Here is a 72089-nt window from a genome sequence, read left to right as displayed (position 1 = left end):
GTAAAAATTTCTCTGGAGTGGCAAAACAGGGATCTTGGAGGGAGTTTAGCTTGGGCTTTGCTGCTCCTCTGCTGTCTTTCCAGAAGTCTCTAATTTCTTATATAATGACATTCACCACATAAAGGCACTTCATTAACAAAAATGATTGACAATCAGACATTGTGTTGGACTACTTAAGGAAAATAACAGTCATTTAATGAATATCAGTGCATTATATGTTAAATCATTCCATCAAAATTATATATATATATAATATTGCTTTTCTTGCAATGGGAATATATAACATATATTCACTTAGATTGTTGAAATCTTGTTTATTAACCCTAGAAAACATAAACTATTTGAGGTCCTACAAATCTATATTTTGAATTTTATATAACTTGGATTAGATTTCTCAAATTAAAACAATATCCTGACTATTAAGCTATAGTGTTAAGTACATCCCCAGTGTTTCATTTAGTGATTTGCCCTTGGTTAATAAAAAATATAATGTTAAAATATTTGAAGATTTCTGGCAAAGATAGCACAAATGCTGTCTTTTCCAATCATGGCTTATTGTGAGAGACACTTGCTTTTGTAAGTTATATCATCATATTATTTTGGAGCTAATAGTATGGAAAACATGATAAAAATCTCACTAAATATCTAGCACAGGATATAGGCAACTTCTTTGATAGCTAATTGCTGAGTAGCTTCTCAAGACTGTGACATTCCAAGAAATTTTAGTAAATCTGCTGTCATTGAATTTTACCTGTAAGATTAGTAGTTAATTTGACTTCATATATCAGAAGTGATGTGCTGTGATGCTTCGTAAGGTATTTTTCAATTTTATCCATTCTTTAATTTGTAGAATTGTTTACCCACATGATTTTGCTTTAAACAATTATATATTTATATATATATTAAATGTTTTATCATATTGTACTTAATTTCACTTTTGGATATCAAACAAGTATGTGTCTAATCTGCCAAAATAACTTAAGACCCAGTGTTGATGATGTAAATAAAAATAATCGATTCCTGCATTGAAAGTAAGATTCTTTATTAAGCCATTTGACAAGAAATACCTGCTGTGCAGAAGAAACAAATCATAGTTCATCATTTAATCTTTCATCTGTCACATTCTTTGATAGAATCTTAACTATACTGAGTCATTTTAGTCATGGTAGACAGTTATGGGGTTTCTTACTAGTCTAACCTGGAAATGAATGATCTAGATAAAAATATAGTTTGAGAGATTTAGTCTCACGGGACATTTTTTTCTTCCCTCTCTAGATATTTTGGTATATAAAAATCTTGTAAATGGGCTGTTTGCTCCTTTTGCTTTATGATTTTGTTCTATATTCTTTTTTCCCATGCCAATTTTTAAATCAACTATTGAAATACATTTGCTAAATATTCCAGATGGAGCAGTGACAGACTTTGCTTTTGGAGAGAAATCAGGAAAATTGCCAAGCCGCAGTTCTCTTTATAGCCCCACATTTTGAACATATTGTGTAATTTTACCATTGTGCATAAATGTCTCATTATAACTAATTGTTTATGGGTTTTCCTCTAAAATTCCCAGTCCCTTAATTGAACTATGTCTTATGCACGGTAGAGCATTAGATATTAAAATGCTGAATAGTGAATATTATTATTTGATGTATCAGAAGAAAATATGAAATACATATATGATATGCATATATTTGTTGGCACTCTGGTTAAATAAATTAAAACTGTAGAATATTAATCAATTCAAGCTGTGAATTTCAGTATTTATAGAATACACACACACACACACACACACACACACACACACACACACACTGTTGATAGGCCTGAGAATTTTAGAGTTAAAGATATGTTTATTACAGAAAATTTTCAACACTTTTGATTAAATTAATAAATGTTAGAGACTTCTCTTTGAATAACTGCAGATAAGACGCTCTGTGCAGATCCTAAGCCCAGGTCATACTACCCTTAGTGTATGTTCTATGTCCCAGGATAAACTGAAGTATGAAAAGTCTTGAAAGGTGCTATTTGTGTACAGGGGAAATTGCTGCTTCAGGTTTTCTTTTTCTTTTTGTTACTGTTGGCATTTCCAATTACTTTCATGGAAGTTAGAGGTCTTCCCTGCTTGTCCTAACTCAGAGATATGCCTTAAGTCTTTTACCAATTGCTAGAATTCCCTTCTGAACTTGTCCACTGATACCCACTTGGAGAGTCACCAGAAGACCTGGGATGTGGGTTATAACTACCTTGGGCAGTGACTGACACTCATATGTGCTTGCAGTGTAATACTGGTGCCTAGGAATTAGATTATAACCATGACTTGAATTTCTGTGCACTGGGACCTGCTGAGTTACTGAAGCCCTATGACCTAGTCGTGTATTACAGAAATTAGTACTATGCATGACTCTCTACTCTTTTATTGTGAATAGCCTGAATTTAGAAGGGCAAAAATCTACAAAGTACTATATGTAGTAAAGGAAAACTTGATAAAAGACACATCTAGTATTTTGAAAAAATTAATTTAATTTTCAAGGTCATGCACAGAGGGCATATGTAAGATAGTAAGTACATTTCTTGTCAAACTTGTTAACCCCTTCCGCATTTTTCTTCCACTTTCCCTCTCCCTACTCCCCTCTCAAGTTGTACAGTTAATTTCCAACATATTGTCTTGTGACTATCACTGTTGCATTGGGTAACTTTTTTGCCTTTGTCTCACCATTATGATGTTCCCCTTCCCTTTCCTTCCCTAATTCAGATAAATACATATATAAAACCAAGGGTACAAAAAAATCAAATACAATGACAATAAGAGCTACAACATAGGACAGAAAAATGAAAGGAAAAAGAAATCATTCCATGTAGTGCATTAAAAATAATGACAACAATGAAAAACCTCCTGCTTCCATATCATAGCTACCAAGATAAATCTCCAGATTGGGAGATGATCTTCACTAGCCATACAACACACAAGGGCCTCATGTCTTAAATATTCTTAAAATTCAAAAACAGTAAATCCCCCAGAAACAAATCCTCAAGGAAACAAATGTCCTATAAATAAGTGGGCTAAAGACTTAAAGAGATTATTTCCAGTGAGGGAAACCATGGAGTCTATGTTTCTTTAGGTCTGACTCACTTCACTTAGTATGATTTTTTTCCCCAAGTCCTTCTATTTCCTTAAAATTGGGACAATATCTTTTTTTCTGATAGAGGCATAGAATTCCATTATGTACATGTACCACATTTTCTTGATCCACTCGTGTACTGAGGGGCATCTGGGTGGGTTCCATATTTTAGTGGTGACAAATCATGCTGCAATGAACATAGTTGTGCTGGTGGCTTTGGTGTGGTCTTGTTTGTAATCTCTTGAATAGATGCCTAAAAGAGTGGCTGCTGTATCATAGGAGAGCTATATGTTTAGCCTTTACTGATTTTGATGCCTTGGATATTGTATATACACTTATTATAACTGGGAAGGGAAAGGTTATATCAAAATCAAGAGACAGGATAAAAAGACAAATCAATGCAACAGCAATACTTACAAAACTATATGGCATAAACCAACTGTAAAACTCAGGGGTGGGGGAGGAATATAGGGAGGAGAGAAGGTGAGGGAAAATGAGGGAGGAGGTAACAAGTTGGATAAGAAATGTATGCACTGCCTTACATATAAAACTGTAACCCCTCTGTACATCAGTTTGACAATAAGGAAATGAAAAAAAAGACTTAAAGAGAGACCTCTCTGAAAAGGAAATAAGAATAGTTAACAGTAACAAACAGTACAAGAAATGTATCCAATGCCTAACATATGAAACTGAAACCTCTCTGTACATCAGTTTGATAATAAAAATTTGAAGAAAAAAAAAAAAAAGAATGGTCAACAGACATATGAAAAACTGCTCAACATCTCTGGCCAGTAAAGAAATGCAAATCAAAAGAACATTGAGATTCCACCTTACCCTAGTTAGAATGGACATTATCAAAAAGTTTAATAACAAGGGATACTGGTGCAATGAGGCCAAAAGGGAATGCTACTAACCCATTGGTCAGAGTGCAAACTTGTTCATCACTCTGGAAAGCAGGATGGATGTTCCTTGAAAGAGTAAACATAAAGCTCCCCTATGTCCCAGCAACTCCATTCCTGGGCATTTACCCAAATGATCACAAACAATGAGCTTTATATAAGCAGTTTTCTGGGAATGGATGATAATGGTAACAGAGGTGCTAATACACCGATGTGCTTTTTAGATTACAATAGATTCATCAAATGATTGCATGTCAGAGCAATTGCATACTTCAGTTTCTCTTTCAAAACAAACTCTTTTTCTTTTCTTTTCTTTTTTTTTTTCAGGTCTTAGAGCTTGTTCCCGAACAACAGGCACTGTTCCCGAGCTTTTTTTTCAAGGATAGCAGTCTACCATATCAGCCACAACTGCACTTCCTAAAATAGACTTCTGAATTGTCACTAGACATAGATATATTGTGACTATGTTATTTGTTGTACTTTAGTATTAAATTGCTCTGACAGTATTGACTGTGTTGATATGCTACTTTTATTTTCAAATTCTCCTTGATAGACATGAAAGAGAACCACTAAATTTCTATTATGTGGCCATGAGAATTCTGCAGTGTGTCCTGAATGTGCATCATAGTTCATGCACAGTCAACCAAACTCCACCTCAGCCCATGAGTGTTCCACTGGTGTGTACATCCAGGACTGTGATGTGCAGCGAGGAGAGAGTTATTAATCAAGGTATGTGTCATGCTTAGAAAGTCTGGTAAATCTAACACTCTAGTCTTCCAATAACTTTTTTAGATTTTTTCTTAAACTTTATTAGAAGAAAAGCTCAACAGATTTATACTAGCTACTTAAAGTAAAACTGGTAGCTTATATAAAAATAATTAAAATTGTCAAATGATCATTCAGATGTGCAGGCTAATTTATAAGTTTATGTCAGAAATCCCTGTAGGAGACAGATTCACATCACAGGTGCCTTCATTAAGTCTCAGTTTACCCTGTAGTGGTGAGCTATGTCTAGTTCACATAAGCATATCTTTCTTTGTTTTGCCTTCCCCCCCCTCTCTCTCTTTCTGGGTAGAACTCAGGGTCTAGTTTGTGTCCTTCAGATTTTGTGCTTAAGGAACAAAAAAGCAGTAGCTTTACCACTTCAGCTACAGCTCTTCTTTTTATCTTTCTTCTTTTTGTTGGGCTTTTAGGATTCACTAACAGAACTAGGAGTTTTCATTTGAAAAGCCATACATGCAAAAAGTTCATTTGAGCAAGTGAGCCTCTCCCTTATATTCCTTTACTTTCCCTCTTCCTCTTCCTCTTTTAATAACAATACTTGGGAGTTCATTATGTGCTCTGAGACTTTGAATGCCTGAATGCAATAAAATGACTAAGTCCTATAGCCAAACTTTTAGCTTCCTTAATAAGCATTTCTTTTTGTTACGAGCTTTGAGTTTTCTCACATCAGTGTCCAAAATGCTGGCCCTTAAATTCATAAGCAATGAACATTTCCATTGCTGTTTTAGAGTTCATTGTTCTTAAAAATGTCGACTCATTATTTGTATGTGATATAATCAAGCAAAATGCAATTAATAATGTAACTATATAAGAATAACAGAACAGTCTATAACAACAAGTGTATCTGCATAACAAATTAAGATAAAATTACTATGTTAGTATATTAATTTGTGCTTCAAAATAACCTTCATGGCAAATCTATTCCAACTTCATCTATGTCTATCATTTTAATACCATCAACCTCTGCCTGATATGAACATTTGTTAGCCCATCATCAGTCCTGTATCATGAGCACATGATTCTGGTTAAACTCTCCCTAGGACACTGCTGGAAGTGGATGGGACCACTAAGAGGAGGGACTGTTCTGCCTCTACCCCAGTCCAGGGTATAGTTGGCATCAGCTGCTTAGAGTTTGTGAGAACATTCCTAGCTAATGCTGTTCAAAGAGGATGGGAGCTGGTCAGGGAATTGACAGCCTTAATTGTTATCCCCCAAACCATCCAGGCACTAATCAACATGTACCTTATTGAATGCAGGACTACCCTGCCACCTGGTCAGTGAACTCGTCTGTGTGAAGGACATACAGAAAATGTAGCACAAGTATCCTTGTCCAAAGTATCTGTGCATTATTGTAAAATCCCCGGTGCCTGCAGTGTGGCAATACACTCACTGCCCAATATCTATGTGAATCCTGGCTCTTCTCTTCTGAGTAGGTGTGAATCAAGTTTGTCTCAGTTTTGCCATGATGGCACATGGTCTATACATGTCACACAAGGGATCATATTTTTGCTACTGAAATGCTAAAAACTAAGAGGGAATGACAGGGATAATGTGGCAGGGAGCACTGGCAGGGACAGGGATGAAAAGAACTGGATAAGAGGATCACAGTGGTTTGAAACTCACCATATAGAATGAATCATTGTCTCCAAGCAGATGAGCCATTTAATTACTTTACTCGATAGAAAATGGTGAGTGAGGTCTTTATTGAAATCTCAAGTCTAGGTCACAATATTTTCCTTTTCAAATTATCAAAGTAGTTATACAAATGAGTTTCAATTCAATATTTTAACTTATGAGTACAATGCATCTTAATTAATGAATTTTTTCCTAGTTTCATGTATGTTCATTCTTGGATCTCAGCCATCATGCTGGAAATGCACTCAAATCATGCAAGGAAATAATCATATGTGTAGGACTGAGTACCCTCAAACTTCAGGCCTCTTGGAGTTTGTGGCTAAAAGCCAATAAGCAATTACAAGCCATGTAAATTGCTAATCTGAAATTTTTCATTCAGTCTGACATCAAACTGCCATAGCTTTATTTACATGGACAAGAGGATAAAGAAAAAGATACATCCATTAAGATCTACTGAAATTGAAAATTTCTGAGCGAAACATGTTGTTGTAATCTCTTTTACTTTTTGCACACCATGGATGACTGAAATGACAGAATTAGAAAAGCATGAATATTAGAAATGAATGAAAAATTATTATTACTCACAGATGAGTTGATACTATGCATGACAAATTCCAAAAGAATATTTAGAATTTTTATTAGAAATAATCGTGTAAGTTGTCATATTTGGAGATTGCTAGATACTATGTATATATATATGTATATATATTCCATATTATTTTTTTGTATACAAAATGTATACAAAATGAAGGGTGAACATAAAAGTCATCATGATATATGCAACAACCACATAGGAATTAGTGCATTGTTATAATTTGTTTCAATTTTAATATGTATGACTAAAATTTCCATGCAGAAATTTCATAAGGAAATGGAAGGACCTGGAAAAAATCATACTAAGTGAAGATTTTGGAGGTATTAAATTAAGAAGGAGAGACAGATGGATAGTATGCATGAATAGTTACATACAATGAGTTTAAGGTATCAATTTTCTTGCTAGTTTTACTGATTTAGAATTTTGTAAAGCACCAAACAAATCCTGACAATCTCTCTCTCTTTCTTCTTGACCCCCGTGTGTGTGTGTGTGTGTGTGTGTGTGTGTGTGTGTGTGTGTGTGTGTGTGTGTTGATCAGGGTACTCTAATTTTACATGGAAATTCAATTGTCTAGTTATTTTCTTTTAAAAGAAAAACATGGGAAGATACATTAAGCATGCCTTACATGCCTTGTCTCTTTCTATGACCTTTACCCACTTTCTTCCTATCTACTCTAGTGAACAATTCATCTCATCTTTTCATAGAAATCTATGATGAGTTGATGAATGGATAAGGGGAATGTGGTATATATACACACAATAGAATTATATACTTTCATCAGAAAGAATGACATAGCCCTATTTGTAAGGAAATTAAAAGACTTGGAAAATTTATATTTTCTTAAGTAAACCAGACCCAAAGATACACGGACTACATGGTTTTCCTCATTTGTAATAACTAGCATATGTCTAAAAATCTACAAGTTAATCCAATGGAAAATAAAAGACAAATAATCACACTGCACATGCTTAATTAAACAGCACTCTAAGCATTGCGTGGTGAGAACAAAGGAGGATATACTTAGGAAAGGATTACAGTGGCTCAACAGCTCTTCACATATATCCATATAAAGATGATACTGAAATGAATTCCAAGAAATGGAAACAAGAGGTCTTTCTATCGTTCTATTTTCAGTTAGTTATTTCTTTTTATCTTTACTTTGTCACTACTTTTGACTTCTGTACCCTTTGTCCTGTATGTAAATTTATGACTTAGGAACGGGAAAGAAAATTCATAAAAATAATAGGATAAAGGGTGAATAAATTCAGCAGTGATATTCACTATACACTATGTTGGAAATCAACATTACAACTTGGGAGGGGAAGTAGGTGGAGGGGAAGGTGGGAGAAAATAAAGAAGGGGTAATACTCTTCAAAAAGAAATGTACTCATTATCTTACTTATGTAACTGTAACCCCTATGAACATCTCTTTTACAATAAAATTTAAATAAAGGAAATGTGAAAAATTATATGCTGAAAATGTAACAGCAAGTATCTTTCCAAATTAAGGAAATTATACTGTTGTATACAAAGTATTATTAACTATCTGAAAAATTGTAGCTCAAAATAAAATTTAAAACATAAGTATGCTAATTGTTTTATTTTTTTCAAGTGCTTATTTAGAATAAAATTATATACCTTACCAATTTAAAGAATTTTACCATGATTAAGGTGATTATTTTACCTGCCAACCTACTCTCATATATCTATACTCATAACCATATTTCATAACGTAAAAACACTTTATGTTATGCAAACATAGTTTCATAAAATAACCAAGTAATTTATTACTCTTTAGGAACTGATTCTTCATAGTTATGATCCCTTCTCTAAAGTGATACATATAGATTTAATTCATTCAGTTTAAACATGTATAGCAGCATTTTAGTATTAAGAACAAGAGTCACATATTTTAGAAGGAGAAATATGGTAAAAATACATTTGTATTAGAAATTTTAAGAACAAAAGCCTCTTCTAGCTTTCAACAAACAAGTAAGTCTCCTAATAATAGGAAAGTTATATTTTTTCTTAAATACAAATTATATTCAAGAACTGACTTAGGCTTGTTTATTTTCTTTGTATGGTCAGAATCAGAACTTGAAATCAGAACCTCAAGCTTCCACTCACAGGTGACACTGCCACTTGCCTCACTTCTCCAACTCTAAAGAACTTGTATAGGAATTGTCTTATGTTGTCTGGAATGTTTCTGGTGGTTTCCCTTCATGTATGTTTGTGTTGTTGGTCATAGGTCTTGAACTCAGGACCCACGTGCTGTCCCTGAGCTCTTTGTGCTCAAGGCCAGAATTCTACCACATTGACCTACAGTTCCACTCCGAGTTTTTGAGTGATTAATTGGAGATAATGTCACACAGACTTTTTTTTTTTTTTGCTTCTTTCTTTTTTTTCTATCCTAGTAAAAATTTCTAGGAAGTATTATACAAAAGACAAAAGCAAAGAACAAAAATTCTATTTTCTTTAAGGTAACTGGCATTTAGCTGCAAAAAATATTTTTTTGAGCTGTTGCCTGGGGTTTTAATGTTTCTCTCTTTGTTTTAGCTTTTGGTCTTGAAGTTCAAAAGATTGATCAGGCTATTAAGTGTGCAACTTTCTGTTACTGAAATTGCTGGGACAGGCCAGAACATAATGCTTCACATTGAAAAATATAAACAGAAAATTTGTGTGAACCAAATGGTATTGTGAAATGAAATCAGAAACATATTTACAGTTGTATTTTTATTTTTAAATGTGAATGCTTTCATCTATTTCTTAAGCTAGCGAAAGAAATAAAAATAAGTTTCCTATGATATTTACTTTTATTATTTAAAGGAGCATATATGGATTTACTCCTTTATGTAATAATAATAAAGTCTCTGTAATTATTCTGTGCCTTGTATATTTCATGTGAATATATTGTACAAGTAATGATATATTAGGTCTGCACATTCTGTGTCTGTAAGTTATATTACAGGATGATTTTTTTCTTGTTTCTTTAACAAATTACAACTCAATTACTTGAATGACATCAATGCTTATCTTTGATTTGGCTCCTTAGGTTTGCAGTGAGTACCCAGAAACATCTTTTCCACAAACATCCCTTTGTTGTTTTTAAATTAGTAGTTTAAGGGAATTTGTTTCAGTTCATAGGCTGAACACAGGAATCAAAGATATGAACTTCCATGAGCAGTCAACAGAGAACATGGGCTTTGGACAAGTGGTTTGCAAAAATGATTTTCTATAGAGTAATGAAAGACCCAGTAGGTGACAACAATTAACCTTGAGTAGGAAAATTTGATTTCTAGTTTTAATCATAATACACAAAATGTTTCAGTCTCAATAGAACGTCGAAATGCATGAAAAAAATACATATTGTATTTTCATAGTCAAAATATAGAATTAGCTCAGATGTCCATCAATGGATGAATGCATTAGAAAAATTGTGGTAGTAAACACAAAGTAATTCTACTTATCCATCAGGAAATGTATTATACCATATATAGGGAAATGGAAACACTTGGAAAAATTTTATTAGGTGGAGTAATTCAGACCCTGGGGAACATTATTGCATGGTTTTGTATGTGTGGGACCTAGAATGTGCCTATAATTCGATAAGTAATCACCAATGGGTGGTATCCAAATGGTTACAAATGAATTAATGGAAGTAAATAGACTGTATGGAGAACTAAATTAGTACAGTTCTTTAGGAAGACTAAGCTAAATACCAACAAAATAAGTACTAGAAATAAGTATTTGCAAGAGGGTGGGTGCCAAGGGAAGAGTAGTAGAACAGACAGAAGAAAGGAATAGAATGAAGGCAAGAATGCATAGTATATACCACAGAATAGAGAAAAATAAGGTAACAGGTAGATTAAAGGGAGATGAAGTTGTTGAAAACATGACACAGATCAAGAGACACTGTATACATAAATTATTTTGTTAAATGGAAAAAAATTATACAAACCGAAAATTAAGAAAAGTGAGATAAGGGGCAGGGTGTGAGGTGTAGGTAAGAATTTTGAGGGGCTTGGAATATGGCCTAGTGGTAGAGCACTCACCTTGTATACATGAAGCTGTGGGTTCGATTCCCTAGCACCACATTTGTAGAAAATGGCCAGAAGTGGCGCTGTGGCTCAAGTGGCAGAGTGCTAGCCTTGAGCAAAAAGAAGAAAGGGCTGATATAAATCGATAGGGATTCTATTCATAAACTTCTTTGTTGAATGGCAATTCCTTTGAACAATACCTTAAACAAAAAATATTCAGAAGAAACAATTACAGGGGGAAATATGTGTGTACAAGAGAACACAGATGTAAACCTACCAATAGTAGATTTGATTTTATTTTTTTAAGAACTTATTGTCAAACTGATGTACAGAGAGGTTACAGTTTCATACGTTAGGCATTGGAAACATTTCTTGTACTGTTTGTTACCTCCTCCCTCATTCCCCCTTCCCCCACTTCCCTCTCCCCCCCCAATGAGTTGTTCAGTTCATTTACACCAAACAGTTTTCCAAGTATTGCTTTTGTAGTCACTTGTCGTTTTTACCCTGTGTCTCTCGCTTTTGGTATGCTCTTTCAGTTTCCTAGTTCTAATACCAGTATACACGGTTTCCAATGTACTCAGATAAGATACAGAGATAGTGCAAGTCCACCAGAGGAAGGGGATACAAGAAGATCATCAATAATAGAAGCTACATTTACACATAGCACATTGAAAGTAGTTACAACAGTGATATAACTATAATTTCCATAACATGGAGTTTATTTCACTGAGCATCATCTTATGTGTTCATTAGGGTATGGCTATTTGGCTCTTGTGATCCTCTGCTATGACTTGCCTAAACCTGTACTAATTATTACCAATGAGGGAGACGATAGAGTCCATTTTTCTTTGGGTCTGGCTCACTTCATATGTAAAATATATGCAGAAATAAAAAATTACATTCCTCCAAAACAAAACTGCAAAGAACCAAAGTCCCCTCAAAAATTGGGCTAAAGACTTAAAAAGAGACTTCTCTGATGAGGAAATGAGAATGGCCAAGAGACATACGAAAAAGTGCTCTACATCACTGGCCATAAAAGAAATGCAAATCAAAACAACATTCAGATTCCATCTCACACCAGTAAGAATGTCCTATAACAAGAAAAGTAACAATAACAAATGTTGGAGGGGATGTGGCCAAAAGGGAACCCTACTTCATTGTTGGTGGGAATATAAAGTTGTTCAGCCACTCTGGCAAGTGGTATGGAGATTCCTCAGAAGGCTGAACATAAAGCTCCCCTATGACCCAGCAGCCCCACTTTTGGGCATCTACCCAAAAGACCACAAACAAGTACACACTAAAGCCACTTAGACAACAATGTTCATTGCAACATAATTTGTCATAGCTAGAATATGGAACCAACCCAGATGCCCCTCAGTAGATGAATGGATAAGGAAAATGTGATACATATACACAATGGAATTTTATGCCTCTATCAGAAGAATGACATTGCCCAATTTTAAGGAAATGGAAGGACATCAAAAAAATTGTACTAAGTAAAGTGAGCCAGAGCCAATAGTATATTTTAAGTCAGCTGATTACACATAGTTGGTGAATTAAGGAAAGCCTTGTAAGCTGAGCCAAGCAACAAAAGGATTAAAAAAAAGATGAGCTAGTGAATAGAGATTAAAATGAAAAGAGAAACTATCAAGGCACCACATAGAAATTCTGGAGCTGCAAAGTACAGTAGCTTACTTATTCAAAAAATCAGTAGAGTTGGGATAGCAGTTTTGAGTTAATAGACTGAAGTATCCAAGAAACAATGTAGAGTACAAAAGGTCTACATTGGAGCACATTAGGACTGAACTATTGAAAGCCAAAAGGAGCAAAACATAAATCACAAGAACTCTACAAGAGATTTTTGGTAAGGCTGATAGTTATATCCTCACCAGATTACACATGACCCATAGGCAGTAGTATAAATTACTTAAAATTATAATAGTAGTAATGGTGGTAATTACTTGGACATCCAGTAATTTTGTATCTGGAAAACCTTCCTCAAAACACCAAGAGAAACCTGGACATGATGATGAATGTCTATAATTCTAGCACTTTGGAGGTTGATGCAGGAGGATCATAAGTTCTAGGTCAATCTCACCTACTTAACAGGACAATATTTTAGGAACAAACACAAATCCATACAAATAATAAAAATCAAGGAGAAATTAAGACTGCCATGAGAACAAGTGTGAAGACTGAAGGGAGTCCACGTGGAAGAGAACTCTTCAAAAAAAGTAAAATGGCATTAACAGAAACTGTAAGAAATGAAAATCACTAACAAGAAGTAATTGTATGGGTAAATATAAACAGCTGTATTATTTTGCAGTCAGTTTGTAGTCTGTGTGTTCACTTTAAGTTACTTTAAATGCAAATGCATAAATAATAATATATCTATATTATTTGGCACAATGTATAAAGGTATATATTTTGACAGGAACAATATACAGAGAGAAATGGCAGCATAGGAACAAGTTTTGCACTTTCCTTTTCAAGTGAATTGTCATCATCTCAACTAGGTTGCTATTACTAAATGCAGAAAAGGAATGTATAAAAATTAAATGAAAAAATAAGCTATGACTCCTAGAAAGTAAACAGTTAAATAGATTATAAAGATCCTTCATTACTATTAACTTTTTGAAATGTAAATGGACTAAATTAAACAATTAAAGAATGAAATAAATAAAATTTGTTCAGTCCTCAAAACACAAATATGATACCAGAAGCTCATTCTAAAAGGAAAGGCACAAAATTGATTTGATATTTTGATAGTAAAGAATGTAAATACATAGTAAGTGCAAGTACTGAATGAAACAGAGTTTATTTGGCTTTATTAGCAATTAATTTTAAGTAAACATGTCAAAGGATGGTTTATATATGTAAATGATTTACTTTATACAACATATAAAGATAACAATGTATGCCTGACATCAGAAACCCGAATTATACTAAGCAATTGACAACATTTGATATTTACCATCATTTTTCATTGCTGTAATATAATATGTGAGTTAGTCCACTTCAAATGAAGACAGTTTTGATCTCTGATATCAGAACTTTCAGTCCAAGACTCATTGCTTTTAAGCTGTGACAAGCCATAAGAGCATGGCAGGAAGAGCATAGTAGAACAAAATCTGTTCACTTTCTGGTAGTCAGAGGGAAACAGAGGGTATGGGATGTTCCAATATCCCTTTCGAGGGCTTACCACAAATGATGTAACTCTCCCTAGACCCTGTGGGGCACACCTGGAAGTCCACTAGCTGGCCCTGCCTGTTTCTCAGTCTTGGGGCCACGTGTGGCTAAGATGGTGGCGCCTATCAACAATGCGCAGCTGCAACAAGTGTCTTTGCTTATAACCTGGAGGCGGTTCTGTGGGCTGTGACACCCTGGCTCTTCTGCCCTTGATGGACAGCTCATGCCTCCCCTACCTGCTGACCCTTTTCCTTTCTTGGCTCCTCTGGTGGGGGCATGCCTTCCCTGTCTCTTCCGCAGGACGGGGGGAGCACAGTGGGCTAGAGACCCCAACAAGACCCTACTTCCTAACTTTGTTCGATGTCTTAAAAGTACCGCAGTATGACCCCCCCTCCCGAAGACTTTAACACATAAGGTTGCTAGTGGGGGCAATGGGGTTGGATTTTAAGCTCTAAGACAACACAGAGACAGTAGCACACTATTTTCTAGACAGAGAAAATGAATGATGTAGACTCATTTAGGTCTATAAGACAAATTCTCAAAACACTTTACCAAATGGTAGTAGAATGGATGATGGGTATAAATCAGGTTAAAAGGTAAATGATCACTAAAGCCAAAAATAAGTCTAAAAAGGTTGATATCATGTGAAGTATCCTTTTTCCCCTAATGGAAAATTGATATTTACCCAGTAGCAAAAGGAAAATGAGAAAATATTCAAATTGTTGAAAGTAAATATCACAGTCTTAACCATCACTGTAAGGAAGGAAAAAAACAAAGAAATTATAAAATTCTTTATAATAATACAGAAAAGGAAAATACATCCTGTAAATATTTGATATGTGGGTAAAGGCAGTACTTGAAATGAAATTTATAGCTGTGTTTGCCTATTTTAAAAAATAATCTCAGATCAATAGGCTTTCTATACAAAAGAAATGAAAAGGGTTAACTAAATGCTAAAACTAAAAGCACACAGTTTCATAATAATAAAGACCATATCTTAAAAAATCATAAATACTAGGATATTTTGTATTGAATATGTAAGTTTTTTCACTTATGATGAGGAAGAATATCCATAACTTATTTTTACATATTGGATTAGCATGTTACAGAATATTATTAGCAGTATAATTAGTCAATGAACACAACCAAATTACACCTCAACTGGAAAAATATATACATTTCTAGTTGTAATAGGGCATTATTTGTTTGTGAAAGTTGATGTTAGAACTATTAAGTTCAGCAAATGTGAAAGATGCAAACTCAGCATCATTGCTTACACATTCTATTGATGTGTTACAGGAAAATGATACTACAAAATTTCAAATTTCAGAAACATTTAAGGGCTAAAATCAGCAATAAGGGCTAAGTCTATCTGAGGAGGCAGAGGGATAATTCATTGAAAAAGATAAAAGTATCATAGTTGACAAATAAATGGAAGATTTAGGCACATGGAACAAAATATATATGAAGACGTAACATGGAATTATAATTCAAATACAGATTTAAGATAATAGATGAATGGATAGATAGATAGATAGATAGATAGATAGATAGATAGATAGATAGATTAGGGACTAAATCAAAGCACAAAGCTGTAGTATAACAATGTGTCATTCATGTAGGTAAAGAAAAGGAAGGTAACTGTGTGGAACAAAAAGACCAAAAGGGACCTCCTCTATGTGCTTAGCTAATATTCAACAATGATTTAAAAACTTTCTAGCATGGTAGTTTCTGTTTCTTCCTCAGATGGTACTGGGCAAGCTAGACCTTCAGAGGAAAAATTGAAGGGAAACATTACAACACATATAAAGGGCCTATAGAGCTACATTTATGATCTAATAGTTTAAAACTCTAGGAAAACAAATCATCACATTGAACTAGGAATAATGTCTTAAATATCAAGCCAAAAGCTAAAACAGCTACAAAAAGTACATAAATTGCAATGTATAAAATGTAAAAAACAATGCACAATAGAGAACTATGGAGAGAGTGAAAAGGAAGAATATGGAAACTATTTCTATATTATATAGAGAGAGTTAATAGATAGAATATAAAAATCTTTTCTGCAGGTTAGTAACAAAAAGCACACATACACATTTATAAAATGTTCAAAGGACTCAAACAGATATTTATCTGAGATACAAACACAGCCATTCAAAATTCACAACTAAGTAAAATTTTGATTAACAGATTAGCGGAGGAACAATACAAGGAAATATTAATTAACCATGAAAATGACGAATAATATCAATGAAGAGATGTGAAGACAATAATATCAATGAAAAAAATCATGTGGTAAGAGAAGTGAATCAACCACAACAGGTGAGATATTGTGCATTCCATTTTATCAAATATTTTAAAAACAAAATTTCAAGGCAGAGAAAGGATTCAAAAATTTCAGTACAAGAAAAGAAAACTATTCGTTTTTTTAAAAAATGTTTGTTTTCAAAGTGATATACAGATGGGTTACAGTTTCATACGTAAGGCAGTGAGTACATTTCTTGTACAATTTGTTATCTCCTCCCTCATTTCCCCCCTCCCCTCCCCCTTTCCTTTTGCCCCCATGAACTGTTTAGTTGGTTTATACCAAATGGTTTTGTAAGTATTGCTTTTGGTGTCATTTGTCTTTTTATCCTTTGTCTCTTGATTTTGATATTGCCTTTCTCTTTCCTAGTTCTAATACCAGTATATACAGTATCCAGGGTACTCAGATGAGATACAGTGATAGCACGGCTGCAACCACAGGCAGGGGATACAAGAGGATCATCATCAACAACAACCAAAAGCTACAGTTTCACACGGCATGTTAAAAGTGATTACAACAGTGCAATAACACTCATTTCCATAACATGGACTTCATTTCACTTAGCATCATCTTATGTGTTCATAAGGGCATTGCTATTGTGCTCTTGTGATCCTCTGCTCTGACTAGCCTAAGCCTATGCTAATTATTCCCTATGAGGGAAACCATAAAGTACATGTTTCTTTGTGTCTAGCTCACTTCACTTAGTACAATATTTTCCAAATCCTTCGATTTCCTTAGGAATGGGGCAATGTCATTCTTTCTGATAAAGGCATAAAATTCCACTGTATATATGTACCACATTTTCCTGATCCATTCATCCACTGAGGGGCATCTGGATTGATTCCATATTTTTTTTTTTTTTTTTGGCCAGTCCTGGGGCTTGGACTCAGGGCCTGAGCAATGTCCCTGGCTTCTTTTTGTTCAAGGCTAGCACTCTGCCACTTGAGCCACAGCGCCACTTCTGGCCATTTTCTGTATTTGTGGTACTGGGGAATCGAACCCAGGGCCTCATGTATATGAGGCAGGCACTCTTGCCACTAGGCCATATCCCCAGCCCTGATTGATTCCATATTTTGGCAATGACAAATTGTGCCGCGATGAACATTGTTGTGTTGGTGGCTTTACTGTGTTCTTGTTTGTAATCTTTTGGGTAGATGCCCAAAAGTGGGGCTGCTGGGTCTAGGGGAGATCTATGTTTAGCCTTCTGAGGAATCTCCATACTGCTTTCCGGAGTGGTTGAACAAGTTTACATTTCCACCAGCAATGAAGTAGGGTTCCCTTTTGGCCACATCCTCTCCAGCATTCGTTATTGTTAGTTTTCCTGGTAATGGATATTCTTACTGGTCTGAGGTGGAATCTCAATGTTGTTTTGATTTGCATTTCTTTTATGGCCAATGATGTAGAGCACTTTTTCATGTGTCTCTGGGCCATTCTCATTTCCTTTCTTCCTCATTTCTCTTAAAGAAGTCTCTTTTTAAGTACTTAGCCCACTTGTTGAGTGGGCTGTTGGTTCTTTGAGGTTTTGTTTTAGAGGACTTAAATTTTTTAGTTCTGCGTATATTTTAGATATGAGACCTTTGTACATTGTCTGGTTTGTAAAGATCTTCTCCCAATCCGTGGGCTTTCTGTTTATCTTGCAAGTTATGTCCTTTGCCCTGCAGAAGCTCTGCAGTTCGATGCGGTCCCATTTGTCCAAACTTTCTTTGATTTGTGGCTCTTCTGGGCCTTTGTTAAGGAAATTTTGTCCTGTGCCAAGGAGCCAAATGTTTCTCTTACTCCATCTTGTAGTGAAAACTATTAATGAGCAGTGACTTTCTACTAAGAGCTATTAGTAAGCTTTGAAATTATATAGTAGTAATATCCATGTAACACTATAAATGCTATATGCCATTTTGCTATCATAACCTTTGCATATAAAAGGGATTGATGTCATAACATTCACCATACATTTTATACAGAAATATTTAAAACACTCAATTAAAGCCTCAATTTAAAGCTTCACGTCTTGTTTTTCCCAAGGTATTTAAATTAATAAGAAAATATTCACTTACATTTTTTTCCATTAGTTTCAAAAATATTATTGGAGTTAATAACAACTTTTAAGTCTGAAATAGAAGTTTTTAATTTATATATTTCATTAATTATTGTCCTCAAATATTATTCTACTTTTAAAACACCACTGTATGGCTGGATATGACAGGCTGCTTTTTTTTTTTTTATTTTGGTTTTGTTTTCAAATTTTTATTGCCAAACTGATCTACAGAGAGGTTACAGTTTCATATGTTAGGCATTGGATACATTTCTTGTACTGTTAGTTACTTTGTCCCTCATACCGCTCTCTCTCCCACCTCCCCCTTTCCCTTTGCCCCCATAAGGTGTTCAGTTCACTTACACCAAACAGTTTTGCAAGTATTGCTTTTGTAGTTGTTTGTCTTTTTTTTTTTTACCCTGTATCTCTCAATTTTGGTATTCCCTTTCAATTTCCTAGTTCTAATACCAGTATACACAGTTTCCAATATACTTAGATAAGGTTGCAGAGATAGTGTAGGTACAACCACAGGAAGGTGATACAAGAACATCATCAATAATAGAAGCTACAGATACACATGGGACATTGAAAGTAATTACAACTGTTATATAACAATTGTTTCCATAACATGGAGATTATTTCACTTAGCATCATCTTATATGTTCATAATGGTATAGCTATTGGGCTCTTGTGATCCTCTGCTGTGACTTGCCTAAACCTGTACTAATTCTTCCCAATAAGGGAGACCATAGAGTCCATGTTTCTTTGGGTCTGGCTCACTTCACTTAGTATAATTTTTTCCAACTCCTTCCATTTCCTTACAAATGGGACAATGTCATTCTTTCTGATAGAGGCATAAAATTCCATTGTGTATATGTACCACATTTTCCTGATCCATTTGTCTACTGAGGGGCATCTGGGTTGGTTCCAGATTCTAGCTATGACAAATTGCGCTGTGATGAACATTGTTGTGCTGGTGGCTTTACTGTGATTTTGTTTGTGGTCTTTTGGATAGATACCCAAAAGTGGGGCTGCTGGGTCATAGGGTAGTTCTATATTTAGCCTTCTGAGGAATCTCCATACTGCTTGCCAGAGTGGCTGAACCAGTTTACATTCCCACCAACAATTAAGTAGGGTTCCCTTTTGGCCACATCCCCTCCAACAATTGTTATTGTTAGTTTTCTTGATATATGACATTCTTACTGGGGTGAGATGGAATCTCAATGTTGTTTTGATTTGCATTTCTTTTATGGCCAGCAATGTAGAGCACTTTTTTATATGTCTCTTGGCCATTCTCATTTCCTCATCAGAGAAGTCTCTTTGTAAGTCTTCAGCCCACTTGATGAGGGGACTATTGGTTCTTTGTGGTTTTGTTTTGGAGGAAGGTAATTTTTTTAGTTCTGCATATATTTTAGATATGAGGCCTTTGTCCATTGGATGGCCAGTAAAGATCTTCTCCCAGTTTTAAAACCACTTTTTAAAAAAAGGAAAGGAAAGAGAGAGACATAGCTTACTGACCTTGAAATAGGAAATGTGTTGCATTGAGTTTTATAATAACCAAGATAACTTTTCAATTTCAGGACCAATACTATCTCAAGGGTCATTTTTTTTCCATTGAGTCTCATATTCTTGTATTGTGGATTGAACAGGGATTTTCAATTGATTTTAAAAGGGTTGTGTAGAGAGATACATAGACTGTAAATGCATCTGCAACCCCGAATAAAGATGAATTGAGATTTAAATGACTAGCAAGCTGCTTTGCTGGGTTTACTCAATTCGAGTATGATTTTGATAATACATAAAACTAAGACAACGTTTTTCAAAATATTGTACCAATAATTTCCTGAAAAATACTAAAAATTGAAAAATATATTTTAAAAAGAAAATTAGGTTTAACCTTGTAGTTATTAGACACTGTGTTTTTTTCTATCTCAATATCTTACTTAAAATTAATCTCCGTATCTTAGTGTTCACAGATGCCTTTCACTATAACCACTTATGCAATTGCTAAGAGCCCTAAGCAATGTAAGCAAGATGTCAAGAGTTAACATGCTGTTTCCATCTGCATTCACGGTAATATAATACTTATCTGAGCATTAAATTTATATTAATGTAATTTATTATTGTATCATTTCACATTATTTTACTTGCCATAAGCATTAAATAGTAGTCACTATAAATTCAAGTATTATGCCTTTCTTAGTATAATTGTTAAATATTTAACTAATGTTGCTTATTACATTATTAAAAACTTAATGAGATACTAACTTCTAAAAGAAATACAGAGGCACAAGGAAAAAAAAAAAAAGACAGTTTTTACTTCATGTTAACAAGTGACCAAATTTCTAAAGGATAAGGAACTGAGCATGGCAAAGTGTATGTTAAAATCCTGAAATTTGTAAAATAGTTGTGGTTTGAAATTTCTAGATATGGTCTGTATATAAAACATTTTAATATCTTGAAGTTGAAAATATTTATCCAATATTATGCTTTGTATTTGCAATCCAAACTTAATAACAATGTTAATTATGATGAATTCCAATCTATAGATTTGTTTCTGATGAATTGTACACTTGGTGGTAAATAAGAAATTTTTAACCAGCCACTGATGATCATAAGAATATTTCCTGTGTTTGATTCTAAAATTTCTATATCTTTAGGTTTTATATTTAAGAAGAATTCATGGTAAGCACTAGTTAAAACTCATTCAACTACAGACCTGTGGCTCTATCTGAACTAATTTTTCTCTAACTGTCCGTGTTTTATGTGTCCATGTTTATGTCATGAATACATTTGATCACTATACTTATTATTTTTTTAAAAAAAAGTTTATGCCTTTTTTATTGACATATGAATTTGAGCACAGATTCAACAATTTCTTCCAAAATACCACTTGTACTAGAATGTATTTATCCTATAGGTGTATTTGAAGATAACTGACATAGTAACAATGGGTATTTATACTTAAGAAAGCAGTAGTGCTCAAACCTTATTTAGTATTTTAACTTGGACTTTATTCATAGGAACTTCAGAAAAGTTGAAATCTAGAGTTTGTGCACTTATTTGTCAAATTCATCCCTATCTCATGTTTAAGATTCTATAAATGGGAAAGTTATTTGTAACATTACATTTGTGCTTGTTCAATGAACAATTTTTGGTGTGTGTATGTTTGTGTGTGTGTGTGTGTGAGTGTGTGTGTGTGTGTGTGTGTGTGTGTGTGTGTGTGTGTGTTGGTCCTGGGGCTTTAACACAGGTCCTGAGTACTGTTCTTTAGTATTTTTGCCTATGACCTGTGAAATATTGACTAAGATTAGAAAGGACAGTTTTGTTTATGGGCTGGATTATGAGAGTAACTTGGTTATATGGTTATATATACATTTGTTACTGAGAAAGGTATTCCTTTAAATTTCAATTTTCCCATTTCCATTATAAACAATACTTTGCCTCTAATTTGATAGGAGCATGAAAATCATGTAACTACTTTGAATTACAGAGTTGGCACTTCAGTTAATGCTTTGAAATTATCTGTTAATGTTCAACATTTGATTTCATATTTTACTACAGCTCTTGATAATATGAATCTAGCAACTTTAAATTCAAGGCTTTTTAATCGGAAACTTAATTTCTTCCCATTTTAGCTTTGCTATATATACTGCTCTGATATGAAAATAATTTTTATAGTTGTTAAAACTAATAGAAATAAGCTATATTAGACTTGACGTACACTAAATTTTTTCAATGATTCCATTGTATTTCTAAACATGCAATGCATAAGAGTCCAAATCAATGCTTTGTCTTCAAAATATGATGATTAGGGTCAAAAATGCTTTCATTGAATATGTAACATAATATATAAGCTATTGGCTAAGAAATAGAAACAATAGATCCAAAACAATTGCTTAAGCAGCTCAGTATTTGTCCTTGAGAAAGTATCATATATGAAACTAAAAACAGTTTTAATCATCATATTTAATTCTAGTCTCTAATGTTATAAATAGTTCATAAGTATACATATATACATTTTATAATGTTTCTATATATACTTATATATCTGTGTATATATAATATACATTTATATTGTATATTTAAGTAGATACACTTTTATATTATGATTATGTATCATTATAAAAATAATTTGTGGGGCTGGCAATGTGGCTTAGTGGTAGAGTGCTTGCCTTGCATGCATGAAGCCCTGGGTTCCATCCTCAGCACAATATAAACAGAAAAAGCTGGAAGTGGTGCTGTGGGTCAAGTGGTAGATGTTACCCTTGAGAAAAATAAACCAGGGACAGTGCTCAGGCCCTGAGTCCAACCCCCAAACCGGCAGAAAGTAATTCATAGAATTCACTAAAATCCATAGGCACAGTGATTTTACATATGTGTATTTCTATGTATAAAATATTTTCCATTGCCTTTAACCTTACTGAACATTCTAGGAACTCAGTGTCATTCACATTGCCTTTAACTCCCCAAAGTTATAATAGAAACTACATAAACTTAAGTTATTATATTTATTCACACTATGGTTCCTCAGAAATTGCCATAATATCATGTGTGAGCAAATAAGTGCCTTTTCTCTCAGTTGTATGTGGTTCAGGATTTGAGGTGATAAATTGATAGCTTGGCATCTCTAGTAGCTTATAAAATGGAGCCATTAAGACTGTAGTTACCACAAATTATGGTATGCTAACACCCATCAAAGAAGAATGAACTTAGAGGAATAAATTTTGTTTATCTTGCTTGAAAATATCCAGTAAGTGTTTTTATAGAATATTAGGACTACATACTCTTGTGAATTGCTTGTGTCAAGTAGAATATATGTGAAAGCAGCAGAGCAGGTAACACAAAATTCTCCATTTCTTACTAATGTTCCTGAATTATGTGTCTTGCCTGCAGGATAAATAATCTAGATAGGCAGAAGCAGGTATTGATGAGACTAAATTTTAGAAAATTATGATTAATAAAATTGTTTGAATAAACACATGAAACTTTGTGTTATATTTTACTGCACTTGAATTTTCTTCATAATCATTCTGTCAAGGGCAAAAGTGAAAAATGTAAATGTACAGACACATTGGTGTTAAATTGTGCACAATATAATCTAACACACAGATATGAATATGAAAATAGGAAATATATTTACTTTCATGATGTAAAAACTACTATTGTTCTCAATAATATTCACATCATATAATTTTGTTTACTAAAAAACAGAATAATCTGAAAACATTTTTATTGGGAGGTAGCTAATAGCCATAATAATTCTACAAGAATAAGCAGCATAATAGTGTGAAATTTAAATAAAATGCAAAGAGTTCTTTTTGGATGGAATTAAATGAATTTGTTTTTTCTTCTCTCCTGAGAAGGTATTTCTTTCTCTCTCAACCCCCATCCCCAAACCCGGTTCTCCTTCTGAGGAACAAAGCACCGAAAATCTTGTGACATTATCTACGTTCTCAATCAATTGCAGAGCTTTATCCCAAGCACTGTTGAAATAACTTTATCTTTCTGTTTCTTGTTGTTGTTGTTGTTTTGTGGCACTGGGGGTTGGGGGGTGTACAGTCCTAGGGCTTGAACTCAGGGTCTGAGGGTTTTCTCTGAGCTTTTGTGCTCAAAACTAGTACTGTATGACTTGAGCCAGAGTGAAGTAAATCAAGCCCAGAAAGACAAAGGTCACTTGTTTGCTTTCATATGTGGGAAGTAGAGTTAGAAGTAAGTTTTCAAATGTACATTGGCAGAAATTTGGTAGATTCAGAGGAGAACTCAGTGTAATTCCTTAGAAAATCTAAGTAAAATAGCAACAAAATAAACACCAGGAAACGGTGTGGGATGGGACCAAATTGGGGGAGGGGAGGCAGATGAATGAAGAGAAGTCAGGGGAATCCAGTAAAAAAAAAAAAAATATATATATATATATATATATATATATATATATATATATATATATATATCCTGCTAATTGTGTAACGTGAGGGAAACAGCAATTGGAAGGATTAAAACCTTCAAAGAGATTACATTGAACAAGATGAACCCTAGTCATTGCTTCGTTGAATGACAAATCCTTTGTACAACTATTTGAAGATAATACATTTTTTAATTAAAAAATAGGACACAAAAATAATTTTAGAGGATATCAAAAGGAAACACAGCTAATATCTTTTATTAATAAGTATGAACATTGTTCTTTGGCGTTTAAAAATGAATTACTTTTAAGCCAACTAGCTTGTGGGATGATTCTCACTTTAGTCTTTCAATGTAGTTTTAAAACTCTCATACTAGAAAACTAGAATGTAGGAACAATTCTACTTTGTCATGTATATCAATAAGTTATGTTTATTACATTATTTTTCAAATGTTCAACAAAACAAAATATGCAGTAAAACATCAGAAATATGATATATTTTACAATCAATGGTAATTAATGATAATTATCATGGTAGCTTTCCTTTTGAGGTAACAATAAGATAAATATATTTCAAAAAGTACCCAATGCTAATATGCAATAAAACCAATGTGAGGAAGCACTAGAGCTTAAGATATATTAGCAGTTTGGAAAAAAAGCATTATATTAGTAAACTCGAGTGGTAGGGTGCTAGCCATGACCAAAAAGAAGCCAGGGACAGTGCTCAGGACCTAAGTTCAGGCCCCAGGACTGGCAAAAAAAAAAAGTAAAAAAAAATGAAAATAAATAAATAAAAACTCTAAAGCAAAAGTTACATAATAACCAATCCAAAAAAAATATACCAAGCCTATACCCTTTTTTTTTTATAAAAAGTTAGGAAATTAGTTGTCTGATTCAGATAAACAAAAATAGAGCTCAGAATGATATACGAGCTGTCATGTGTATTTCAAGCTAATATGATATAGTATCACTTTTTTTAAAGTTTTTATTATAAAACTGATGTACAGAGAGGTTAGAGTTTCATATGTTAGGCATTGGATACATTTCTTGTACTGTTTGTTACCTTGTCCCTCATACCCCCCTCCCTCCTCCCCCTTACTCTTTCCCCCCTGAGGTGTTCAGTTCACTTACACCAAACAGTTTTGCAAGTATTGCTTTTGTAGTTGTTTCTCTTTTTTTACCCTGTGTCTCTCAATTTTGGTATTCCCTTTCAATTTCCTAGTTCTAATACCAGTATACACGGTTTCCAATATACTCAGATAAGATTATAGATATAGTGTAGATACAATCACAAGAAGGTGATACAAGAACATCATCAATAGTAGAAGCTACAGATACACATGGGATGTTGAAAGTAGTTACAACTGTGATATAACAATCATTTCCATAACATGGAGTTCATTTCACTTAGCATCATCTTATGTGATCATTGTGCTCTTGTGATCCTCTGCTGTGACTTGCCTAAACCTGTGCTAATTATTCCCAAAAAGGGAGACCATAGAGTCCATGTTTCTTTGGGTCTGGCTCACTTCACTTAGTATAATTTTTTCCAAGTCCTTCCATTTCCTTACAAATGGGGCAATGCCATTCTTTCTGATAGAGGCATAAAACTCCATTGTGTATATGTACCACATTTTCCTGATCCATTCGTCTATGGAGGGGCGTCTGGGTTGGTTCCAGATTATCACTATGACAAATTGCGCTGCAATGAACATTGTTGTGCTGGTGGCTTTACTATGATTTTGTTTGTGGTTTTTCGGATAGATACCCAAAAGTGGGGTTGCTGGGTCATAGGTCTTTCGGCTTTCAGTTTTTAGCACTTCATTAACAATTTTCTATAGTTAATTTTGTAATGAACATTTTATCTTCCTTTGATTTAATTATAAATTGATTCATGTTAGTTTGACTTAATTATAAATTTTTCTAGGCAAAGTTCAATTTTATTGAAAATTAGCTTGAATGTAGCTTGAAAATTACACACACACATATTCAGAAATATTGATTGTTATTATCTGCAAAAGCAAATATGCTAAAAATTCAGTACTAAAAGAAAGAATAGGTGAATATTGTATAGTAGTCAACTATTCAAAATTATATTTATCAAAATGGAAATGTGCATACATATAATTTTTATCTGATCTTGGTCACATTTGCATAAGTAATGCCTTTTATTCAAAACTAATAGTCATTGAAACCTATTAATAGTTCAATAGTAATACATAATACCAGTTATTTTCAATAAAGTGTAAGGTGTAATTCAAACAATTTTTTATATACCACATTACTCTGATAATATTTATTGCTTAAACATCATGAATATTTTTGAAATATTTTCATCTTTCAGTAGCTGTACAACTTGCCATTCAACAAAGCAGTTTATTAATAAAATACATCTTGATCAATGCCATCTTTTGAACATTTTCCTGTCTTCTACTCCCACTCCTTGCCTTGATTTTCTTAGTTTTGTAAGATATGTTTATGACAGCATTCATTACCCTTTTGTCTTTTCATTCATCTTCTCCCCGCCCCTTTGGGCCCACTACTCTTTTGAGTACTCATGTACTGGTGCTTATTTTATTAAACGCTAAATTAGCCTTTTTAAGGAATTACATTGTGCATCTTCGCTTAGGTACACTTGCATACCATCCTGAAGTATATATATGTATGTATATATATATATGTATATATGTATGTATATATATATGAATTAATTCTAACTTCTACACATGTGAGAGAAAACATGTAACCTCTGTGTAACTGGGTCTGATTTACTTCACTTAACATATTATTTTCCAAGTGATTCCATTTTTTTGCAAGTAGTATGATATTATTCTTTCTAATTAATGGATGAGTAAAATACCTCTGTGTGTGTGTGTGTGTGTGTGTGTGTGTGTGTGTGTGTGTGGTGTGTTTTCTTGATCTAGTCATTCATCAAAAGGGGTATATGGGCTGACTCTGTACTGTGGCTGTGGTGAATGCTACTGAGAACATGGTTGTACAGGTGGCTGTATTGTATCCCAGCTTGTAATCATAGACGCTGACTAACAAATGTATTCATGAAGCAAAAATTAATTTTGGAATCTGAATATATGTCACAATGTATGATTAGAAAAGTATGTATTTACTTATTTAAATATTTATTTGTGCATAATATCTCTATCTTTCTTGAGTTAATATTAAAATTTTTCAGAAATTGTTTAGTTTCTGTTTTCTGTGTTGCTTTCACTTAGGAAAAGTATATGTTTTGAAAATGAAGACATGTGATATAAATTGCATATTAAATTATTATGCTTAAAATTTCTTGGATTACATATAAATTTATCATACAGTATTATTAATAGTAACACTATTAATGGTATTATTAATGACAAAATGAAAGCATTGGATCACTTTCTCCATTGCCATTAATAATGAATATGAATACTTACAAGTGAAAGCACCTTTTTATCTTTTTACATAGATTACCAAGGGAATTGGTCAGACAATTTTGTAGATTCTACTCCTTTTTTTGTTAACAAAACAAGAAATCTGAACCAGTATGATATCTCTTGTGTAAAAGGGACTGCGAAGAGACTCTGCTAATCAAAAAGAAAACTTTGCATGTCCCAGGGAATATTATCCACATCAATTATAATTTGAAAGTTTTTCCCAGGATATGTGTAAAAATGACAATTCTACTACCAAGAAACATTTTAATTGTCTGATCAAATATGTTAGAAATGTCTTACCAAAGTTGTAGGACACCCTGCCTTATTTAAATGTGACATTGGTTTTCAGCTCTGAATGAGAATACAGCAAAATCATCAAGTGATTGCTAGTTCTTGGGTCCAAATCTTTATGTCCAAGAGGAAAATTCATTCCTTGCATGAGAATAGAAATGATTTTCTTTACAACTGCTGAATATTAATTTTGCATCTGGTTCCCTGATTTGTGTGGGGAAATAATAAATATATATATATGAAAGTTAATTAGCTAATAAAATGATTCCAGAAAAGTAGTAGCTTCACAACAACTTGGCTAATAGAAATAAAGTTAACGATGTGAACTCTTCTCCAAGTTGTTCTCTCCTTATTCATAGACTATATAGGTGATTTTAATAACATGAGATTTTAAATGATCAAAAAAATCTAAATAAATTTAAATAAAAGATCTGAACATGGCACAAGTAGCTCATGAATGTAATCCTAGCTTTTCAGGATGCTGAGTTTTTGAGGACTGTAGTTTGAAGCTAACTCTGGGTAGGAATATCCCTGATATTCTTATTTCCAGTTCACCACCAAGAGGACAGAAAGGAAGATGTGGCACAAGTGACAAAGTGCTCGCCTTGATCATAAAAGTTCAGGGACAGTGACCAGGCAAAGAATACTTTCGAGGCCCTGAGTAAATATGGCAGTATCATATGGATTATTAGTCTAGCCTCCTAAGAGAGTTCCTGATGCTTTCTTGCTGACCAACCTTGCACACTCTGAAGCATACTGTATGAAGACTCAAAGGCTGTCAATCTCTTGCTCACCAGGATCATCACACAAGTTTTCCAGGATGAAAATAGTGAAGAAGCAGGTGGTATTGGGGTTTCCTTTTGATTAAGATATAAGCAAGGCTGAGCTATTGATTACAGGGTGCTGATTTAGCAGCATATAAGTTGATGTGTATGCTCAGTTTCTGGTCTGTGCTTTAAAAAGCCCAATTTTATGTGAGCAGAATTACAATAAAGGATAAGCCAGTATTCTTGTCCAAATTTTGGTTTTACCATTACAGATGCAGATAAATGACCATGTTACTCAACACTAATGGATGGCTTATTCAAAGTTTGTCATGTGTAAGGTGCTCCTATGATGATTAATACTAAAAGTAGCATTTATGCAGAATGTACTCAATGCAACTCAATATTAAGCACTTTCTATTCATCTTGTTAACAGCAGTCTCAAAATATATTGTACTTCTAGCATTTAGTTGGGTATGTTAGAACCATTATTTATTACTCTCTCAAGCCCTAAAATACATAAATATGAAGCAAGAATCCATTTACAATCATCAACAGACACAGCAATTCTATTCCAGTTTATTTCATTTTTATTTATTTTAATTGTTATGTGTGGGCACATGTGTGTGCTAGTGCCTGCCTTGAAATCAGATTGTCACACTGTGGCTCTGTTTGCATGGCATTGACTGCTACTCTAACTTGAGCCATACCTCTAGTCCAGCATTTGCAACTTAATTAGAGATGGTATCTCATGGATGTTTCTTCCTTGGCTGGCTTCAAACAGTGATCCTTGATGTTTCAAACTCTCTTTTTTTTTGAATAATTACTTATTGTGAAAGTGATGTACAGAGGGGTTACAGTTTCATATGAAAGGTGGTGGGTACATTTCTTGTACAATTTGTTACCTTCTCCCTCATTTCCACCACTCCCCTCTTGCCCTTCCCCTCTTCCCACATGAATTGTTCAGTTGATTTACACCAAATAGTTTTCTAAATACTGCTTTTGGAGTCATTTGTCTTTTTATCCTTTGTCTCTCGATTTTGATATTTCCTTTCCTTTCCCTAGTTATAATACCAGTATATACAGTATCCAGGGTACTCAGATGAGATACAGTGATAGCACAGAGGGCGAGCTCAGGAAGGGGTTACAAGAGGATCATCAACAAAAAATGCTACAGTTTCACATGCATGTTGAAAATAATTACAACAGTGCTTTAACACTTGTTTCCATAGCATGGAGTTCATTTCACTTAGATTCATCTTATGTGTTCTTAAGGGCATAGCTCTTGTGATCCTCAGCGGTGTCTAGCCTAAAGCAGTACTAATTATTACCTATGAGTGAAACAATAGAGTCCATGTTTTTTTTTGTGTCTGGCTTACTAAGCTTAGTATAATTTTTTCCAAGTCCTTCCATTTCCTTATAAAAGGGGCAATGTCATTCTTTCTTATAGAGGCATTAAATTTCATTGTGTATATGTACCACATTTTCCTGATCCATTTGTCTACTGAGGGGCATCTGGGTTGGTTCCATGTTTTAGCAATGACAAATTGTGCTGTAATAAACATTGTTGTGCTGGTGGCTTTACTGTGTTCTTCTTTGTAATCTTTTGGGTATATGCCCCAACGTGGGGCTGCTGGTTCCTTGTGGAGCTCCATGTTGAGCCATCTGAGGAATCTCAATACTGCTTTCCAGAGTGGCTGAACAAGTTTGCATTCCCAGCAACAAGGTAGTACAGTTCCCTTTTGGCCACATCCCCTCCAGAATATGTTATTGTTAGTTTTCCTGATAATGGACATTCTTACTGGTGTGAGGTGGAATCTCAATGTTGTTTTGATTTGCATTTCTTTTATGGCCAGTGACGTATAGCACTTTTTTATGTGTCTCTTGGCCATTCTCATTTCCTCTTAAGAGAAGTCTCTTTTTAAGTATTTAGCCCATTTGTTGAGAGGGCTGTTGGGTGTTTGTTCTGTTTTGGAGGAATTCAATTTTCTTAGTTGTGCATATATTTTAGATATGAGGCCTTTGTCCATTGTCTGGTTGGTAAAGATCTTCTCCCAAACTGTGGGCTTTGTGTTTGTCTTGCAAGCTATGTCCTTTGCCTTATGGAAGCTCTGCAGGTGGATGCAGTCCCATTTGTCCAAACTTTCTTTGATTTGTTGCATTTCTGGGCCTTTGTTAAGGAGGTTTCGTTCTGTGTCAAGGAGCCCAAGTGTTTCTCCTACTCCTTCTTGTAGTGTTTTCAGTGTACCTGTTTTTATTTCAAGGTCTTTGATGCATTTGGAGTTGATTTTGGTGCAGGGTGATATATAAGGATCTAGTTTTAACTTGTTGCGGGTGCTGAACCAGTTTTGCCAGCACCATTTGTTAAAGAGCCTATCTTTCTACCATCATATTTTTTTAGCTCCTTTATCAAAGATTAGGCATAATTCTGCAGGTTCATTTCTGGGTATTCAGTTCTGTTCCACTGTTTTTCAGGCCTGTTCTTGTGCCAATACCAAGCTGTTTTTATTCCTCTAGCTTTGTAATACAGCTTGACATTTGGTATTGTAATTCCTCCAGAACTGTTCTTTCTACTTAGGATTATTTTTACTATTGGTGTCTTTTATTGCTCCATATGAATTTCTCGATTGTTTCCTCTATTTCATTAAAATATGTTGTTGCAATATTAATGGGTATTGCATTGATTTTGTAGATAGCCTTTGGCAATATTGCCATTTTGACAATATTAATCCTCCCAATCCAGGAGCATGGGAGGTTTTTTCCATTTCCTTAGTTCTGCCTTAATTTCATTTTTCATGTTTTAAAAGTTCTCATCATAGAGGTATTTCACTTCTTTGGTAAAGGTTATTCCTAGGTATTTTATGTTATTGAGACTATTGCAAAGGGAGTTGCTTTCACAATTTCGGCCTCCATCTTGGGTCGTTGGCATATAGAAAAGCCATTGATTTTTTGAAGGTTTATTTTTTTATCCTGCTACTTTGCCAAAGTTTTGATCAGCTCAAATAACTTAGGAGTAGAGTCTGTGGGGTTCTTTATATACAGGATCATGTCGTCTGCACAGTGGATAGTTTGACTTCACCTTTTCCTACCTGGATCCCTTTTATGTCTTCCTTTATTTTCTCCTTTATGTTTTGACTCGGAATTCCAATACTATGTTGAAGAGGAGAAGGGAGAGGGGACAACCTTGTCTTGTTCCTGATTTTAGAGGAAATGGCTTTAAGAGTAATGCTCACTATGTGTGTTTGACTTAGATAAACTTAATTATATTCAGGAATGTTCCCTGGAATCTTAGTTTCTTCAAATATTTTATCATAAATGGGTGCTTAATTTTATCAAATGCTTTTTCCTCATCTAGCAACATAATCAAGTGGATCTTGACCTTGCTCCTGTTGATGTGGTGGATTATGTTGAATTGCATATGCTGAACCAGCTCTGCAGGAATGAATCCAGTTAGGTCATAGTGTATGATTTTTTCTTTCTGATGACCTGTTGAAGTCGATTGGCCAGAATGTTATTGAGAATTTTTGCATCTATGTTCATCAGAAAAATCAGTCTTTAGCTCTCTTTCCTTGATAAGTTCCTGCTGGTTTGGGGATAAGGGTTATACTGGCACCATAGAATGTGTTTGGTAGTGAACTTTCACTTTCAATCTCATTGAAGAATTTGAGAAATATTGGTGTGAGTTCTGTTTTGAAGGCCTTATAGAATACTGCTGTGAACCCATCTGGCTTTTCTTGGATGGGAGATCTCTTATTGCAGTTTCTATTTCAGTTCTGGATATGGGTCTGTTTAGGACATTTAAATATTCGTGGTTAAGTTTGGTCATATTGATTTTTGCTAGGAATTTGCCCATTTCTTCCAGGTTCTCAAATTTGTTGGCATAAAAGTTTGCAAAATATTCCCTTATTGTGTTCTGAATCTTGGTTGGTTCTGTGGTGATGTTACCTGTTTCATCTCTGATCTTGTTTATTTAGGTTTGCTGTCTTCATGTTTTGGTCAGATTTGCTGGGGGGGGGGGTCTGTCTATCTTGTTAATTTTTTTCAAAGAACCAACTGTTCATTTTGTGGATTCTTTCTATGGTTTTTCTGACTCTATGTCACTTAGTTCTGAATTAATTTTAATTATTTGCTTCTGCCTATTGGCTTGGGATTTGGCTTGTTGTTCTCTTTCGAGGAGATTAAGGTGCTTCCTTAAGTTGTTGAATTGCTGTTTCTCAAGTTTGTTGATGTAGGCACTCAGAGACACAAATTTCCCTCTGAGTAATGCCTTTGCTGTGTTCCATAGGAGCTGGTACTTCATGTGCTCATCTTCATTTAATTCCATAAACATTTGATACACGAGGCCCTAGGTTCGATTCCCCAGCACCACATATAAAGAAAAAAAAACGGCCAGAAGTGGCGCTGTGGCTCAAGTGGCAGAGTGCTAGCCTTGAGCGGGAAGAAGCCAGGGACAGTGCTTAGGCCCTGAGTCCAAGGCCCAGGACTGGCCAAAAAAAAAAAAAAAAAGAAGAGTGAAAGGGGAACATTATTGTTATAGGAAGAGAAATATGGCCTATAGAGTCCAGTTTCATTTTAAATATGAAACTCTCCCCAGATCCTCATGTATTAGAATGTTGTTGAACCTGCAGTAGTGATCTCAGCTGGAGAAGGTAGAGCACTGGAGATTACATTTGGAGATGTGTTATTTCAAGTCCCTTTTTGTCTTGCTCTATTTTCTTTCATACGTGTGTCTACCATTAAGTGAACAGCTCTCCTCCAATACCTGCTCCACCACCATGATAATCTGCAACCGTTCAAAGGGGCAAAACTTCTGAAACTATGAGTCCAAATCAGTCTTTCCTCTTTTGTTCATCTCTCAGGTATTCTTGTCACAATATTGCAAAACTGACAAATATTGAAAAATGGTCAAGAGATGTAACATTGTTGCTCTGAAATGACTTGGTATTATTTTATAACTTTAAAGATGATTTGCATGAGTAACTTTAAGTAGTCTGAACAACTGTGCTACAGAAATTCTGAGTTGTTCAGTAGGTTTATAACAAATGGTTTCGTAAGTATTGCTTTTGGAGTTATTTGTCTTTTTATCTTTTGTCTCTTGATTTTGAAATTCTCTAGTTCAAATACCAGTTTATACAGTATCCAGTGTATTCACATGGTGTGTTGAAAGTAATTACAACAGTGATATAACACTGGTTTCCATAACATGGAGTTCATTTCACTTAGCATCATCTCATGTGTTCATAGAGGCATAGCTATTAGGCTCTTGTGATACTCTCCTGTGACTAGCTAAACCTGTGTTAATTATTCCCTATGAGGGAAACCATAGAGTCCATGATTCTTTGGGTCTGGCTCACTTCACTTACTATAATTTTTTCCAAGTTCTTCCATTTCCTTACACATGGGGCAATGTCATTCTTTCTGATAGAAGCATAAAATTCCATTGTGTATATGTACCACATTTTTCTGATCCATTCATCTACTGAGGGGCATCTGGGTTGGTTCCATATTTTAGCTATGGCAAATTGTGCTGCTATGAACATTGTTGTGCTGGTGGCTTTAGTGTGTTTTTCAAAAGACACAGCTCGCAAGATAAACAGAAAGCCCATAGATTGGGAAAAGATCTTTACCAGCCATACAATGGACAAAGGCCTCATATCTAAAATATATGCAGAACTAAAAAAATTAAATTCCTCCAAAACAAAACCACAAAGAACCAACATCCCATACTCAACAAATAGGCTAAAGACTTAAAAAGAGACTTCTCTTAAGAGGAAATGAGAATGGCCAAGAGACATATGAAAAATTGCTCTACATCACTGGCCATAAAAGAAATGCAAATCAAAACAATATTGAGATTCCACCTCACCCCAGTAAGAATGTCCTTTATCAAGAAAACTAACAATGACAAATGTTGGAGGGGATGTGGCCAAAAGGGAAACCTACTTCATTATTGGTGGGAATGTAAAATTCTTCAGCCACTTTGGAAATAGGTATGAAGATTTCTCAGAAGGGTGAACATAGAGCTTCCCTACTACCCTTCAGCCCCACTTCTGGGCATCTACTCAAAAACCACAAACAAGAACACACTAAATCCACCAGCACAACAATGTTCATTGTCATATGAACTTTAAGCATTTTCAAATACTATTTGATAAAGCAGCAGAACTGGGTATTATGTGCTACTGGTTTAATGAGCATGTGCAATACAAGTGTTTCAGGTCCTGGAAGATTTTAAAAAACTTTCAAAGCAACCTGGGAGGATAGGTAATGTGTGACAGGGGTGGAATCCCTGCAAAAATCTGCTAAGCATGTGATACATTAATCTATGAGGGCAAAGCCAAAGACCTTGTGAAGACACCAGAAGGTTCAAGTAGAAGAGCTGCTGAACAAAGCTATAGTGAAGCGATGATGAGAATCCATGAAAAAGATTATTTGTGTTACAAAAGGCAGTGGTTAGAACAGGACTGAGTAACCTCACTGCAGCATGTGCTCTGATGATTCACATGGAATTATGTAATATTCTTTTAAAAACTATAGGAGTTAACAGTTAAGAATCTGCCTTGATTTTTAGAAAAGATTGGGAATTGGGACTTCTGAACGATTTGGATCTTTTAAGACTTAGGGAACTAGGAGATGGACTGAATGAATTTTGTATTATGACATTTACAGGCTGAAGCAAAATGTCAAGGTTTGAGTATGAAATGTACTGTTCGTAATAGCGTGCAGGGTTTAATGCTTTGTCTAGAGCTAGTAGAGCTATTTGGAGAGGTGCTTGTAGTATTGGAGTCTGCTTAAAGAAATCAGGTCATACTGTCAGGGGCTCTTGTCTCCCCTCTCTGTTCTCTTTGGCGACCATAATGTGACCTGATTCAGGTCTATGATGAACCAACATCAGGAATGGACTGAAATCTCTAAATCTGAGGACATACTTTATTTTTTTTTGTTTTGTTTTGATAATTTTCTTTTTTTTTTAATTTTTATTATCCAACTGATGTACAGAGAGGTTGTAGTTTCATTCGTTAGGCCTTGGATAAATTTCTTGTACTGTTTGTTACCTTGTCCCTCATACCCACCTCCAGTTTCCCTCTTTCTCCCCCCCCCCCCCCGGAGGTGTTCAGTTCACTTACACCAAATAGTTTTGCAAGTATTGCTTTTGTAGTTGTTTGTCTTTTTTACCCTGTGTCTCTCAAATTTGGTATTCCTTTTCAATTTCCTGCATCCAATACCAGTATACACGGTTTCAAATATACTCAGATAAGATTACAGAGATAGTGTAGGTACAACCACAGGAAGGTGATACAAGAACATCATCAATAATAGAAGCTACATGTACACATTGGAGGTTGAAAGTAGTTACAACTGTGATATAACAATTGTTTCCATAACATGGAGTTCATTTCACTTAGCATCATCTTATATGATCATAAGGGTACAGCTATTGGGCCTTATGATGCTCTGCTATGACTTGCCAAAACCTGTACTAATTATTCCCACTAAGGGAGACCATAGAGTCCATGTTTCTTTGGGTCTGGCTCACTTCACTTAGTATAACTTTTCCCAAGTCCTTCCATTTCCTTACAAATGGGACAATGTCATTCTTTCTGATAGAGGCATAAAGTTCCATTGTGTATATGTACCACATTTTCCTGATCCATTTGTCTACTGAGGGGCATCTGGGTTGGTTCCAGATTCTCGCTATGGCCAGTCCTGGGCCTTGGACTCAGGGCCTGAGCACTGTCCCTGGCTTCTTCCCGCTCAAGGCTAGCACTCTGCCACGTGAGCCACAGCGCCGCTTCTGGCCGCTTTTTCTGTATATGTGGTGCTGGGGAATCGAACCTAGGGCCTCGTGTATCCGAGGCAGGCACTCTTGCCACCAGGCTATATCCCCAGCCCCAATGTTGTTTTGATTTGCACTTCTTTTATGGCCAGTGATGTAGAGCATTTTTTCATATGTCTCTTGGCCATTCTCATTTCCTCACCAGAGAAGTCTCTTTGTAAGACTTTAGCCCACTTGATGAGGGGGCTGTTGGTTCTTTGTGGTTTTGTTTTGGAAGAAGGTAATTTTTTTAGTTCTACATATATTTTAGATATGAGGCCTTTGTCTGTTGAATTTCTGGTAAAGATCTTCTCCCAGTCTGTGGCCTTTCTGTTTATCTTGCAAGCTATGTCCTTTGCCGTGCAGAAGCTCTGAAGTTTGATGCAGTTCCATTTGTCCAACCTTTCTTTGATTTGTAGCATTTCTGGGTCTTTGTTAAGGAAGTTCCGTCCTGCGCCAAGGAGCCCAAGTGTTTCTCCTACTCCTTCCTTTAGTGTTTTCAGGGTGTCTGTTTTGCTTTCGAGGTCTTTAATCCATTTGGAATTGATTTTGGTGCAGGGTGATATATAAGGATCTAGCTTTAGTTGCATGTGTTGAACCAGTTTTGCCAGCACCACTTGATAAAGAGGCTATCTTTCTTCCATACTATTGTTTTAGCTACTTTATCAAAGATTAAGTAGGCATAGTTCTGGGGGTTCATTTCTGGGTCTTCAATTCTGTTCCATTGGTCTTCAGGCTTGTTCTGGTGCCAATACCAAGCTGTTTTTCTTACTATAGCTTTATAATACAGCTTGAAGTTGGGTATTGTAATTCCTCCAGCACTGATCTTTCTGCTTAAGAGTGTTTTTGCTATTCTAGGTCTTTTATTGTTCCATATGAATTTCTGGATTGCTTCCTCTATTTCATTAAAAAATGGTGTTGGGATATTAATGGGTATTGCATTGAATTTGTAGATAGCCTTTGGCAATATTGCCATTTTGATTATATTAATCCTCCCAATCCAGGAGCATGTGAGGTTTTTCCATTTCCTTAGTTCTGACTTAATTTTGTTTTTCAAGCTTTTAAATTTCTCATCAAAGAGGTCTTTCACTTCTTTGGTTATGGTTATTCCTAGGTATTTTATGTTTCGGGGGGCTATTGCAAAAGAGTTGCTTTCCTGATTTCAGCCTCGGTCTTCGGGTCGTTAGCATAGAGAAAGGCCGTTGATTTTTGAAGGTTTATTTTATATCCTACAACTTTGCCAAAGATTTGGATCAGCTCTAGTAGCTTGGGGGTAGAGTCTATGGGATTCTTTAGGTATAGGATCATGTCATCTGTGAAGAGAGAAAGGTTAACTTCATCTTTTCCTATTTGGAGCCCCTTTATATTTTGTTCTTGCCTAATTGCTCTGGCTAGGAATTCTAGTACTATGTTGAAGAGCAGGGGAGTGAGTGGACATCCCTGCCTTATTCCTGATTTTAAAGGGAATGGCTTTAGTTTTTCACCATTTACAGTTATACTTGCTGTTGGTTTGTCATACACTGCCTTGATTATATTCAGGAATGTTCCTTGGAATCCCAGTTTTTCCAGGGCTTTTAGCATCAATGGGTGCTGTGTTTTATGGAATGCTTTTTCCACATCCAGAGATAAAACCATGTGGTTCTTTACCTTGCTCGAGTTGATGTGGTGGATTACATTAACTGACTTGCGTATATTAAAACAACTTTGCATCCCTGGGATGAATCCAGTTTGATCGTGGTGTATGATTTTCTTTGATGACCTGTTGAAGTCAATTGGCCAGAATTTTGTTGAGAATTTTTGCGTCTATGTTCATCAGGGAGATCGGTCTGTAGTCCTCTGTCCATGATGAGTCTCTGCCTGGTTTTGGGATGAGGGTTATACTGGCTTCATAGAATCAGTCTGGTAGTGAACATTCTCTTTCAATTTCATTGAAGAGTTTGAAAAATATTGGTGTGAGTTCTGTTTTGAAGGCCTTGTATAATTCTGCAGTGAATCCGTCTGGACCTCGGCTTTTCTTGCATGGGAGATCATTTATTGCCATTTCTAATTCAATCCTGGATATGGGTCTGTTCAGAAGGTTTAAATCTTCATGATTGAGTTTGGGGATATGAATTTTTTCTAGGAAATCATCCATTTCTTCCTAGTTCTTGAATTTGTTGGCATAAAGTTTTGCAAAATAGTCCCTTATTATTTTCTGAATTGCAGTTATTTCTGTGGTGATGTTACCTGTTTCATCTCTTACCTTGTTTATTTGAGTGTGCTGCCTTCATTTTTTGGTCAGGTTTGCCAGGGGTCTGTCTATCTTGTGGATTTTTTCAAAGAACCAAGTCTTTGTTTTGTTGATTCTTTCGGTGGTTTTTTTCATCTCTAATTGATTTAATTCTTATTTGATTTTAATTATTTGCTTCCGTCTATTTACTTGGGGTTTGGCTTGTTGTTCTCTCTCCAGAAAATTAAGGTGCTTCCTTAAATTATTGAGTTGCTGTTTCTCTAGTTTGTTGGTGTATGCACTCAGAGATATAAATTTTCCTCTGAGTACTGCCTTTGCTGTGTCCCAAAGGAGCTGGTATTTTGTGTCATAAATCTGAGGACTTACTTTAATAAGGTTTTTCTTTAATTATCCGTTAGGATTTTTGTCTCATTAACTACCAAGTTAACTAGCCCGGGTCCAAATAAGTCTAATGTTGGAAGAAGGGAATTCATTCATGGCTCTTTGAAGAAGTTTAGATTACAGAAATGAAATGAAATAGTACAAATCCTCAAGAGAATAGCTTGCTTTCTATATTAAGACGCCATAGCTAATGATTTTAGACATGAACTATGGTGACAGTTATATGGTTTTCCAGAAGTCACAAACCATGTTCTTTGAAATGTATTTTATGATTTTAGTCCATACTGTTCACCCAAATATATTTTCTCCAGCAAAATGTAACCTTCAAGGAACATTCATCAAAACAACCTAGCTATGTAAATATTTGTTTTCTGGAAATAAAATGTTTTGAACATAATAAGGCAAATGCAATATCTATTAACATATGAACATATTTTGTAAACTGTATTAATGCAGTATGTACTAGCAAGAAATGTTTTTGGAGCATTTTTCATAATATTGCTATTAAATTAATCAGAAGGTTAAAAGAAATATATGTATGAAGCAGCTGCCAGAGGCACTACTCAACAGTGTAACTTTTCCTCTGCTCTATCATTTGGAAGATTCTGGCAGAATTGAATTGGAAATCAGTTGACATGGAACCTGGACTTAGCAGCAGCAAGAATTGGAGAGTCTATAATGCAGAGTAGAGCAGAGTAGAGCAGAGCAGACACAGGTATCAAGTTGAGATTAGAAGGCAATAGGTCAGAGTTGGGAAGGATTGCAAATCAGTATTTAGTCTACTGCTCTTAGGAAACCATCTATATTTATCTATCTCTATCAATCTATCAATCTATCAATCTATCTATCTATCTATGTATCTATCCATCTATCAATACAGGTCTTGAACTCAGTGCCTCAAATTCTCATTCACCTTACTCATAGCGGGCATTCTACTACTCCTGTCATAACGACAGTAAGGCTTTTGTTGATTCATTAGAGATGGAATCTTTCAGACTTTGCTGCCTGGGCAAATTTTGAACTATAGTCTTTTATTCTCAGCCTGTTGATTATCTAGGATTATTGAAGTGAGACTGATGCTATAGGATGAATCAGTTTAATTTTATATTAAATAAATATTGATAATAAAATATTAATTTATAAATATTAGTATAATCTTCAATTAGATAGATATACTATTATATTTTGCAATTGACTTAATGTTAAAATCAATTAGAAATACTCACTGATCTAGAATTTTAGACAGCCCAAGAATAGCCACTGTTCTCTTTTCTATGAGAGAAATTCAAAATCAGAAACATTTAGGCAACTTATCAGACTCTTGTCCTCTAACCTTCAATTATGCTGTGTTTTATATTATACATACTTTCAAAAGTTCTGAAACCTGTTCTGTGCAGGTGAAATCATATAAATGCCCCCCCAAATCTACATAAAATTGAACTTAAGATAAGCACAAGTTTCTAAAATATGTTAAGCCTGGAAGAACTACTTTTTGACAGACCTGCTAGCTAAGTCATTCTTTTCCAAATTGCTTGTCTACGGAAAACAAGACTATTATGTATTGTTTTATTACTAATATTTCTACCAATTACAGCAAGTAGAAATATTCAATCTGTAACAGAGCACTTAATTTTGAAATCAAGGGAAATTTTAGATGATTAAAAGAAAAACAATTCTGAAAGAGTGCTAAGAAACACACACACACACACACACACACACACACACACACACACACACACACACCCCAAATGAGAAACTTCCAGCTCAATTTTTGAAAAAATAAATGGCACATAAAAGACGATGTGGAGCCAGGCCATCATTAGGATGGAGCAAACACCACTGACTGAAGCTCCAGCTGAGCCCAGAAGAGGCAAGATTGGATGCTTGGCTCTGTATTGCCCTGCAGCCTCAACAATGCTACTTCACACATATCCAGAGATGAATCTTTGTGAGTTCTGTTCATTTGCATCAGTGGATCATGAGTCAAAATAAGCAGCTGTTGCATCATATTAGCTAAGCTTAGTTTAGCAACCACTGGGAACAAATACCCACCCCTTACACTTCTGGAAGAATATTTGAATTGAAGAGGATGTGTACCTGCACACACATACACACACACACACACACAAACACACACACACGCACACACATTAATCACCTTTGTAGAAAACCTACTTGATTCAACTCTGGAAATTAGTTCTCTACTTTGAAGACTTAGATTAACTTGAGTTATTATTGAGGCATGAATAAATTTTGTCTACCAGGGGCAAATAATGTGAAAAGCTTAAGAGAATTACTTGATGACGTTTGAAGAGTAAACTTTAGCTCAGCACCATTCTGACATAATGAACCATAAAGGACTATGGGTTTTCTAGAAGCTCGTAAAATCCCACCTCAACCTGGACATCGCTGTAAGTCTTCTAATGATATTTTAGGTGGCATAGGCCTAAATAAATTTCTTCTTACTTAAATCTGAAACATTAGTTCTTTGTAATATGAATCAAGAAGGCTTAACAATAAAGCTGGAATCATTATTACTGATATCAAAATATGAATTTATATATAGCACTTTCTCTTCTGGCTTAACTAAAAGGTGCAAAAATTCATTAATGTAGAAAAAGGACTGAGGGGTACTGAGTAATATAACAGTTACATTAACTCCTGAGATTTCAAATAGGAAGTGCTTTGAAAATATGCTTGGTGAATTAAATGGCTAATGTGATACTCATATGGAGAGATATGAATATGAAAAAGTGGACTGGTGCTAGTAGCTAATGCCTGTGAGCTTGGCTGTGCAGGAGTCTGAGATTTGAAGATTGAGGTTCAACAACAGCATTGGCAAGAAAATTTGTGAGGTTCTTTTCATGAATTAACCATAGAAAAAATCCAATAGTGGAGTTGTGGGTCAAATGCACAGTGCTAGCCTTCACCCCCAAAAGTTCACAGATAGTACCTAGATGCTGAGTTCAAGCACCAAGACAGTAAAAAGGAAGTAAAAAGAAAAGAGGGAGGAAGGAAGGAAGGAAGGAAGGAAGGAAAGAAGGAAGGAAGGAAGGAAGGAAGGAAAGAACGAAAGAAGGAAGGGAAAGAGGGATGGAGGGGAGGTGGAAAGAAGACAGTGAGAGAAAGAAACAAAGAAAGACAGAAGAGAGAAAGAAAGAAAGAAAGAAAGAGAGAGAGAGAGAGGTAGAGAGAAGGAAAGAAAAAGAAAGAGACAGGAAGGAAGAGAAAGAAAGGAAAGGCAAAGAGACAAAGAAAGAAAGAGAGAGAGAAAGAAAGAAAAAGATTTGGAATGGATTGCTAGCTTACAAAGCATCAAGTTTTGACTCAAAGTGCTAGTTCTCAGCTCAACTGAGTCTTAAAACTATTAGCACTCTAATAGTGTTGCATTTAATCTTTCTTTAGAGTTTTTACATTTAAAATTCAGGTACAGTAATAGTGCATATGGCATGATGCACTGAATTTGATGATTTCATACTGGGGTAACTTGTTTAAAGTGAGTAGAACAGATAATCCAAAAATTTATTTGCTAAGATTTGAGAGTGTTGACTCCCTCCAAAATTAATGTCACATACCTTCAGCTGAGCATTTTGCTGGTTAGTTGTTGATGAAGCTTTGTGGAGTTTTCTACTTGTGCTGGCATCAGACATACATCCTCTCAAGCTCTGCCTCCTGGGTAGCTAGTATTACAGGTGTGATCCACACCAGTGACTAGCTATACATTTCTCTCAGTTGTATTTATTATGGCAGTACAAAATGGATTATGATATCATTTTATACCACATCTTACAATGTTAGTTGTGGTCATACACAGATTTATCATAAAATTGAAAAGCAGAAGTAATCAATATTTACCATGACTCTTAGAAGACCATCATGGATAGAACTGATAGAAGAAGGAGGTTAAACTACTAGGTGACAGCTATGTGTACTCACTACCTTACTTATGTAACTGTAAAATAGAGTTTTTAAAAACTAGATTATCTGAAGAATTTAGGGATTTGGTGCTATTGTGTAGTGGTAAACACTTATTTAGCCTTTGGGGGAGTCAAGAGTTCACCACAAAAGAGACATTTAAATTAAATATCATATTTAGACTAATTCATTGATGAATTATTTTTTAAAGTTTAAAGAATAAATTATATATTTTGGTACAGTTCTTCACATAATTTTTCTAGGAAATTAAATGGAATAGATTTTTTTTCCTTTCAGTCAATACATTTTTAGAAACACAGACAAGAAGTTATGATGCACCAATGCTATAAAACCATGCAAGAGATAAGAATATGGCCTAGCAGTACTGCTAGTGCTTACCTCTCATACATGAAGACTTTGGTTTAATTCTTCAGCACTACATATAGAAAAACCCAGAAGTGGCACTTTGGCACAAGTGGTAGAGTGCGAGCCTTGAGCAAAAAGAAGCCATGGACAGTGTGCAGGCTGTGAGTTCAAGCCCCAGGACTGTTAAAAAAATTAAGAAAAATTATTAATGCATATTTTGAAAATAGAAAAACACTACTTATAAAAGTCAAGGACCATGAAATCAGGACTATAGACTAAAAATTATGATAAAATAAATCATAAAAATCATGTAAGTATTATGTATTCTCTGATTACTCAAATAATTTGAAAACTTTGAGTCATCTCATTTCTCATTTGATCTTAGTAAAATCTTTAGCTAATAAATTCTGAATTGTAATAGCTTCTTCAGAATTTAAATAATTATTTCATTAATTCATTAAAAATTTAAATCTAGCGAATTAGGAATCCAAAAGAAAAGTGAGAGATTTGTTAATGTGTCATTTCATATAAAGCATGTAATGTATGTCATCAAAGTTGAATCTCTCAATACTCCAAACCTAGGTAATAGAATCTCATTTTATTTTCCAGGGACATTGTTATGACTTGCCTAAGGTCACACATCTAATTTGTAAACGAACAAACACAAAAGTTTCTGTCCATAAAATTTCCACTATACAATGCTTACTATTCTTTTCCTAATCTTGTGGAAACCTTTTCTTCTATCCTTAGTAAAAAGTGAGTGTGTCAAGTAACATTATGTTCAAAGGAAGAAAAGAATCCTTTATATGCTACCATAGTACCTATTTGGATTTTTTCATAAAAAGGACTAGAGTTTTAAGTTCAACAGTAAAGAATATCTGTTTTCTATATATCCAACCAGGGGTGAGCTTCAGTTTCGGTACCGTGAGCAGACACCACCAACATTAGATGACAAGAGTGTTGGCTTCCTGCTGGTTTTAGATAAGAGATATTTACAGCAGCATGTTCTTAAGAAGATTATGTGAGTTGTCCCTATCCACACTTACCAGAAGATAAAAGGTTTTATCACCATCAATTTCACTACTTAAACTTTGACAGAATGTAGTAAATATAAAGTATGAAAATGAGTATATGTATTCGATAATGGTATGTTCTCTGTAATACTGTTTCCATTTTTAGTAACCTGGAAATATTTTAGTGTAAGTAATATGGACATGTTTTAGTTACTGAGAGCAATTTATATGCATTTGTGGTTTCATTTGTTGCTATGTTTTTGAACTGGTCAAGGAGCATGAACTCAGGTCCTGGGCATTATCCCTGAGCATTATCACTCAGAGAGAGCTTTATTGCTCTCTTGCTTTAGCCATAGCTTCACTTCTGGCTTTTGGTGGTTAATTGGAGATAATCATCTTATAAACTTTCCTTCAGGGGATAATTTCAAACCACAGTCCTCATATCTCAACCTCCTAGGTGGCTAAGTGTTACTCCATGAGATCTCGGTGCCTGGCCATTTATGTTTACTTGAAAAGAAGGACAATATTTTGATTGTAGTTTAAAGAATCTGCTAAATATTTGTTATAAAAGTTATTTAATATTATTTTTGCTTCATAAATCTAATACATTAATCTGTATAAGAAATAATCATCTAAAATCTCTACTATTGAATCACCAAAACCTTATTTTGAAAGCATATTAAAAAGCCAGAAACTTGTGGATCAACCCTATAATCCTAGATACTCAAGAGACTAATTTGAGGAAAATTGTTTAAAGCCAACCCCAGAAAATAAGTAAGACAGGCTCTTACCTCCAACTGACCAACACAAGGCTATAAATAAAGGATGGCTCAAAATTAAAATGGCAGCCTTAAAAATTGGGGGAGGGCTAGGAATGTGGCTCAGTGGTAGAGTGCTTGCATAGTATGCATGAAGCCCCAGATTTGATTCCTCAGTACCACATAAAGAGAATAAGCTGGACGTGGTGCTGTGGCTCAAGTGGTAAAGTATTAACCTTGAGCAAAAAGAAGCCAGGGACAATGCTCAGACTTTGAGTTCAAGCCACAGGACTTGCAATTAAAAAAAGACTAATGGAGATGGAGAACACATGTCCTTGAGTTCAATCTCTAACACCTGAAGAAACAAAAAAAGACTACTAGAGAAAAGTTTCATTTATTCTTCCTCAGATTATTTTTCAGCGATAAATATGGACTGCATTTTAGTGAGTGTGGAACTTCAGGATGATCTGAGTCCCCAGAGAAGAAGGATAAATTGAAGCACATTTTAGTAGTATTGAAGTGCAGGACAAAGAAAGCAAAGTCTGTGGTGTTAGGGCAAGGAGCTATAAACTGCATTCTAAACACATGAATTTTTATTGTTTTACATTACTAACTTTTCCATTCAAACTTTTTATTTCTGTTTATTACCTCAGGATAAACAAAGATATTTTAGTTTAGTTTATGTTTTGTACCCTTTTATTATAGAAATCATTGCACATAAATTATTTATAACAAATTTCTCTTAGTCTTTCTGTGATGCCGTTTATAGTATGAGCCCAATAGATGTTCAGAAACATTTTAAATGCAGATACTTAAATAATTTTCTGCAGAAATTGTAGAGACAATACTGGCAGAAGAAAGGTGCAAATGTAATGAAGACATGTTCATGTTTGTTAATTTATTTTTTGCATTGCCTATTCTTCGACTGACTTTAGAAATTATATTAAAAATCACATTAACTTGCAGTCCTTGCAGACCTTTATATAGAACTAAATGTATTTGAAAACATGAAAACATTTTTATTGTATTATGCATGTTACTTTTCCTCAATTGACGGAATGCAAAATAGTTTTCTTTAAAATTTAAAAGAATCCAGATTTCAAGACATATTTCATCCAATCATCTCTTTGTTATTTCCTTTGATTAATGTGATTTATACAGTTTTTGTTCTAACACCCAGTAGACATGAAAAGACTTTGAATAATTTATCTTAAAACAAAACCAAACAAAATAAGACCTTTAACCAATAGGCGTTTATTTCTCTTTCCTCATAAGGCAGAATATATTCCTCTGTATACACGTATAATTAAACTAGCTGGTGAAATATAAAATAGAGTACTGCTAATGAGTATATACAATGTGGCCATTCATCTGGTAGGTCATTCTATGCATTTGAAATACAATCTTGTCTTTTCATGTGTCACATGTAAGTAGGAGACAGATTGTTTTTACCTTAAATAAAGTTTTTTATTTATCCCCTCAATCAAGATTGTTTCATAACATTTTAATTATAATGCTATTATCTTTAAGTAGTTGTACAAAGGGGATACTATTCAATAAATGGGTTTACAAGTACAGTTACTCTTGATCATTGTCACTTCTTTCATCATTCTTCCTCATCCCTCCCATCCCAACCCTTCACCTAAATTTTCCTAATTTCACAGGGCATGCATTGAATATAATGATTGTATCTGTACTCTCCCCTCTTTATCATCTACATTCCTCTTCTTGACCTCCACAACCCTTCATGTGCCAGTTTCCTGGTATTATTTTTGTTGGACTACGAGTTAAATATTTTAGGAAATTACATTATTTGAATTTCCCCATGCAGTTACCATACTTTGAGTAATACATTTATGTGCACTTGTATACAACTTCATTTATGTATACTTGACTATTTATAACTTAGTTCTTACTTTCATATTTGAAAGAAATGTGAGTCTGTCTCTCTGGCCTGACCTACTTAACATAATTTTTTTCAGATCCAGTTATTCTTTTGCAAATAATGCAACATCACTTTTCCTAAGGGATTAGTAAAATTTGTGTATATATGCCACATTTTCTTTTCTATCTATCCTATTTTTGCCAGTCCTTAGGCTTGAATTCAAGTCCTATAGGCTGTTCTTTTGATTTTGTTCAAGGCTAGAGCTCTATATCTACATGTGTGGCTTTTTACTAGTTAATTGGAGATAAGAATCTCATGGACTTTCCTTCCCTGGTTGTCTTCAAACAAGGATACTTAGATTTCATCCTGCTAAGTAGCTAGGATTTGAAACATGAGCCACCAATGCCCAACCTATATACCACAATTTCTTGATTCATTCATCCATTGAAGGATATTGAGGCTGTTTCTGTAATGCTAGCAAAATTTCAAATGATAAAAGATGCATGAATTTTGGGGGAATAAAAATAAATTAATGATATATTCTTAATCTACTATCTCCAAATAGAGGTGGAAAGTAGAATTATCTTGGTATCTAATCAAATCACACAAATAAATTTATTGGTAATATTTCATTACAAGTATAAATGATTCACCAACTGATGGTATTCGTTTTGCTTTCCCCAAAGATATTGAAACAATTTTCAAATGGGTTAAAGGTATAACTTCAACATTTTGAAACATGAGAGAATAATGAAGATGAAGATAAAAAGAATTTAAAAATAATTTTCAAACACATTAGAGTAGTATGTTTGAAATGCTTGAGTTCAGATCCCCCAAAAGGCCTCCAGAGACCACGACCAATGCAAGCAGAGAAAAGGGCGTTAATTTCGAGCTAGCTCAGTCCTCCGTGCACTCAGCATGCTAGTGCAGCTAAGAGGCCCTGAGCCTAGGGCTTCCAGCTGTTTTATACATTCTTTGGGGAAGGCAGGGACTTAGCATACATCATAACATCTTTTAACAAATCAACACACACCACGAGAAAATTTTAAAACAATTCTAAAGCATGTTTGGCGCATTTGGTGGCAGGAAGGAATCTGGAAAGGGTCATTGGTCAGATCAAGGGACCGACACATTTAAAATTGATTGGTTAAGCCATAAGTGTGTAGCAAGGGGGTGCACAGCTGCAGGGTTTTAGATACTGGAAACCACACTGGGTGGGGGAGTTCTGGTAACTCCCAAACTTGTTTTTCTTCTCTGCCTGTCACTCTTATGAGTGTTTATGGTTTTTCTGAGAACTATCTGTCCCAGGGCATTATATGGTCTTTACTGGAAAGCGAGGGGTGGGGAGTAGGGCTTACAGTAAGGTCAGTCAGGTACAGAATGGGGTCTTAGTACAATATGGAGTTTCCTAAACCACAAAGCGATTTACAGAAGCAAAATTAGCAGTTAGTAACTACAAAATGGTGGTTACAATTTTTAGTTTCTCATGTTATGTATAGTTTTTATTCTCTATTCTGTTATTTACAGATAGTTTGACTGTTATGAACCAGGGTTAATTGATATTAATTAAAATTGTTTACAAGCCTGTGGTCATATACCTGTGAGTTATTACTGGTTTCATTCACATCTCAGGACTTAGGCTCAGGCTGAATTAATGGGAGGAATCTGGGCCGCAAATCCTTCTTCATTAAGTAGGGTAGTTTGTGCTGTTTACATGGTGATAGCAGGGCTACATAAATAGATCCAGAGTGCAAAGTGACATCAAACATAGGCGCAAAACTAGCATCTTATTTTTTTTGCTTGTTCCTAGTGAAGTCCATTGGCCAAAACAAGTCCATGACTCCAGATATACACTTTAGAAAGCATACTTTACCCATTAATGGAAAAAGTGCACACCAGATTAGGGTGTTTGAATACAGAGAGGGTTGAAGATTTGTATTATTAATTAATAATTAAAATAACATGTGCAGTTTATGTAGCATAAAAAATTAGTATGCATTCTATAAAATTAAATTCTAAAAGTATAGAATGAAAATTACAAATATATTAACATATAAGTTATAGAAAAAAGAATATGAGTGAGTAATATATGGAAATATTTTTCAGTCATATTAGAAATCACTTACATGCAAATTGAAGTAAGGTTATATTGTTTGCAAATGGCAAAATAAATGATATTCTAATCAAATTAAAGAAAAAAATGAAAAGGCATACTACATATTAACACAAAGTTAATAGGAATGCAAATAAGTAGAAATAAAAGTTCATTTACTTAATAAATTCAAAGCATGTATCTGAACCTATGGATTTTATTTCATCAACTCATTATATAGACTAAAATAACCTAATAGTTTGTTTTATGCTTGAAATAATATTATTTGTAATATTTACAATGACAGAAGTATAACTTGTGGGCTTGGAATGGGGCATAGTAGTAGACTGCTTGCCTAGTATGAATGATGCCCAGGGTTCAATTCCTCAGTACCAGATAATCTGAAAAAGCTGGAAGCAGTGCTGTGTTTCAAGTGGTAGAGTGCTACCCTTGAGCAAAAGAAGCTCAGGAAAAGTATCCAAGGCCTGAGTTCAAGCCCCAGGACTAGCAAAAAAGAAAACAACAACAACAACAACAAAAATTTACATGAGCACAAAAAGAAGGGTAATGGTTCTACTACAAATTTGGAAATTTTAAATCCATTTAAAAGTAACTAGAATTCCATTGTGTATATACCCCACATTTTCTTGTTCCATTTGTCCATTGAGGGGCATCTGGGATGATTGCAAGTATTGGCTATGGTAAATAATGTTTCAGTGAACATAGTTGTGCTGGTAGCTTTGATGTGGCCTTGCTTGTGTTTTATTGGAAGCTCCATATTTACTTTTGAAGAACCACAATGCTTCTTTCCAGAGGGGTTGAACAAACCTACATTTCCACTAACGTTGTAATAGAGTTCCTTTTTGGCCACATTCATGTCAACGTTTATCCTTATTAGCTTTTTTGATACTGGCTTTTGTAACTGCGATGAGGGATATTGTCAATGTTGTTTTGATTTGCATTTCCTTTATGGGCAGGGGTAATGAACATTTCCTCATGTATATAATGGCCCTTCTTCTTCTTCTTCTTCTTCTTCTTCTTCTTCTTCTTCTTCTTCTTCTTCTTCTTCTTCGAAATATCTCTTTAAATCATTAGCACATTTATTAATTGGGTTTATTTGAGGGCGTACTTTTGAGCTTTGAGTATATTTTGTATATTAGGCCCGTGTCTGATATATGCTGGTAAAATTATTTTCCCATTTTTGTGAGCCTTCTATTTAGCTTGCTAGCTATAGCCTCCGCCATGCAGAAAGTGAAGTAAGCCAGACGTAGAGAAAGAGAGGTTTCATGGTTTCTCTCATTTGTGGTAGTTAGAATGTGTCTATAATTCTACAAGTAAACACATTAAGTTGTGAGGAAGGTGCTACAAATGAGTTAACTGAAGTGTAATAGACTCTTGGGAGAGCACAAATGGGATAATTCTTTAAAAAGATTAAGCCAAAGCTCAACAAAATAAGTGTCAGGAAATGGGTACTTGTAAGAGGGGTGGGGTCAAGGGGAGAGTGGTAGAAGAATAATAGGGGAAGAGAGGAAGAATGCGGGCATGAATTCATTGGGTATACCACCGAATTAAGAAATACTGTATAAGAGAAAAGATCAATTGAAGGGGTGAAGATGTTGAGTGGACAACACATATTAAGAAGTATTGCACACATAACTGCACACATAATAAAGGAATGGAGGAAGGAAAGAAAGAAGGAAGCAAGGAAAGGAAAATGGAAGTAAGAAAATAGTTACTAAGTGATAGAAACAAAAGCAAAATATAAAGTCTAAAGGACAAGAAAAGGAGAATGAAGGGAGAGGCAGGAAGAAGGGAGTAGAAAAGGAATAGAGGGAGAAGAAAGGAATAGAGGGAAGAAAAATTAACTAAATATATTGCTCACTTTCGAAAGGATACATGGCAATAAGAGTGTTCATATATGACTGTTTAGAGTCCATTGATGGCTCACTTTGTTTCAATTTGTGAAACTGTGACTTTTTAAACCATTGTTAGACATTTGTGGGATAAATACTTCAAACATATTTCATATGCCTTAGATATTCAATTTTCAGTTACATATCTCACCAACTGATGCAAATAAAATGAAGTAATTACTGATGGATTTTACTACAGAAAAATTGTAGTCAAAATTGGAAACAATATATCTTGTCCTAATCAGCAAAATATCCACAGAGAAAGTCTAGTGTTTTTGGAAATTATATCCAGAAATAACAACTAAGAAAAAGGTGTAAAAGGAAGAAATGTACTTACTCCCTTACATATGAAACTGTAACCCCTCTGTATGTTATTTTGACAATAAATTAAAAGAAGAAAAACATGCTAACTGAAACATAAAATATTTATATGATTACATTTTTAAAGAATGGTTTGAAAATCAATCAGAAGTTGTTTTCACATTTAGACTGTAAAATCATAAGGAAAGATAAAACAATTATGAGAGTTGAGACAGGTCATATTTCTGCTCAGGAGATTGGTGATATGGGAGAAACTGTGGGAGAGATTTTGTGTTGTAATCTTCTTTGTTAATTACTGCTTACCCAGGTGTTTGCTTTGTGATAAAGCATAAATCTGCCCTTTATACTGCCACTCCTATGAATATAAAATTTCCATAATACAAAAGCTGTAAAAGTTAGTTTGAGTTTCTACAAAACACCAGACATTAATATTCTAGGATTAAATTAGTCACAGTATGAAACATGACTTTGCCTTTATTGGATAATTTATAAGAGCTTATTACCCTATATGTTTCAATATTTTTATTATCATGGATCTACTCAAATCCTATGACAAAGAATAAGCTGTCAAACTATCTTAAAAGCAAATGTGTCAGATCCTATTGTTTTATAAAAGGGAAAATTGAGCTTTAATTCCTTTAAGTGTTTTGGCTTAGGATTCAAAGGCATTGGGCAGTAGAGATAGAAGAATAAAAAATCCAAAATAAGTGCTTTTATTAAATGCAAAGATCTGACAACATGCATATATCCAAGCATGTAAGCTATCTATATGTTTTAATTTTCAATGCCTATGTTAAATAATGTGTTCAAAATTAAAATTTTCATGCTTTCTAAAAATGCCAACACCAAAGTAGGCACATTGTGTCTAGTGGGAGGGGGCTGGAGGAATAGGGAGAGTGTTGACTTTAAATGTTTAGAACTATGCAGAATCATAGCAAATGATGCAAGAAGAATTACCTTGATTCACAAGTAAAAGGAAAAAGTGGATTTTCTGAAAATCAATCTGAAATTATAAGTGTCTAGACAGAATTCTCATTATCAAACATGATATATCCTAATGTCTCTTTCTGGAATTTCTGTTTTTTGGTAGTACACTGCATGTGATTTTAAATTTCTTTGATAAGGAAAAAATGTAATTTAAACACAAAATTAAAACATTAATTTTCAATGTGATGATAAATGAAAATTAATAATAGGTGATGTTTAAATAAACAGTGTCCTTAATGTGATAGAATTAACACTGCCTTCAATTTCCTCTTTGCTGTAGGTAACTCCTGAGAAAGATTAAGTTTTTAGTAAAATTATGTTCTAACTCATCTGAAGATAAATTCTGTAAGTATTTCCTGATAAATATCACACTACTTATGGATACAGTTCACAGCTCAACCAAAAGTTTTAAAAGGACTTCCACTTTGGCTACTTGAATTCCTCAGCTTCTCTTAGTTCCCCAAACATTTCAGTCATCAAATGTTTCAATGTAATTGTGATGATTGAAGACATCATTCTCTTCCTAGTTTCCTCCTGTAATGACTCACTCTAATCTTTAGAATATGAAATTCCCTTGGCTAGTTTTTACAAAGTTACATAGTGTCACATAAAGTCATAGTTTTTGAATTTTGTATGCTAACATTTTCTAAGGTGCAGCATTTCAACACTGAAAGAATTTTTTTTTGCTTTCTATTTGTTATGATAAAGTAACACCAACATGTGAGATCTACTCTGAAAAATGTTTCAGTCTAAGTCTACAGTACTATATTGCTATTTAAAGGAATTATATTGTATATACTCATTTGTAGAGCTTATTCATTTTGCATGACTAAATTTTATACCTACAGAATAACACCTTTCCTCTTCCTCCTATCTCCTGCCTGCTGGTGACTTTCATTGAAAATTTCAAGGTCTTCTTTTTTCATAGTTTTTTTTCTTTTCTTCTTTTTTAGAGGAATGACTGGATAAATTTGCTGTATTATTTTTAAATTTTATTATCTAAGCAGTTGTAAATACGAATTTCAATTCAATATGCACATTATATATTACTTTGTCAAAATTCTAAATGTAGGTTTAAGAAACTGAATAAATTAGAGCAATGCTTGTCACTATTCAGTGAATATGCAAATAAAAATATTAAGAAAAATATTTAATTAGGAAAATGTAATCAGTCTTCATGTACCAAAAATAAGTAGTACAGCATGCTGCAATTCAGTTGATGATTGAAAGTATATATTAATATATTTTAAATAATTACATTAGCTATTATGTGTTAATGTACAATGAAACTGTGAAATATTTTAATGTTTGAATAACTCTTTAGTGGAGTGATGACTAACAGATAGCATGGAAAGATGTCTAGTTAGTGTAAATCAATGAGAGAGTGAAGATATAGAACCAAAAAGCTGCTTTATTGAATAACTTTTTCATGAAAGAAATTCAAATATAAAGATTTATGCCTAAATATATCTTTGCTGTAGCTGCCTTTAAACTGATATAAAAATTAAATTGATACAAAAAAGTAACCATAATTACTATTATTTTATAAAATGATTAGTAAATCACAGTGAATTTATATAATAATTGCAAAATCAGTCATAGTCTGTTAAAATGTTCCAACAGATCCACATATTGACTATGAGAGAAAATTGTATGAAAAATGGTTACAAGAGGGCTGAGAATGTGGCTTAGCAGTAGAGTGCTTGCCTAACATGCATGTAGCCCTGGGTTTGATTCCACAGCACCACCTAAACAGCAAAAGCTGGAAGTAGCACTGTGGCTCAAGAGGTAGAGTACTAGCCTTGAGCAAAAAAGAAGCCAGGGGCAGTGCTCAGGCCCTGAGTCCAAGCCTTAGGATTGGAAAAAATGGTTACAATATTGGTTGTACATGAATGATTCTCTCATGTGTATCTGACAAAGCATTCTTCAAAACAGCTTATGATCCCTTTTCCTTTGGGGTTCATGAAGATAGTATTTTTATATATTTCAATACCTTTATATATTCACTCAGAAAGAAATTCTAAAAATAATTTTCTTAATGGAAGTAAGTGAGCGAACAGAAGAAACTATACTAAAGGCAATGTACTCATAACCAGACTCCTGTAATTATGATCCCTCTGTACATCATGTACATCATAAAGTACGTCATAAAGTAAAATAACTTGAAAAAAATCTAGTAAAGTAATAAAAAAAATCTAAGTGTCATGACACATGAAAAAAAATCTAGTAGAGTGATAAAAAGATGTAAGTCTCATGACGCATGCTTGTATTGGATAAAATGGCCTTAAAAATCAATCTAATGAATAAAGCAAAATGATTAGAAAATGACCCAAGCATCTGTGGCTCAAGCCTGCAATCTCAACTACCTGGAAGGCTGAGATTTGAGGAATAAGATTCAAAGCCAGCACTTGATCAGGAATGTCTGTGTGGTTCTTATCTACAGTTAATTACCCAAAAGCCAGTGCCAGCCTTAAGCAGCTAAGCTCAGAAATAGTATCCAGACCCTGACTTGAAGCTCCCGGACACTCTCCATCCACCAAAAGAGAGGGAGAGGAAGAGAGAGAAAGAGAGAGAGAGAGAGAGAGACAGAGACAGAGACAGAGACAGAAAGACAGAGAGAGAGACAGAGACAGAGAAACAGAGAGAAAGAGACAGAGACAGAGAGACACACAAAGACACAGAGACACAGAGACAGAGACAGAGAGATAGAGAGAGAGTGGAAAGAAAATATAAAATAAGTAATGGTGCAGGGAAAGTAACTGGTGAACTAGATAAAACTTTAGCAAATTATGAAAGAAGATCATATAAATGTTATTAAAATGAACTCCATGTTGTGGAAATAAGTAATATTTCATTGCTGTAGTTAATTTCAACATACCATGTGAAACTATACCTTCTGTTCTCCCCTATTCCCTTTCTGTGGTTTTACTTCTGCTACTACTGTAACTCATCTTAGTACCCAGGATAATGTATAGATGTGTATTGGAACTAGGAAAGGGAAAGGGAATACAAAAAATGAGAGACAAAAAATATAAAAAAACATTGCAATAGCGATGCATAAAAAAATCAATTGGTGTAAACCAACCATAAAGTCAAGGGGGAGGGACCTGGGGACAGGGGAGATGGGAGAAAAATAAGGGAGGAGGTAACAAGCTGGATTAGTAATAAACTTGCCTTACAAATGAAACTGTAACCCCTCTGTATTTCACTTCGACAATAAAGAAGAAAAAATAAAAAATAAATATCAAAGCCTCAACAAAATTGGTAACTTCTTTAAATGTTTAAAATTATCTTTAAGTAGTCACATAAAAGACTTGTCATTTAATAGTTTAATGAATGCAATAGGTCTTAATCAATGTCACCACTTTCAATAGTCCCACCTGTCTCTCCCTTGTCCACTGCTTCCTTCACTCCTCTTTTAAAAAAAATGATGATCCGGCTGGGGATATGGCCTAGTGGCAAGAGTGCTTGCCTTGAATACATGAAGCCCTAGGTTCAATTCCCCAGCACCACAAATACAGAAAATGGCCAGAAGTAGCGCTGTGGCTCAAGTGGCATAGTGCTAGCCTTGAGCAAAAAGAAGCCAGGGACAGTGCTCAGGCCTTGAGTCCAAGGCCCAGGACTGGACAAAAAAAAAGATCCTCTTTGTATCCCCTTCCTGTGGTTGTCCCTGTCCTATACCATGTATACTGTATATGCTGGTATTAGAACTAATGAAGGGAAAGGGAATATCAAAATTGAGAGACAAAGGATAAAAAGAAAAAAGACTCCAAAAGCAATACTTATCAAGCCATTTGATGTAAATCATCTGTACAACTCATGGGAGGAGAGGAAAAGGAGAGGGGGGAGGAAGGAGGAGGTAACAAATTATACAAGAAATGTACACATTGCCTTACATATGAAACTGTAACCTCTCTGTACATCACTTTGACAATAAATAATTATTCAGAAAATATGTTATTGTAAAGGTGATGTACACAGGGTTACAGTCTTCTTAATTTTGTAGAATATACATTTGATTTTTGGCTACATTTTCCTCTTCTTTCTTCATTTACCCACTTTATTACCCTTGACTCCACCCCACCATTGTAGGTTTATTTTAGTGAAATTTGACTTTGCTTTTAAGGTTTACACTAAGTTCTCTCTTGAATCTACTGTATTTCAGTTAACACATTGTATACACTTGCATACCTCTCCATGTATTTACTTAAATGATTGTAAGCTAAATTCTACATATAAAGGGAAAATGCATCTTTTTTCCCTCTGGGCCTTATTTATTGTTTAAGTCAATTTATTGTCAAGGTGACAAACAGAGTGGTTCCAGTGACATATATAAGGTAGAGAGTACATTTCTTGTCAAATTTGTTAATCCCTCCCTCATTTTTCTTCCATCTTCTGGCCTCCCCTCCCCCCCCAGAGTTGTATAGTTACTATACAACATATTTTCTTGTAAGTATCATGATTGCTGTTGCATTGGTTATTGGTTCACCTTTTATACTTTTTCTCACCATTTTAATTTTCCTCTTTCCTTCCTAATTCAGATCTGGGCCTTATTTAATTTACTTAACCTTATTTTTTTTCAGGTCCTTATACTGTTTTACAAATGGTACAATAACATTCTGTCTAATGGAGTAGTGCATTTTCATCCTGTATCTTTGAAAGAAAAATTTTAGTTTTCTCTCAACTGGGCGAAAAGATAAGTCAAACTTAATGAGATTTGTTATATTTAGGGAATAAAATACAAAGGAAGAAGAATGGAAAAATGATGTTATGAAACTAATAGGACTGAGCATCTCTAAATATATCCTTCATTCAGATATAATTTTTAAGGGATTGTAAGGTTCGTTTACATTTTGCATATTAAAAAAATAAAGTTATAACAATAACAAGCATGCTCAGTAATCAAATATCTTTTATAAATTAATGGTAAATAAAAGTAACCTGGAAGATATAGTCGATTACAAGGAAAATATAGGTTGTTCCTAAAATGTAATGTGACACTGTTGAGTAAGAAATTGCTCAGAAGAACTTCCGGGAAGATGGCAGAGGAACAGCAGAGCCCAAGCTGAGCTCCCTCTGACATCGCAGTTTTCCCACCCCATAGAAAATTTTACTCCTAGAAAGACAGCCTGAGTAAGTGCTAACAGTACAGGGATTCTGGCCAGAAGGAAAAAACGACTTTGCTCATCTGAAAACACAGATTTGAGCTCTGGGCGGCGTCCCGCTGCCACTCCAGTACCGGCACCAGCACAGCACCTGGCACAGCAACCCGCACTCCATGCAGCTAAAGCACACAGCGTACGTAGACCAGGAAGAAATCCTCCAGATGATGGCTGAGCATGGACAGGCTGAAATTGCAGAGAAAGAGTGAGTACCCCACGAAAGATATTCTCACTCACGCCCACAGAGCAGCTTCTGGAAGGTAGCCCTTCCCCCACTGCCAGAGCAAAGCACCATCTTTGCCACTGGCATAGGGTCAGACCAGATTGGAACTAAAGCGGGCTTGGGGAAAGCAAGGACAAAGGAGCATCTTTGAAAAGGGCAAGAGGGCCTGACCAGTGAGAGCCAGCTCCGCCCAGGAGAATGCCCCCTGCCCAGGCAGGAGGCGAGTCCTGGGCCTCGGCTTAGCCAGAAGTGCCCTTCCCTGCCCGCCAAAATTTCTAAATTTAAGGCGAAAGCAGCGAGCAGCTACCGGCAGCACGGAAACACCTGACGGGGGAACAAACAGTTCCTGAGACAGTTAAACAGTCCCGTCACAGAGGAAGCCCAATTCCCAGCCCAAAACAATGCTGAATTCCATAGCCACCTCCACCAAGGAGGCTGCCCCGCCCAGGAGGGAGGAACCTCCCCAAGGCAAGCAAATCTCAGCAGGGTAAACCAGGCCAGAGGCAGACAGAGGAACCACAGTTCCTGAGACTGCTCACGTCCCCATCTACAGAAGATGACCAAGGCCTACCTGCAAGCTGTGCGAACCACAGAGACCCAAGACTGCAACAACAGGGGAGAAGGGTCAGAACAGATCTACCCCCTGCAAATTGAAAGCACGTCAAACTAGTCAATCAGGAAAAGAGACTGCAGACCATCGCAAGGAAACCAGAGACTGGGGAAAGACCATCCAAACAAGGAGGACTCCATTTTTTTTTCAAACATTTTTTAAACTTTAGAAAAAATTTTTTTTTTAAATTTTTCTCTTCTGAAACGTCATTTTTTTTTTCCATTTTTACCTGTTTGTTTTATCAAGTCTTTTTTTGTTTGTTTTGGTTGTTTGTTTTTCTGGGTTTTTTCCTTTTTATTTTTTTCTTTTTTAAATAATTTTTCTCTGTTTTGTGCATCTGTCTTCCAGTATTTTTACTTTATTTCTCTCTTTGCGTTCTCTTTCTTTAAAAAATTACTTTCCTATGAATAACACCTCCACTCTTTTCTGCTAACTCTCCATTGTCTATCATTTTAACCTTGTTCTCTCTACTGATTCTACTCTTTTCCACATTTCCACATCACTGAAACTAAAGCAAAATCACCACACCCCCAAATACATTTTACTCTATTCTCTTTACTACCTCTAACTTACCCTCCTGACTTATTGCTGGACCTCCAGGTTCCATTGACTCCTGGTTATTGGATAGAGAGTATTCCTGCTTAATTTGAGTGAATCAAAGGGGTTCATAGAGAAAGCCAGTCCTAAAAGAACTTAATATAAGAACAAGAATTGTTTATAGGGTTGTAACAGTAAATAAGTAACTACTGAATACAGGGTCCAGGATCAGTTGTTACATTGAAATTGTATTCTTTAGGAACACCAAATCTAATTTTATAGACAGGTATACAAGGTACCTGTATATAATTGTGAACTTGTAAGATTTACACAACAGTGCTTGGTAAGGGGTGCTTTGGGTCTTAAACGGTGCTCACAGGTGCTTGTAGATTGGCATTCCTAATCCAAATGGGCAGAAGAAACACAAGAAAGATGGCAAACAATAGAGTCTTTTCTCCCACTCAAAAGAAGCAGGAAATAGAGCAGTCAATCAAAGACATAAAAGAGAGCCCCCAAAATACTCTACAAAGTCTACTGATAAACATTATAAATGAAAAGTTTGATCGGGAGGAGGCAAAGCAAAAATTATTGGAGAATATCATGGCCTCAACAAATAAAAAGATAAATGAACTTCAAGAGTCAAATGAAAGGCTAGCTACCCAGGTAAAAGATTTGGGAGACAGCACTAAAAACCAAATTAATGAAGTAAAGAAGTCCATGTAAGACCTAAGCGATGACATGGAAATCATCAGGAAAGAACAGTCAGAAGGAAAAGAGATTATAAATCAAGTAGCTAGCCTCCAGTCCTGATTAACTGAAGCAGAGGATCTAAACTCAGGAGCTGAAGATTCTCTAGATTGTATGGAGAAGGATCAAAAATCAATACAAATCCAGTCTAATAAACAAAACAGATTGCTACAGGAGATTCAAGACACTATCAGGAAGCCCAATTTAAGGATAATAGGTATTGAGGAAAACTTGGAGAAAGAAGTTAATGGGACAGGCAATCTATTTAACAGAATATTAGCTGAGAACTTCCCAAATATCCAGAAGGAAAGGCCTATAGAGATACAAGAAGCATTTAGAACCCCAAACCGACCAGACAAGAAGACATTCCACCGACACATTGTGATCAAAACAGGATCAGTAGAGTACAAGGAAAGAATCCTTAAAGCTGTTAGGGAGAAGAAAACAATTACATATAAAGGAAAAGCAATCAGAATTACCCCAGACTTCTCAGCAGAGACCATGAAAGCAAGGAGAGCCTGGAATGAAGTATACCAAACACTAAATAAAAATAACTACCAACCAAGTATTCTGTACCCAGCCAAACTCTCATTTATAGCCGAAGGTCAAATAAAAGTCTTCCACAGTAAGGAAAAACTGAAACAATATATCTCCACCAAACCAGCTTTACAGAAAATCCTCAAGTATGTACTATACAGGGAAAAATAATCAAGATCCCAATACAGACACAGAAATGAACCCTAAATAGTTAAAATCAGATCAAGAAATGGAAAGACACACCTTTTAACAAGATAGTGATAATGAAAGGAATAATCATCTCTCAATCCTAACTCTCAATGTTAATGGACTTAATTCTCCAATAAAACGACATAGGCTTATAAGTTGGATCAAAAATCAAGATCCATCTTTCTGCTGCCTCCAAGAGACACATCTATCCAGCAAAAGTAAACATCTTCTAAAAGTGAAAGTCTGGAAACAAGTCTATCAAGCAAATGCACCCATAAGGAGGCTGGAGTTGCAATCCTAGTATCAGACAAAATTGACTTCAAATTAAAAAAGGTAAGAAGAGACAAAGAAGGTTACTACATACTAGTAAAGGGATCTCTCCTACAGGAAGATATAACCATTCTAAATATCTACACACCAAATGCAGGGAGACCCAACTTCATCAAACAAACACTACTGACTCTAAAAACACTCATAGAACCAAACACATTGATAGTTGGGGATTTTAACACTCCTCTATCACCTCTGGACAGATCACGCCAAAAACTGAACAAAGAAACCACAGAACTAAATAATTGCACAGACAAACTAGACTTAACCGACATCTACAGAATATTCCACCCAGCAACAACAGAATACACATTCTTTTCCAAAGCACATGGAACATTCTCCAAAATAGATCACATCTTAGGGCACAAAGAAAATCTGTAAAAATTCAGAAGTATCAAAACCATTCCCTGCATTCTCTGAGACCACAATGGAATAAAATTAGAGCTCAACTCAAACAGACACCACAGAAAATCCTACAATTCATGGAGACTAAACAACACACTGCTGAACCATCAGTGTGTCATTGAAGAAATTAAAACGGAAATTCAAATATTTATGGAATTCAACCAAGTTGAGGACACAAAGTACCAGCTCATTGGGACACAGCAAAGTCAGTACTCAGAGGAAAATTTATATCTCTGAGTGCATACACCAACAAACTAGAGAAACAGCAACTCAATAATTTAAGGAAGCACCTTAATTTCCTTGTAAGAGAACAACAAGCCAAACCCCAAGTCTATAGATGGAAACAAATAATTAAAATCAAATCAGAATTAAATCAATTAGAGATGAAAAAAAAATCGAAGGAATCAACAAAACAAAAAGTTGGTTCTTTGAAAAAATCCACAAGATAGACAGACCCCTGGCAAACCTGACCAAAAAACGAAGGCAGCACACTCAAATAAACAAGATAAGAGAGGCAACAGGTAATATCACCACAGAAATAACCGAAATTCAGAGAATAATAAGGGACTATTTTGCAAAATTTTATGCCAACAAATTCGAGAACTTGGAAGAAATGGATGATTTCCTAGAAAAAAATCATATCCCCAAACTTAACCATGAAGATTTAAACCTTCTAAACAGACCCATATCCAGTATTGAAATAGAAATGGCAATAAATGATCTCCCATGCAAGAAAAGCCCAGGTCCAGACGGATTCACTGCAGAATTCTATGAGGCATTCAAAATAGAACTCACACCAATATTTTTCAAACTCTTCAATGAAATTGAAAGAGAACGTTCACTACCAGACACATTCTATGAAGCAAGTATTACTCTCATCCCAAAACCAGGAAGGGACTCATCACGGAAAGAGGACAACAGACCGATTTCTCTGATGAACATAGACGCAAAAATTCTCAACAAAATTCTGTCCAATCGAATTCAACAAGTCATCAAAAAATCGTACATAACGATCAAACTGGATTCATCTCAGGGATGCAAAGTTGGCTTAATATACGCAGGTCAATTAATGTAATCCACCAAATCAACTGGAGCAAGGTAAAGAACCACATGGTTTTATCTCTGGATGCGGAAAAAGCATTCCATAAAATCCAGCACCCATTGATGCTAAAAGCCCTGGAAAAACTGGGATTCCAAGGAACATTCCTGAATATAATCAAGGCAGTGTATGACAAACCAACAGCAAGTATAACTGTAAATGGTGAAAAACTAAAGCCATTCCCTTTAAAATCAGGAATAAGGCAGGGATGTCCACTCACTCACCTGCTCTTCAACATAGTACTAGAATTCATAGCCAGAGCAATTAGGCAAGAACAAAATATAAAGGGGATCCAAATAGGAAAAGTTGAAGTTAAACTTTCTCTCTTCTCAGATGACATGATCCTATACCTAAAGAATCCCATAGACTCTACCCCTAAGCTACTAGAGCTGATCCAAAACTTTGGCAAAGTTGCAGGATATAAAATAAACCTTCAAAAATCAACGGTCTTTCTCTATGCTAACGACCCGAAGACCGAGGCTGAAATCAGGAAAACAATTCCTTTTGCAATAGCCCCCAAAACATAAAATACCTAGGAATAACCTTAACCAAAGAAGTGAAAGACCTCTTTGAGGAGAACTTTAAAAGCTTGAAAAATGAAATTAAGTCAGAACTAAGGAAATGGAATAACCTCCCATGCTCCTGGATTGGGAGGATTAATATAATCGAAATGGCAATATTGCCAAAGGCTATCTACAAATTCAATGCAATACCCATTAATATCCCAACACCATTTTTTAATGAAATAGAGGAAGCAATCCAGAAATTCATATGGAACAATAAAAGACCTAGAATAGCAAAAACACTCCTAATCAGAAAGAACAGTGCTGGAGGAATTGCAATACCCAACTTCAAGCTGTATTATAAGGCTATAGTCATAAAAACAGCTTGGTATTGGCACTGGAACAGGCCTGAAGACAAATGGAACAGTATTCAAGACCCAGAAATGAACTCACAGAACTATGCCTACTTAATCTTTGATAAAGGAGCTAAAACAATAGTTTGGAAGAAAGATAGCCTCTTTAACAAATGGTGCTGGCAAAACTGGCTCAACACGTGCAACAATTTAAAACTAGGTCCTTATATATCACCCTTCACCAAAATCCATTCCAAATGGATTAAACACCTAGAAATCAAAACAGACACCCTGAATGCATTAAAGGAAGAAGAGAAACACTTGGGCTCCTTGGCGCAGATCAGAACTTCCTTAACAAAGACCCAGAAAGGCTACAAATCAAAGAAAGGTTGGACAAATGGGACTGCAACAAACTGCAGAGCTTCTGCATGGCAAAGGACATAGCTTGCAAGATAAACAGAAAGCCCACAGGCTGGGAGAATATCTTTACTGGCCATTCAATGGACAATGGCCTCATATCTAAAATATATGCAGAACTAAAATAATTACCTTCCTCCAATACAAACCGCAAAGAACCAATAGCCCCCTCATCAAGTGGGCTAAAGACTCACAAAGAGACTCCTCTGATCAAATATTAATGGCCAAGAGACATATTAAAAAGTGCTCTACATCACTGGCTATAAAAGAAATGCAAATCAAAACAACATTGAGATTCCATCTCACCCCAGTAAGAATGTCATATATCAAGAAAACTCACAATAACAATTGTTGGAGGGGATGTGGCCAAAAGGGAACCCTTCTTCATTGTTGGTGGGAATGTAAACTGGTTCAGCCACTCTGGCAAGCAGTAATGGAGATTCCTCAGAAGGCTAAATATAGAACTCCCCTATGATCCAGCAGCCCCACTTTTGAGTATCTATCCAAAAGACCACAAACAAAATCACAGTAAAGCCACCAGCACAATGTTCATCGCAGCGCAATTTGTCATTCCTAGATTCTGGAACCAACCCAGATACCCCTCAGTGGACGAATGGATCAGGAAAATGTGGTACATATACACAATGGAATTTTATGCCTCTATCAGAAAGAATGACATTGCCCCATTTGTAAGGAAATGGAAGGACTTGGAAAAATTATACTAAGTTAAGTGAGCCAGACCCAAAGTAACATGGACTCTATGGTCTCCCTTATTGGGAAGAATTAGTACAGGTTTAGGCAAGTCATAGCAGAGGATCACCAGAGCCCAATAGCTATACCCTTATGAACACGTAAGATGATGCTAAGTGAAATGAACTCCATGTTATGGAACTGACTGTTATATCACTGTTGTAATTACTCTCAGCATGCAATGTGAAACCGTCACTTCTATTATTGATGATGTTCTTGTATCACCTTCCTGTGGTTGTACCTACCCTATGTCTGTAATCTTATCTGTGTATATTGGAAACCATGTATGCTGGTATTAGAAGTAGGAAATTGAAAGGGAATACCAAAATCGAGATACACAGGGTAAAAAAAGACAAACAACTACAAAAGCAATACTTGCAAAACTCTTTGGTGTAAGTGAACTGAACACCTCATGGGGGAAAGGGAAATGGGGAGGAGGTAGTGGGGAATGAGGGACGCGATAACAAACAGTACCAAGAAATGTATCCAATGCCTAATGTACAAAAGTAACCTTTCTGTACATCAGTTTGATAATAAAAATTTGAAAAAAATAAAAATGAAAATTTGAAAAAAAAATGAAATTGCTCAAAAAATTGAATGTGTTGATAATGTGTGTTTGTGCGTATCAGTGTTTTTGTATGTAGGTCTTGGGGCTTGAACTCTGGTCCTAGGTGCTCTCCCTGAAGTATTTTGCCCAAGGCTAAGGCTACCCTTGAGACCCAGCTCTTCTTTAATGCGTTTATTATCTTTTTTTTTAAGAGAATGGAGTAACCATTTTGAACGAGCTCCTTATGATAATGCATTCTTAATCTGAGCAACAATAATAAATAGTATTCCCTATGAATAATATAAAAATAAATGACTCAATATGGATAGAACTACATAAACACTCAGCACATATAAAACTAAAATGCCAAGTGGAAAATCATAGCTTTTCATATTTCACCATCATGCATATTGAAGGTAACTTCTGCCAAAGCATGCTAAACCTAGCCAGAATTGGATAGAGGATAAACAACCATGCTCTTAAATATGGTTTTCCATATACGTATTAATTATAAAGGCCAGAGTGTAACTTTACAGTTTAGAAACCAAGAAAATATCAAATTAAACATCTATTCAGTTATATCTTCAAAAATAAGACAGAAGAACATTATGAATCATGGTTTGATGATTTTTTTTCAAATTTTTATTATCAAACTGATGTACAGACAGGTTACAGTTCCATAGGTTAGGCACTGGATACATTTTACCTTGTCCCTCATTTCCCCCACCCTCCTCCCCCTTTCCCTTTCCCCCCATGAGGTGTTCAGTTCACTTACACCAAACAGTTTTGCAAGTATTGTTTTGTAGTTGTTTGTCTTTTTTTACCCTGTGTCTCTTGATTTTGGTATTCCCTTTCAATTTCCTAGTCCTAATACCAGCATAGATGGTTTCCAATGTACTCAGGTAAGACACACAGATATTGCGGGTACAACCATAGAAGGGGATACAAGAGGATCATCAATAATAGAAGCTACGGTTTCACATCGCATGTTGAAAGTAATTACAACAGTGATATGACAGTCATTTTCATAATATGGAGTTCATTTCACTTAGCATCATCTTATGTATTCATAATGGCTATTGGGCTGTTGTGATCCTCTGCTGTGACTAGCCTAAACCTGTGCTAATTATTCCCTATGAGGGAGACCATAGAGTCTCCATGTTTCTTTGGGTCTGGCTTACTTCACTTAGTATAATTTTTTCCAAGTCCTTTCATTTCCTTACAAATGGGGTAATGTAATTCTTTCTGATAGAGGCATAGAATTCCATTGTGCATATGTACCACATTTTCCTGATCTATTCGTGTCAGGAGTCAAACTTGCAGCTAAATTCTTCCTGACCTCTGGCTGTGTTTTAAGGACGTGCAAGGACATGGCTTAATGGAAAGTGGGAAATGCTTTTCTATGTCTGCCATGAGTCCATTCTTATGTTAACCAAAATCATCCTGTCTTAGCTACCATCAGGTATTGCTCTGGAGTCCATTCTTATGTTAAGCAACCTCACTCTGTCTTAGCTTTGTCGGGTATTGCTAACTTCAAACCTTTTTGTGTTCTGGAATTTTAAGCCTATGCTGTTTTCTGGTTTTCAAACAGCATTTATCCTGGAAGTTCAGAATAAACCTCGCTGCAGTCTTGAGTTAGAATCCTGAGGCTGCAAACCTCCCATACCCCATCTTCCCCTCTTGTCTTTTTTCTCTCCTCTTGTATTTTTCCTTTTCTTTAATCCTCGCCCCCCTCAGTCAGGATTTCCTTTTCACTGCCGGCTGGCTCCGGCACATTCATCTACTGCGGGGCATCTGGGTTGGTTCCCAACTCCAGGTATGACAAATTGCGCTGTGATGAACATTGTTGTGCTGGTGGCTTTACTGTTATTTTGTTTCTGTTTTTTTGGATAGATACCCAAAAGTGGGGCTGCTGGGTCATAGGGGAGTTCTACATTTACCCTTCTGAGGAATATTCTGTAGATGTCCGTTAAGTCTAGTTGGTCTATGCAATTATTTAGTTCTGTGGTTTCTTTGTTCATTTTTTGACATGTTGATCTGTCTAGAGGTGGTAGTGGAGTGTTAAAGTCCCCAACTATCAATGTGTTTGGGTCTATGAGTGTTTTTAGAGTCAGTAGTGTTTGCTTGATGAAGTTGGGTGCACCTGCATTTGGTGTGTAGATATTTAGAGTGGTTATATCTTCCTGTAGGAGAGATCCCTTTACTAGTATGTAGTAACCTTCTTTGTCTCTTCTTACCTTTTTTAATTTGAAGTCAATTTTGTCTGATACTAGGATTGCAACTCCAGCCTGCTTATGAGGGCCATTTGCTTGTTTGATTTGAATCCAGCCTTTCACTTTTAGAAGATGTTTACTTTTGCTGGATAGATGTGGGTTTGATGATCTTTTGGATGAGTTCAGTGAAACTTGGTCACAGTCATGTTGAAAATGCATAACGCTTTTATCATCAAAGGAAAATATCAGGTTAATGCAAATTGAAAGTTGTTTTAACAATATTTAAGCCACATTCTTATTGGAATTATAAACGGCAAAGGAATTGAAGAACTGATGTGATTTAGAGTACATTAAACATAAATCACACAAAATATGCAAAATGAGATTCTCAGAAGAATCCCATGTCACTGAAAAATCATTATGATATTATTAGCAAAAACAATGAAGTATCAATTAAATTCAACATGTTTCTACTTCAATTTAGCATAAAATTTTACTATTTTATAAATAATTGCACAATTATTTCATGAATCAACATTAGTAGATATTGCTAAGGAATAGAAGGACGTCATTATTTATGGAAAAGATGTTCATGGCTAAAATTAGTTCAAATTTAAGTAGCTTGGAAGTGCAAGCTTAGTTTTCCTCTTCAGACTTACACTAAATTATGATACTATACCACTGAATTATGTTATTTAACTTGTTCCTACATTTGCTGTCATGTTTTATGTTATTAAATTAGGATTGTGAATTTGTTTACTTCATTACTTTCAATATCTATTTTCTGTTGGTAATTATTCCTTTATAAAAATGAACTTTTCAGGTAAATGTACTTATTAACATAGCACATAAAATTCATAAATAAAAATTTTACCACTTGAACACTATTCGTAGACTTAAAATTGAGGTCAGGAAACCTGAAAACATTTTTATGAAACATTTAATTATCGTATCACCACTAAGCTAGCAATTTCAATTGTGTCTTTATAATCTAACTTTAGTTCATTTTGACTTACAGGTCAGGGAATTCTGGAGATCTGAGAAATCCTTATGACATAATTTTGAATTAAATGCCAATAAAAATGCCTAAATAAAAAATTTAAATTATAATCCTTTTAATTACTTTTCCCATCTAGATTAAAATATTCATGTTCAATGTATCTTTTGATAATTGTAACTATTTGCATCTTTTTTCATTTTAGGCACTTTTAAGATTTAAATAAATGCATTTTCCTTAGATATGTTTGAAATAGATCTTTCTGATGTTCTGTTACATTTACAAATACATTTGATAGGGGATTGAATGCAAACAAGTAATATTTTTTCTCTATTTTCATATACACCTGAAAAAATAGAGTTCAAATTTTCTATCTTATTAGACACACACACAAACACACACACACACACACACACATATATTATGTATAGATAAAAATAGTGCAGATCTTTATCAGTTTTCTTTTAAGAATAGCATTTTAATTTACATGACATACTGGATGTTTTACTGAATGGGCAGGGTGGTTTATCTATTTTCTTTAAACATTTAATCTTTGAGACTTACTAGCCTACAGATTGGTATTCATCTTGAATTAAAAAAAGAAAAATATAATCAGAATAATTTCACAATTTCTAAATTGACTTTATTTTCATTACTTCATTAGAAATTCATGTTTTTCCAATTTGGATTGGTATTCAAGGTTCAAGAATTCACTCTGTACATTAAAGGTCATTTAATGCACTTTATTCACCACAGGATTAATCAGAATCAATAGGTTAGCAGTGATTAATCCTCACTACTTATGGCAAGGTTCAAACACTCTGGTAAAAACAGAGCTTCCCCCAAATTTGAGGTAATTAGATGAACTAGGCTACCACCTAGGAACTATTCTGTGGTATCTAATTTTTCACAGAAATACCTCCCAATATCATTTCTAACCTATGATTCCACAACCAATATTCTACAGAGGTATAACAAAATATCAGTATCTATACTTTGCATTAAACATAGTGTATGATGACAAGATTTAGGAGTAAACCTTAATATTTACAATAATATTTAGTAAACTTAGGTTTTACGGTTTTATGTTTAGATCATGCTCTTATTTTTCAGTTCTATTGTGCCTACTACATTTTATAACTAGTTATAGTTAATTCGGAATTGAACAAATCACTTCATATTTTATTAATCTGTTTGCTTCCATTAAATGGCTTTCAGTTTAACTCTTGAAGGGTCAATCCCCTAAATTAAATCTCTTTTCATAGAAAAGAAATTGGGGAGTGTACTCATTACCTTATGTATATGACTGTAATCCCGCTGTACATCACCTTGACAATAAAAATTAAAGTTAAAGAGAAAAGTAATTACAATTTTCATTAAAAAGGCTTAGAAAATAGCAGTTAGGCATATTAAAAGTAAAATTGTTTGTCTTGAAATGTGCTTACATCTGGAAGGGCTTACTTCAGGAATAGCAAGCATCTCCTTTTGTACAACATAAAATCATGAACTGTTTGTTTCTTAAACAATTTTCATTCCACTTCATTGTCCAAAAACTACCAGCTGAAATATGTACAGACACATACACACACCCCTTTCTATTGTTTTTTTTTTTTTTAATTTTTATTGTCAAGGTGATGTACAGAGGGTTGCAATTACATACCTAAGGTAGTGAGTACATTTCTTTTTTCTTTCTTTTTTTTTTGCCACTCTTGGGGCTTGAACTCAGGGCCTGAGCACTGTTCTTGGCTTCTTTTTGCTCAAGGCTAGCATTCTGCCACTGAAGCCACAGTGCCACTTCTGGCCGTTTCCTATATATGTGGTGCTGGGGAATTGAACCCAGGTCTTCATGTATAAGAGGCAAGCACTCGGCCACTAGGCCATATTCCCAGCCCCAGTGAGTACATTCCTTGTCAAACTTGTTACCTCCTCACATTTTTCTCCCACGTTTCCTCCCTTCACATTGCCCACATTGTACAGTTCATACTGTCTGTATCACTGTTGCATTGATTCACCATTTGTCCTTTGTCTCACTAGTTTATTGTTTCCCTTCCCTTCCCTAATTCAGATAAGGATATACACAATACCAAAATCATTTAAATTTATGCACTCTTTATATATGGATAAATTATATTCCACTAGCATGATTTATAATCTTCTCTTTCCACGAAAACATTTGAACCACTTTCAGTGATACTGGGTCATAAGATATCTGTTCTCTGCTGAGTGTTTCATTTATCTATTTACTGTTTTTATCTTCTGGTTATCTCATCTGGACACTGATCTGAGCAGAGAAGTATTAATTCAACCCAATTGCTGATGCAACTGCAATATTCAAATAATATTGGTGTTGATGAGAGAAAAGACCAACTATCAAAATCTATCATTATTTTTACATATACATGAATCCAAAGCAATAAATGGAGTTACCATCAACAGATCTATCATTGCTAGTGGATATACAACACACCTTAATAATATTATTTTGTTCCTACCCATTTCAGGATTATCGGCCTATTCGCTTCCCCCACCAGCAGCGGAAGCATTGAGCATATCCCACAGGGTAGAACCAAGAAGAGGTAAAGAGCCATGTACTGCCCACTCACTGCCCAGAAACAACATGTAGGCAGTCCTGGGAGAAGTCACAGCAATGTCCAAGGTCTTTATTCTGGGATTGGATTTATATAGCAGTAATGGTGGCAGGAAGGGGAGGGATTTGGAGTGGCTGGCTAGGCATGGTGATAGGCTGATTAGGCTGTCCATCAAGAGTGACGTCACGGGACTTCCCTTAAGGGCAGTCGTCATGGCCCCCAAGACCGCCTCTGGGTTTATCACCCGTGGCTGTCTTGGCACACACACAGTCCGAGGCGCGAAGTGGGCCCAGAGAAGGCAGGCGGTTCTAACAGCCAAGTGGCCCCAGGGCTGGAGAAGAGGTGGGCTGGCCAGGACCACCTCTTAAAGCTGCAAGCCAGTGCCCCACAACCCATTGTATCTCTAATGCATTTATAACCTATCACTAAATGTGACTTTGGATCGAAGGAAACTCATTTAGAGTAAATCTAAAAACAAAATGAAAAGCAAAAAATATCAAAATGAATCATTGATATGACAAAATTTATGCTCAATAACATGGTACACTTTGATTTTAAATGTCAGTATCAGATAAATACGCTTTTTAAACAGCTGAAGTTTTAACCTAAGACTATTAAGAACTTACTAGAGGTGTTCTAATTTTCAATATAGTACCTAGATCAGGCTTTTATGCTTTCTAAGGGTGAAAGTTAAGCAGAGTGTTTTTTTTGGTCCTTTTTTTTGGGGGGGGGGAGAGAAGAGTTATCCAAAATAAAAAAGGCACAGATCTACAGATCGGCTCTCAAATCCTAGAAGTCTAAGATCTTCCTGTTAGTGTTTACTTGTTGCATTTCCACCTCTATCAGATTCTTCCACAATCATAGGCTCTACTGAACCATATCATTGAAGTGGCACACAGACTGTACTTCAGTCTAAATTGCTACAAAACCTTCTCTTGCTTTGATACTCCCTACAAACTGAGTGATTTTTATGTCTGAATACAAATTCACATGTCAATGTTATCTGCTTTGCCTCCAAAGAGGCATAAGGCCTAACAAGGACTTTCCATGGTAAATGCAGCAATCTGAAGCATCTCATCAGTCAATTTGGAAATGGATCCACATTTTCCAGAAATGTCACTGATGGACTGCCTCTGTATTTTTTCTAGTATTCATCTTCCCTTATCCAATTTCGGAAATAGTTTATATTTCCATCTTATCTAAGCTAACCAACCTACTGTCAACAATATAGT

Source organism: Perognathus longimembris, chromosome 12 (assembly GCF_023159225.1).
Source record: "Perognathus longimembris pacificus isolate PPM17 chromosome 12, ASM2315922v1, whole genome shotgun sequence".
Classification (NCBI taxonomy): domain Eukaryota; kingdom Metazoa; phylum Chordata; class Mammalia; order Rodentia; family Heteromyidae; genus Perognathus; species Perognathus longimembris.
Note: the sequence above shows the minus strand (reverse complement) of the source record.